The 72,089-nt window shown below is 24.4% G+C and overlaps 3 protein-coding genes across 4 annotated transcripts; all 3 read right to left on the reverse strand.

Annotated features, from left to right (window-relative positions):
* Positions 1-805: 805 nt before the first annotated feature.
* Positions 806-39,362, reverse strand: LOC145840360 (uncharacterized). Of its 2 annotated transcripts, none has more exons than XM_082947600.1 (9): positions 39,254-39,362; positions 38,593-38,717; positions 7,389-7,446; positions 5,649-5,785; positions 5,348-5,429; positions 3,939-4,039; positions 3,585-3,801; positions 3,087-3,480; positions 806-1,684 (listed from the first exon to the last, which is right to left on the reverse strand). In XM_082947600.1, the coding sequence occupies exons 1-9, from the start codon at positions 39,309-39,311 to the stop codon at positions 1,387-1,389; spliced, it is 1,470 nt and encodes a 489-aa protein (XP_082803726.1). In that variant the 5' UTR covers positions 39,312-39,362; the 3' UTR covers positions 806-1,386. The 2 variants fall into 2 exon arrangements, with proteins under 2 accessions (XP_082803726.1, XP_082803725.1); XM_082947599.1 differs by lacking the exons at positions 38,593-38,717; positions 39,254-39,362 and adding exons at positions 9,408-9,532; positions 9,982-10,086.
* On the reverse strand, positions 30,634-35,675 carry LOC145840361 (uncharacterized). Its single transcript, XM_082947601.1, has 6 exons — positions 35,562-35,675; positions 35,243-35,324; positions 33,785-33,885; positions 33,428-33,647; positions 32,820-33,213; positions 30,634-32,012 (listed from the first exon to the last, which is right to left on the reverse strand). The coding sequence occupies exons 2-6, from the start codon at positions 35,295-35,297 to the stop codon at positions 31,610-31,612; spliced, it is 1,173 nt and encodes a 390-aa protein (XP_082803727.1). The 5' UTR covers positions 35,298-35,324; positions 35,562-35,675; the 3' UTR covers positions 30,634-31,609.
* Positions 39,363-53,146: 13,784 nt separating the features above from the next.
* Positions 53,147-60,955, reverse strand: LOC145840721 (uncharacterized). The gene is made up of 9 exons (XM_082948048.1): positions 60,908-60,955; positions 60,256-60,380; positions 59,456-59,513; positions 57,706-57,842; positions 57,387-57,468; positions 55,941-56,041; positions 55,583-55,802; positions 54,980-55,367; positions 53,147-54,177 (listed from the first exon to the last, which is right to left on the reverse strand). Exons 1-9 carry the CDS (start codon positions 60,915-60,917, stop codon positions 53,781-53,783), a joined length of 1,518 nt encoding a protein of 505 aa, XP_082804174.1. The 5' UTR covers positions 60,918-60,955; the 3' UTR covers positions 53,147-53,780.
* Positions 60,956-72,089: the final 11,134 nt, after the last annotated feature.

A 72,089-nucleotide genomic window follows, 5' to 3' on the forward strand; every position in this document is an offset into this window, starting at 1 on the left:
CTATTTTTGATATGCTCAATGTTAAAGATAATTTTTTTTAAACCGTTATGTTATAGTTCAAATTTATCCAACAATGCGTTTAATAATTTATTTCTTGAAAGTTTAAAAAATGCACCAAATTTATGATTGAAGAATGATATCATAAACGTAAAATTATACTTGTTATTAGTAAAAAGTTTAGTTTTTAACTTTTAGTTGTTAAACAAAACGTAAAATATTTGTTTTACAAACAATATAAAAAAAAATTTCGCAAAAACTTAACAAACTGAAATAACGCTAATACCAAGCAAACGTAATTATGTCTTTACAAAAGAATAATGCTTTGTTCAAATTTACTTTTTTTCGCAAATATTTCAAAGCAAACACTGTTGTTTGTTGTAAGTCTTTAATTTTAAAAAATGTTATATTTTCGCCTAGTTTAAATGTAAAAATAGAAACATTTAACAACCATTTAAATAAAAAAATACTATTAGTTCAACAATATAAACAGAACTTAATACAAAATTCAAAGATGGTTTTATTTTTACTAAAATACTACATACTTTTATAAGTATAAACTGCAAAAAATGTTAACATTTTAAATGTTGTTAAGATAATTTGTATGATTTAGCTTTATTTAAAAATGTAATAACTACTTTAAAAAGTAATTCAAAAGTGTTTTTGATTAAAGCATAAAGTAACGATGAACAAAATATTTGCACAAAAACTGTTTATCAATAAAAAATTTTACCAATTTAACAACTTGTAAGTTTTATCGCGACCTAAATCAGAAAATAATAAAAAAACAAACATTTAAAGCAGCAAAACTATTTTGTTAATGTAAACTTTGTTAGTTTTAAACAAGTATATATAAATAATGTAATGTTTTTATTTTTGTTTTTTTTTTCAATGTTAGTATAAGAAAATGATTTAACAAAAAGTAAACATTGAGAGCATATCGTTAAGTTAAAAAAATGAAATTAATAAAAATAAAAATAAAATTGATTGCAGTCAACAAACGTGATGACTAATTAAAAAAAATTCAATTATGGCTTAAAAAATTCTTAATACAATAAATTTTTACCATAAACAAAAAAAGATTAATCTCTTTAATGCATGACACAAGTTAATTCTATACTTTTAGCTTAGTCGCCTTTTTCGACAATTAATTTTTAACAATTTCATTTTAATAACCAACACCTTAATTAAAAAAATGCAGTTTAATTATTCGTCTTGACAGTCAAAATATGCCAGTTTCACTCAATCGTTTACCCCACACCTTCATTCTCGACCAGATAATATGACGTCACAATCAGTAACTATTGACAACGTGGTGGGCGATGTGGTAGTCCCCTAAACTATTCCTCCCTTTCTCTTTTTTACCACTCTTCTTCATCACTCTTTCTTTCAGCGTTTCCAGTGAGACTTTGAAGTCCAACTCGCAAAAATCTTCTTCACACTTTTCACCAGGTTTTGAGTTTTTGCTAAAGTGGTTTTTTGTGGGTTCAACAGGAGAGTTGTGGGGGCTTTTACCTTTTTTGTGGGGTCCAGAGAATTTTTTGTTGTCATGGGGACCCATGAACACGATTCGAGAGAATATTTTTTGTGGTTGCCACTGGCAATTTGAGGTGAAGTTTTTGTGGTGTGATGATCTGAAGAACTTTCTCCGTCCTCGCTGTATGACGTCATAGTACGATATGATGAACTGTAAATAAAAAGTTGTTACGTTATAAACAAATTTTAGCTACAATACGTCAGAAATAAACATTGTGTCATAAATGTTTTCACAATAGCTTACTGTTTTAGAAATTCTTTAAATTGTAAATTCATGTAGTCATCAAGTTTGAAGTTTAATGTTAATTAAATCAAAACTGTATCTGTAAACGAATTGCTACGTCATATACAAACAAAAGTTGCGTCAAATAAATGTTTGCACTTTAAGTCACTGTCTAGAAATTCATTGAGTTGTTAACAAAAGAACTTCAAGTTTTTACAATAAACTCAAACGTTAATAAAAATAAAATAAAATAATTTAAACAAAGTGTCATGTTATTTAACATGGGTAGCTGTCAAATTTGCACGAGTGTACAAAATTGCAAGAAAAAACTTTTGCATGAATACGCTTTTCCACGAGGGAACTAAACTTAACGAAGATAAAATTGCACGAAGACACTTTTGCATGAGCTGACAATTTTGCACAGTTTGTTATATCTTTTTTTTAATAATTTTTTATTAATTTTAATTTTTTAATTTTTTAACTTTTTTATTTTTCATTTCTGTCACTGTTACCCCTAACCTTACCCTCGGTTAGTAAATTATTGTTTTAAACTAATTTTTATTAGTTTAATTTATAATAATTTTTATTAGTTATTTTTATTTTTTATTTTTTCTATCACTGTTACCCCTAACCCTTACCCTCGGTCAGTAAGTTTTTTTGTTCTTTTTGTTTTTTTATTAAACTATCTTTTAGTTTTTTTTTTCCTTTTAAACTCACGTACAAAAGTGATTATCCGTGTAAAATTGTAACTCGTGCAAAATTGATCCTAGGTGCAAATTCGTCTTCGTGCAAATTTGGCCCCTTGCAAATTTGTCTTCGTGCAAAAGTATCATCGTGCAATTTTGTGCACTCGTGCAATTTAGTCCTCTCGTGCAATTTAGTAACCTCGTGTAATTTTGTCTTCGTGCAATTTTGACCCGATCCCATTTAATATAGTTACAAATTTTTCCCAACACCTTAATTATTTATATTTTAACGTGAACTTTGTGGCAATTAGTAGGTAATGAAAAAGTTGTCAGTCAATTTGAAGAAGTCAAGTAAAAAAAAACTACTTTGAATTGTTTCTGCCTAGCGGGATCGTCAGTTGTATAAATCAGAATAAAGAGATTTTCAAAAGAAGTATTATAATTGACGATCCCGCTAGAGAGAAAAAAGAAATTACAATAATCCTTTGAAGTATCTAAACAGTAAAAATTTAAAATATGTTATCTGCTGAAATTACAGTTCAATAAAATTTGAATACATAAATAGAGCTATAATAAAATCTTAAGTAAGTTTAACCAACTGTAATCTAATATTTCAGAATATTGTTGATAACAAAAAAAAAAACCTGGTACAAGAAGAAGTTTTTGTCGAATCAACGCTTTGCAGAGGAGAACTTCGCGTCAAATCGGGAAACTCCCTATAAAGAAAATCTGAACTGCTAACCAACGAGGGAGATGATGACGTCATCGTTTCGTCATCGATCTCGTCGTAGAACTTCCTCGCCTCCTCCAGGTACTTTTTGGAGGGAACTTCCCTTTTGGAGGCAAACGATTTGACGCGCGATATTATTTTGGCGGTAAAATTTTTGGTGGGAGCTTTGTCGGGTCGGTTCGATTGAAATGAGCTACCGTGATTGGCTGAGAGATTTGGGGTGGAAACTGCCAGGTTTCGCATTAAGTCAAAGTTGCGATTGTTTCGTGACGTCACCAAGTTTGATTGACTGATGACGTTGCGATTTGCTGTTTTTTTTTATTGACTATTTATATACAATGGTAAGATTTTTTTTAATTTCAAAAAAAATAACAATGAAACTAAACATATTTTCAAAAAGTTTTATACTGACCTTTTAAATTTTTGTCATACTGAGGTTGTGAATTTTTAATAAAAATATCTTTTTTTAAACAATTATGAGATCTGTTGAGATTCAAAGGTCCGTTAAGATGTTCCGATGAAGGAGATACATTATAAGTCGAGAAAAATTCGTCTGTTTTTTCATCTACCACCAACAAAACTGCTTTTGAAACTTCTTTCATTTTCATTATTAAATTAGTATGAGAAACCTGTTGATAATAAATTATGGTTGTAAAATGAGTAATATAGAAATAAAACTGTTAAACTTATGCTTGTGAAACGTTAAAAAGTGCAATCAGCATTAAAAATAAACATACAACATTTAATGAACTACAATAAACTTTACCTTTTCAACATTTACGCCGCCAACTTCAATGATTCTGTCTCCTTTTTTAAGACCTGATTTTTGTGCCACACCTCCGTTCTTGACACTTTCCACAAAATGATCTGGATTAAAACGATTTTTATTAAATATGTTCGTTTGAAATTAAGATAATTTTCTTGACTTAATTACATGTAGACACGCACATTTTATCTCAGCTGTGTTATTTTAAATTTTTGATTATTTAGCTGAATAAACACAGTAAATTTGGTTGAATTTGATAATGTTTTAAATGAATTTAATTTCAAATAATCAATTTTGAAGTATGAAAATCTTTTTTGCCTAAAAAGTTAACACTTTGTTTTCATTACAAATTGTACTTACTATTACAAACAAAAGAACAAAACATTCATGTCATTCTTATAGCAGCTGTGTGTAAATTTAATAAGCTGTTTACAAAAAATTAAGGTACAAAAACGAACTACGTTTATTTTCATCTTAGTGAAAAAATGAATATGTAACATTACAGATTATATACATGAAGAAATTAAAAAACGACAGATTATAAAATCTGAATATCTATAGACTAAACTGCAACTTTTTTTTTCTAATAACAACGGATATAAATGTTGTGAAAACACCTTCGTATATGAGCACGTTAGTGTTTAGTCAAGCGAAACAAACTGTTTGTTGTGTAATTGCATAAAAAACCGTGAAAAACGCACTCCTGTTTTCTGTGATAAATATAATTAAAAACTTTGTGACATTTAGTATTGTTGAAAAAGTTTATAGAAAATTAAAAAAAAAAAATTACTGAAATTTTTAATAGAACTTGCGCATTGATAACTTTTCGACTAGCATGAAGCCTTAACGTGTTTTCAATTGTTATCAAATACAAGTTTGTTAAAGTCACAGCAAAATTTTAATTTTGCAATCATACTTATGACGTAATATTTAAACTCTTGAGTTAAGCTGGTGAACATATAACAATACTCAGCATAATATCTAGTTGTACTTTGAGAAATCTTCAGTGCACTTAACACTGATTTGAACATACATTGCTACTAATAAATGTATTATAATACACATAAAAAAGAATAAAGTATCTAGCATAAAATGTTAAATTGTATATTTTGTTATATAAAATACTAAACTATTATATATATATATATATTAGTTTTTTCAAACTAAAGTATCAGCTATTTTCTCTTTAGCGTCGAAGTTTTCTTGCCACTTAAGTAATGTAGTAAATATTCAAGTTCAAGTTCAAATTACTTACTAGGATATTTTTAATGAAATGGCAAACAAAATTGAACAAGTTGCTTCTAACAATATATTTTAAAACTTCAAGCACCTCAAACAAAACATTAAAAAGAAATAGCTAAAAATGTAATAAAGTTCCAGTTAAGCAATAATCTTGAACTAAAACTAACCTTGTTCTTTTAACAGAAGTGGGAACATTTCGTTGTTTTCAATTTTATTTTTTATTCTGCTTGTCAGAGTAAAGTCGAAACCCTGTAAATTACAAAACAAAATACATTTTAATTGCAGGAATAAAAGTTTTAAAATTTTAAAACTTGAGTTTACAATTTACAAGATAGTATAGTGCTCACAGTTTTATCTTTAATTAGTCCTTAAATATCAAGTATATTTTTAGTATATTTTTATACTATTATTCAAAAATAAATTACTTTTTCATGCAAAAACTATTAAACTATTCTACAAACAACTAACTGTAGACGACTTTTCAATTTCAATTAATCTTGGTCTTAATTTGTTTTGACCTTCAATATTCATACTGTAGTTTGGATTTCGAAAACAAGATTCAACTGATGAGTTATAAACAACAACCATTGTTATATGAGTTAAACCTGTAAAAAATAATGTTGATAAGTATTGTTTGCAATTTTTTAAGTTTAAAGTATAAAGTAACCCAAATAAAATTGTCGTACAAAGATTTTTTGCTAAAGCTTTAAATCGAAGTTATTTAATTGCATATCAACTACAGTTGATCCTTATAGCAGAGTTATTTTTAAAGCTGTAAATGTTTGTTTTTCAGAACACAAAAGTTTAGTCATACGATTTCTAAGAATTTTTTTTTTGATTGAAATAGGTTTTTTTTTGTTGAAAAATTTAATTGCATATCAATTGAATCAAATTTTCATCTCTAGTTTAAAGTACGGAATTGTTTGTCTTTAGTACACAAAGTTTTGTCATTTATTTTCTTAAAATTTCTTGATTAAAATAGAGTTTTTTATTCAAATTAAGTCACGCGATTAGTTAATCGAAAATCGTAAGAAACTATGTCAGACCTAGTTTAAGATAACGAGTTTTATAAAATTTTAGAACTTGGTATGTAATGAAAAAGTTTATATATTACTTTAAGTGTTTGAGTAGGTGAAATTTGAAAAAAAAACTCTACAAAATTAATATTAGAAAAAATGTAACTTTTTTAATTACTCAAACTTATCATTATGTAATTAGAGAAATTTAAAAAATAAATTGAAGTAATTCATTTTATAAAAAGTTAATAACGAATGAGTTAAAAATGTAAATGATGTAATTTAAACAAACAAAAACTAAACATCAACTTTTAGTGCTAAAACAAACGATGTTATCTTACAACTATTTATTAATGAATAATTGAGAAAATGTTTTAATTTAAGTTTAAATAAACATAAAAAAAGTTCGATAAGCGATGAAAATCAAGTATTCTAAATATTTTAACAATGATAACTTACTATTTTAGTTAAGATTAACTTTTTACCCATTTTAATTAAAATGTCAGATTTTGACATGTTTTGATACCATCTTCCTAGACAAATAAATTTTGAAGCTAGCAGACACTAATACCTGATTATAAACAAATTACTTCGAGATGTTATCTACGACTTATGGGAAGCGAAAAATAAAAATTAAGATAATTGTTTACATTCCTTCATTTAGGCACGTTAACCTGCCTATTTAAGTATTTACTCAAATATTTTTTCATTATAACCTCACTATATAACGGCATTTTAAACTCGTTAAATTACACTTAAACTGGCGTGAACTGTCAAAACTATAAAGTTTAACTTTATAGCTTTTGTTTTTAAAACTGAGTTATAAACTATAATCTTTGTTTGCAGTAAAAAAACACACATTTTAAATTTTTGTTTTAGAAACAATTGTATTTTAAAATGTTTTAAATTTAATTAGACTGTTTTTTTTTTTAATTAACATGTTATATACTTTCTAAAGGTTGGTAAACACGTTATAGTTTATATATGTAACAAGTTAAGATCATTAAATTAATATAGTTATTTTAACACTCCTTTTTAACTAAATATGTTTTTATAATACCTATTTGTAGAGATAGTACAAAAAGCTTTTAAGTACTTTTTAGCAAATATGTATGAGTTACTTTTTTTATTTGAAAAATGTCATACAAATCTTAAATTAAAATTCTATATACAAACAAACATTAAAACAAACCATCTAGTCTTTTAACAACTTGTTTGTGAGTTTCTTTTTCAACGTTTTCACCGTTTACCTAATTAAGTTATTAAAGTCAAAACAAAATTTTAACTAGAGGAAACATATTTACTTCAAAGTAGAGTGTCTACACATTGTAAGTAAACATAATTAGAAAACTATTTAGTAAAAAACAAAATCACAGCACTAACTAAGTGTGACATAAATATCCCCTTTGTTTAAATAAGTTAAATATGAATTAAATTTAAATTAATATAAAGTTTGTTGCAAATGTCCCATGACCAAACTTTATCCGATTTTTAATTTTATCTTTGATATCATCATACAGTTTATTTTGTGTGTTGAAAAATTAAAGTTTTCAAGATTAATTTTATTGTTGTAAATTAAAATAATCTGATCAGATATTAAATTGTAATACAGTACTGTTCAATATACAAAAAACTTATAAATAGTTGATTTTATCATCAGCAAAAAATACTAATTTAGCTCGAGGTCAGATTTTGAGAGATTAAATACATAACTGTCAGTTTTGTAGATTTTTTTTTACATTTAGACGACAGCTTAATAAGCATTAGTAATTTTTTGGTTGTAAGAATTTTAAAACTTTTGTTGAAAAGAAACTGGACTATAGTTCCTGCATTAATATGCTTTTTTCAAGTAATTAAAACCGCACAAACGCATTTAATATATAACAATTGTTTGTCTGAGGTCGATTCACCAATTAATTAAGATATGCTCTTTGAATCTAAAGCTGCTGTCTATTATGACGTAATAAGGCGGGTATTTCATACATAATTGCGTCACATTTGTAACTTTCACTAAAACCAACATTTAAGGATTTATTTTTTGTACAAAAGTGACAAAAATACCGCTGGCTCTAAATGTATTCAAAATCTATTTTTCTTGTACAAAAACACTTTTATAACAACATCCTTGTCTTTAGTAAACAACTAATTAACTACTATTATAGGAAGGTTTTTGAACGTATTTATATACCATTTGCAACTTAATTTCAATAGATTATTCATTTTGTTTTTTATATAAAAACAAAATGAATAATTTATTGATATTAAGTTGCAAATGGTATATAAACTACTTAACTATTTTACAATTTTACATATATTTTCTATATTTAAACTATAACAGATCTTTAGCTCGACTAATTCAAGCTTGTTTATTAAATTGAGTAATGGTAAAACGTTAATATTATTTTTAAATATTATTTTTGTGTGCAGTAAAAAAATATATTTTTTAAGTATTTGTTTTTGAAACAGATGTATTTTAAAAGGTTATTAATTTAACTAGATTATTTATTTTAATTAAAATATGTTCTACACTTTCTTAAGGTTGGTGTACGCGTTATGGTTTATTTATGTATTAAATTAAGAGCTCTAAAATAATATAATTATTTTAACATTCCTTTTTAACTTAATATATTTAATATGTATTTCATGCATAAGTGCGTCACATGTAAAACTTCCACTAAAACCAACATTTAAGGACTTTTTTGTATAAAACTGACAAAAATACGGCAGGCTTTAAATATATTCAAAATCTATTCTTCTTATACAAAAACACTTTTATAACAACATCCTTGTCTTAAGTAAACAACTAGTTAACTATTTTACAATTTAACATATATTTTCTATGTTTAAACTATAAAAGTTTTTTTAGTTCGACTAATTCAAGCTTGTTTATTTAATTGAATGTTGGTAACTGGCATACAAAGAAATAGGAATATTTATTGTTTAAACAGACATATCATAAACTTTTTTATTAAATTTATAATTTTACATACAATTGAACATATGAATATACAAATCCAACCGTAATAGAACAAGCAATAGTACTATATCTAATCATTTAATAAGTTAAAGTTCAATATCAACGAAAAATAGCTCACACTGATAATTAAGAGGCTATACACAACGTTTATTAGTTTGAAAAACTATTCATTAACAAAAAAGCAATATCATAATTATTTTTTATAAAATTTAAACATAAACATAGTAAACTAACACTGATAACTCTGTCTCCCATTTTCAGACCTGATTTATCAGCTGTACTGAATTTCAACACATGAAGAACAAAAGTGTCCAGACAACCAGTCTCACAACACAATATGAACCCGAAACCATTTTCTCCTATGAAAATAATTAAAATATTAACCCGAAGCAATTTTATCCTGTGATTGTAATTAAAATATAAACTCAAAACCACTTTTTCTTTGCAAAAACTACAAGTATACAAACTTTTTATTTGTATTCTATCACTTAAAGTATGACTTTTTTTTGATCGTAAGGTAAAAACTTGTGGTACTTTAGTGCTGCTTATGAGAAAAAAAAAAGTATTTAGTTGTTCAAGTAAACTAAAACACAGTAAAAAAATTCAAATATGAAAAAAAATTGCTTTAAATCTATATATAAGTTAACATTGCAATATTTCTTCTGTATATATTTAAACAAAAATGTTTACATACAAACAGTTTTGTCATAAAACTGTTGCACTTCAACAATCGGTAGCATAATAAAAAAACTTCGTATGTATATAGAATACTTTAAAGTAATCTAAAGAAAACAAAACTATAAAAAACCTCTTGTCATAATGCATTCTTTTGGTTCTTCATCTTTACTTTTGTCGTAAACTTTCATATTTACAAATTACAAACTTAAAAATAAACTGTTTTCCTGAAGGGCTCCGTAAACGTGTATTGTTATAACAAGGATGAAATAAAACAAAATACGAGAGAATTTTTTTTTCTTGCCATTCTCTCGTTTTATTCACGCTCGATTAATTACAGCTGGTCGTAACTCTTTGTTTACGTTATGTTTAAGTAGTTGAGTTCAAACAAAAGTTGTTTGGGGTTAAGTTAAACTATTTTGTGATGTTGGAAAGTTTAAAAACTACTTTCGAGTTGTTTTTGTTTTCTGTTTTATGTGGTTCATAAACTTTTAGTGGACTTGAAAATCTGGTTTAAAGTTAGAATCAAAAGTTGTTTGAAGTGAACCTACAACCGGATTTTGCATTTTATTTGAAAGGACTTTTGAGTTGCTTGTCTATTTGAAGTGGTTTTAATATTTCTTGTGTTAATTAAGTAAAATAGATTATTTAAAGCATGCTTGTTTTGGTCAAAATCAAACTTAATTTTTACTTCTTTGAAAGACTATTGTAGTCAATTTACAAGTTCCGACTATTGTTAATTTTGAAATAAAACTAACTTCACTTTAGTAATTGTTTTAAAACTTTTAACGTTAATTATTATTTTCAAATAAAAGTTAGCCTTTTGTTGGCTTTTTTTTTATGATGTAAGAAATTTATAAGCATGCTTTAAATACAGATAGAAGCCCTAAGGCGGGTTTTAAAGCTGAATTTTATTTGAAGTAAAAATGCAATTAATCAACATAACTTCCTGGAAGCTTCTACTAAACAAAAAATTTAAGACTTTTACACATAACTTTTTACGAAATCACATAAAATTATAACAAAAAATGGCCTGAAATTATATAAAAGTATTACGCGGTAGTCCGTTTTTCTAATTGTTTTGTTGGTATTTTATTTTTCTTGTTTTTCGTTGTTTGTAAAAGTAGTAGGCTTAATAACTTATAAAAATAATTTTGATCACGACATTTTACATTTTTAAAAGTTCTAGAAAAAAAAAACTATCTTTTTCTTTTCCTATCTATTAGAAAAAACTTGATAGAAAATAAAAAACATATTTCTAGAAAATTTCTGCAATTCAAAAAAACCTTATGATTGATAAATAAAAATCTTAAATACTTATTTGTTTTGTTTTTTGTAGCTTTTTTAGATATAAATTTGACTATTAAATATTTCAAACTCTAGTTGAACTACATAATTATTTTAAATGTTTTACTAAGTATATATATATATATATATATATGTACTGTGAACATTAAAACATTATTTTATAAGTAAATAAACTGTAAATATTAAATATTTTTTCAGCGCAAATAATAAGCAATAAATTGTTTAAATTGATTCAAAATTTGAAGCATCGAACGAACAAGCTTTAGATAGCACGACCAAAAGTTAAAAATATGAAGCTTTTATAATATTAAGTGTGGAGTATCTTCAATCAATAGTTTGTTCATTTTCAAAAAGATTTTTATGTATTGTTGAAACCTTTATGTTTGCTAAAATTTAAAATGTTTTTAGCAGATATACTTATTTTAGTTAAAAAACCGTAACACTTTAAATTTAATTTTTTAAGCTTTACTAGTTTAAAACAACTTTTAAATCATAATATTCGCTTTGTTACTTTTTATCTCACTTAAAATTGACTAAAAAATTAATGAATAGTCATTCTTTGTCATATAACTTTCATTTTCTATGCTTATATGTGTAAAATATTTATTGATTACTAATATATTAAACAAAACTATTTAATTAGATACTTGTTTCATAAAAAATTCACAAAAGAGGTTGTGAAATGACAGCTAATTTACAATTCATTAAATATTCTATAATTTTTTTTGGGATAAAAGCTATTTTAACTTGAATAAAGTTTTAAACTTTATTAAATAATAAGCATATAGTTTTACTGAAACTATCACAAATTAACGTTAACTTAGTCAAACATAGTTTAATATAATTCTTAAATAACTTTATTTTTAAATCAGATTAAAGTAAAAGTAGATATATTAGCACTATTTGAAGCGGTAATTTCAGGAAAAAACATTTATGGTAGTCATAAGCCACCCATAAAGTTTAACTTATTGTAAATATGCTTAAAATGGTAAACTTTTGAAATAAAGTCGAAAATTACTTGAACAGCTTAAGATAATATAACCTTGTTAACTGTTTCAAATTTCAATTTTTACAAAAAAGTTAACATACCGTCTATTTCAATCGAATTAAAGTACAAATTTAGATAAAAATTGTGATAATTAGACAAACGTAGATGTAACATAATATTAAAAATTATTTAAAATAATCTTGTATAAATAAGTATAAGTCAAGTGTTATGGAAACTTATGTAAACTATAGTGTGTAGAAAAACTTTATCTTGTTATAACGTGATAAATACCTGTCAGTTTTATTGCTTATGTTTGCAGGTATTTATCATATTAGTTTTTTTAGAAGTACTAATCGTTACTGTTCGAGAAAATATTTAGTCTGAAAACGTTTATGCTTATGATATTTTTCTTTAAACTAACAAAAAGTTTTGAAAGTTGTGAAAGTTTTTTTAAAGTACCAAACAACAATACGTAAAAATTTTTATACGTAATAACTTATTTTATCGAAAATAATTTCTACTTCTAAGCTTCAAAATTTAGCTTTTATCAAAAAAATATTTTTTTTTTAAACTTTATAAATTAGATATACCTATGAGCAATAGGTAAACACTTTCAAAATAATGAATTAAGAATATTATTATGTATTTTAATAACACAACAAAATGTGTATATTTTCAAAGTTTTATTACATAGAAATATTAAATAAATACTGAAAAATTATCATTGAAAAAGACATGCTTAATTTTTTTATATGTTTGACATTAAAACTTTGTTATGTTGGAGTTGTTGGATTGTATAAAATATTTTCTTTGCAAATAACCTTTAATCTTTTATTGCAAACTGAGCAAACTTAAATAAAGCTAAACCCAAGCAAACTAAATTGTGTTTTTACAAAAATAAATTACTTTGTTCAAATTAACTTGTTTTACGCAAAAATTCAAAGTCAAAGTTTTTGTTAGAAGTTATATACTTAAACAAATTTCTTATTTGTACACCTAGTTTGAAAAAAAAACTAAAACTAAAATGTACAAAATTAAAAGAAGAATAAATGTTAGCAGTATTTTTTTATCATTTCAAGACAAAATAATAAAAACATTTTTTTTACCATAGGAGCTAGATATTTTTTACCAGCCTACAAATTTAAATGTTTAAGTAAAAATAAAGTTTATCACATTAATAAGTTATTAAAATTATGTTGTTATTGGAAAGCATAAATAGATAAAGAACAAATATAAAACAAGTACGGTTTGTTTTATCAATAGAAAATCTGACCAATTTGACGATTTGCAAACAATATCGCGACCTAAATCATAAAATTACATCAAGAATATAAAACTTAAAAGCAGCAACTTTGTAAATGCACTTCTAGTAACAGTTGATTTGTATTGAAAATTTTAACTAGAAAGTTTTAAAGAGATGTAAGTGGTATACTTATGAATATTCCAGCTATTTATTTACAAAATTTAGTATCAACAAAACATGTACTTTAAAAAAAAAGACTGCTTATCGTTTAGGTGTAAAATATAATTAAGCTTTTAATAAGAATGAACTTAAAAATCTATGGTAGAAATAAACTCGATAATTTATTAAATTAATTCAAACCGTGAGTTTTAAAACTACTATTATAGATTAATCTCCTCAATATATGACACAGTTTAATTAAACAGTCACAAACTCGACAGTCAACTTATGAGCAACTCTTAATCAACTTTGTCTCAAGGATCAACGCCACACCTTCGTTCGACCATCAGTATGACGTCATAATCAGTAACTATTGACAACGTGGTGGGCGATATGGTAGTCCTCTAAACTGTTCCTCCCTTTCTCCTTTTTACCACTTTTCTTCTTCACCACTCTTTCTTTCAGCGTTTCCAATGAGACTTTGAAGTCCATTTCGCAAAAATCTTCTTCACAATCTTTGCCAGAGTTTAAGTTTTTATTAAGGGTTTTTTTTGTGGGATCTGCAGGAGAATTGTGAAAGCTTGTACCTTTTCTGTGGGGCCTAGGGGAATTTATGTTGTCATGGCTTCGAGAGAATATTCTTTTGTGGTTGCTATTGGCAACTTGGGGTGAAGCTTTTGTGCTGATATGATCTGAAGAACTTTTTCCGTCCTCGCTGTATGACGTCATAACACGATATGATGGTCTGTAAACAAGTTGCTACATTATAAACAAGTTTACACGTCACAGACTAGCTATTTCGTAATAAACAAGCAATTATTGCATAACAAATGTTTACATATTAGGTCATTGCTCTGAAATTCTTTAAATTGTTAGTACTCAATGTATTCAAGTTTAAAATTTATGGTCAATATACAACAAATTAAAAAGGTTGTCATACGATTTCAATAACTTTTTAAGTCTTAAGCTAAACAAAAATAATTTGAAAGTGAAGAAAAAACATAAGTTTTTTAATTTGTTTCGGAACTTTTTGCAGTGATTTAATAAACCTTAATAAGTAAGTTGATAAAACTAACTTAACTCTGAAAAATATGTTTTTGTAGTGTTAAATTTGAATGCAGTTAAAAACATTTTCTTCTTAAGCTTTTCAACAATTACAATTTTAACTTCTATAATTCTGTATATTTTTTTAAGACCTGACTTTCCTTTCTTAAAACTTTCTACGAAATGATCTGAAATAAAAAAAAACTAAGTCAAACTTTGATATTTTTTGGATTAATGAGTTTGTACTAGTTCATATAATTCGTGCGTTTTTTACAGTTGTCATAATTTATAAAATACATTGTTTACAGAATGTTTAGCTATATAAAAAAAGTAAATATAGATTAAATGTGATCTAAAAGATTATTACAACATTCTTGACATATTTTAAAACGATAAATGTGTTTGTTTAAACATTTTCAGGTTAAACCAGTTTTTTATCAAATGAAAAAAAATTAATAAAAGTTAAAACTTTGATTTCTACATGAAACGTACTGATAAAAAGTTTAATATATAACAGTCACGTTAATCTTGTCTCAGCTGTGTTCAACTTAATATGCTGTATACAAAACATTAAAATACAAAAGTGAATAACGTTTTAATTTTCATTTTTGATAGAAAAAGAATATTAACTTCACTGATTGCACAACACAAGAAGAAATTAAAATCGAACGAAGTCTCAGAACTGACATCTTCATGCTTAACTTAAGTTCTTGTCTAACAACAACGGAGTTAAAAATGTTGTGAAAACACCTTCTTATATGAGAGCATTAATGTTTAGTCAAGCAAAACAAACTGTTTATTGTGTAATTGAATGGAGAGCGTGACCTAAAAATTACACTCTTCTAAATGTGATAAATACAAATAAGATATCTCATGACATTTGAAATTATCGATTTTAATTTGGTAAGTCTAAAAATTTTTTTTTTAACATATGAAAGTTACTAAATTATTAAAGTAAAATAAAATCCGTAGTATTTTTTAACAAGCGTCAAACTTTTAAAAAAATTTATTATCTAGCAATTGTTATTAAATTTAAATTTATTTAAATCACAGTACAAACTTTGAAACTACGATCATACTTATGAAGTAATAATTCTTAAGTTAAGCCGTTAAAAGTAAAATATTGCTCAACATTTTATCTGGTAGTGTACTTTAAAAAACTTCCCGAACATAAATTATTACTAAAAAAGGTAAACATTTATGTTTTATAAAAAAATTATGAAAACAAAACGCAATATAGATTGTACTACATAAAAATACAAATATTCGGCTTTAGGGTCAACTACTTTCTCTTTAAATACTTAAGCTGTTTTTCTATGATGTCAAAGTTTTCTTGCTATTTGTAAACGGAGTAAATATTTAAGTTCAAGTTTAAGTTATTTACAAGGATATTTTCAATGAAAATGCAAACAAATTTGAAAAAGTTTTTTTAAACAAGTTCATTCTTTTCAAAATTTTAAGCATCTCAAACAAAGCACTAAAATGCAGTCGTTTAAAAATACAATAAATTTACATTCAAGCAAATAAGCTTTTATTTTAACTGTTTAACAAATATTAACGAACTTTGTTTTTGGAAAAGAAAATGCTAATATATTTTAATTTAAATTTTATTTTTTATCCTGCTTGTCAAAGTGAAGTCAAAACCTTGTTGATAGTTAACTATTGTGTGCATTTTTGTTACACAATAGTAGTATATAACTATAATTTATAATTATTAATATTAATTATATCTATGTTTTTGTTATCTGGGATAAAACTGAATCTAATAATGTAAATGTTGTAAGTTATACACACCAACTTTTAGTGCTGAAACAAGCAATATTATCTTACAACTATTTTAATGACTAATTGAGAAAATATTTTTGGTTAGCTGTTGTCAAACACAAATAAACATCTGATAAGCGTATAACGTACTTCAACTGTTTCACTGATAACTTATTAATTGAGATAATATTTTCTTTAAGGCTATTCAAAGAAAATCTAGAAAGTTTGGCATTATTTGGCACTATCACCCTAAAAAATTAAATTTAAATCTAGCAGACACTAATACTCAAGTTCAAACAAACCATTTTCAATAAATTATCTACAACTTATCGGAAGTAAACAAAATAGTTGAAAGATTTGTTTACATTCGTTCATTTAAGAACGTTAACCTACCTATTTAAGTTTTTACTCTATAAAACCATACTATATAACTGCATTTTATACTCGTAAAATTATAGTTAAACTGGCGTGAACTGTCAAAGTTATTAAGTTTAATTTTAAAACTTAAGTTTTTGAAAACTACCAAAAAAACTTGTTAAATATTTTGAGTCTATAATTTTACTGAAATTAAAAACATAATCAAATATTAAGACAAAACTAAAAAGTTAAATTAACCATAAGTAGAATTAACCAAGACATGTTTGTATAGTAAACCAGCTGATAACGTTTTCAACGTATAAACTTAAAAAATCAAAGTTATGTTTTTAAATTCTAAAACATTTTCAAAACAAACCAACTATTCTTTTAACGACTCGTTTGTGAGTTTCTTTTTCAACATTTTCAACGTAAACCTAATTAAAATATTAAAGTCAAGTATTTGTTTAAAATCACAGGAAAACTTATGCACTTCAAAGTAAAGATAGTGAAAATAGTTTTTAAGTGACTTTAATTGGAACACTAAAATTAAAGTCGCTAAACTAAGTATTTGTCATAGCTAGCTTAAAAGCTCTTTTACTTTTTGGTCATTAGTTTGACGGTTTTGTAAATAAATTTTTGTATCTAAAAAAATATCTGCCGGTTAATCTTCATAAACTATTTTAATATTGATTGCAAACTTCCCATAACTAAAGTTTTATCCGGTGTTTTAAATTACATCTGATAATACTTCACAATTTATGCGTGTTGAGAAAATAAAAGTTTATAGATTTGTTTTATTGTATTCGGGTTAAATCAATCTGATAAGATCAGGTTGATAACACAGCAATATTTATTATACAAAAAACTTTTAATAATCGATGATTTCATAAGCAAAAACATAAATTTGGCTTGAGGTCAGATATCATAAGATAAATTACAAAAGTGATAGTCTTGTAGAAACGTTTATAGAAAAAAACAATTTTCTATCAATATAGTTTTATAAGGATTTTTCTAATCTTCATTTATTACTATTAAAAAAATTTCCAACAAACTAAAGCCTCAATAACAATTTATCTGTTTACGATTCAACAATTAATTAAGCTTCGCTCTTTGAATCTGAAGCTGCTGTCTATTATGACGTAATAAGTCGGGTATTTCATGCATAAGTGCGTCACATGTAAAACTTTCTCTAAAACCAACATTTAAAGATTTATTTTTTGAATGAAACTGACAACATTGCCACTTACGAAAACTCAACTTGCTTTTATTGTGTTTTAAACCTATTTTCTTGTGAAAAAACACTTTTAAAACAACATCCTTTTCCTTGAGTAAACAACTATTTAAAAAATTTACTATATTTTTATATGTTTAAATCTAATTGTTTGTTTACTTTCTTAATAAATCGTTGAGCTAAAAAAAACAAAAATAATATTTTTCATACCTGTATAAACTAAAAATGATTAATATTCTTTTGAGTTTTTTAATAACATAAAGAAACGTTTAAAACTTATTAAACGTTTTAATCAGGTAAGTGATCAAACATTAAATATAAATTTTTTTTGAAATACTGATTATCGTGCTTTTAAAAGAATAATATTCAACTAAAATGTTGTAACATTTCAAACAATTCAAATTACCTTTTTAATAATAATACTTGCTACATGAATTTTTATCTTACTTATAATAAAAACAAAATTGGACATAAATCTTTCGGAAAACCATTTCAAATTAGATAATTTTAAACTATATTTGCGTGTCTAAAACTTCAAGTATTAATGTTTTGAACAAAATATTTGAATTAAGTATTTATTATAATGTAAAAAATGAATTTCGAAAAAATACTTATTTGAATATCTTTATAAAAGTTTTGTAAGTTATGTAGTTTTTTTCGGTATCAAAGCTTTTCTAATATTAACATATTTACAACTGTTTAGAAATAATAACTCTTTAACTTCACTTAAACTATCACAAACAGACGGAAACTCTGTTGAACACATTTTAACTCTCGAATAATATTTTAAAACTTTTTTTTACCTCTAATAAAATCAAAACTAGATATATAAACTTTTTTGAAGCTTTAAGTTTAAATAACATTTCGTTTGAAGGCATATTTTATTCGTAAATTTAAAGTTTTTTTTTGTAATTATTCTTAAAACGTTAAATTTTTGAAATAAAGTAGAACATTAGTTGAACAGCTGTAAAAAAAACAACCTTGTTAAATACCAAATTTTACAACTAAGTAAGTATTTTATACAGTCTACTTCAAACGAAGATAAAGTAAAAAGTACAAAAAAAAAAGCTGAAAAACAAAAATAAAGTTAAAAAGTGTTAATATAAATAAACATAAGTCAAACGTAATGTAGGAAAATCCGTATAAAGTTTTATGTGAAAATTTTTAGATTACCTTGTTATAACGTGATAGCTACTTATTTATTTTATTGCTCATTTTTGCTGGTGTTATTATTTGTATAAACTCAACTTACATATTTATCTTTTCAATTTGATTAATCGTTTGTTTTTGCTTTAGGCTTTAAATAAGTGTTTTAAAGAAATTTTTATAACTATGACTAAGTATTTTGTTTATATAATCAGTAATATTTCGATTTTTTGAAAATACTTTGTAAACTAGTGAACATTAAAACAATTGAGTTATATTAATTTGAAATACTTAACAACAATTTATATTTCCATCTCTAATATTTCAAACTAGTAAAGCTAAATTAAATATTAGAATGCTTATGATTGAAAAATTGTAAAGCATTGTTAAAAGTAATACATTTTTTTACTGTTTGATAAAATTATAAAATGTATAAAATCTAGTTATTGTTGAATGAAACAGAAAATATTTGCTTTGCAAACAGTCTTTAATTTTTTCTGGCAAATTGAACAAACTGAAATAAAGCTTAAACCGAAAAAATTCAATTGTGTCCTTACAAAAGTGAAATTTTTTGTTAAAGTATAAATATTTTCGTAAAAATTTCAACTTCAGTGTTTTTCGTCTATTGTAAGTCTTTTGTATTAAAAATAAAGTCTACTATTTGAAACAAAAAAGTTTTATTTTGTAATCAGTAAAATCTTGTACATAAACATAGCACAAACAGTAACTTTTCAGATTAAAATATTATTTTTAAGATCAAAAATCTAAAACTTTTTATATTACTAACTAACAACTATCTAGAAGTGTGTAGACAACTTTAGATTTTAATTTTGTTTACAAAGCCTTAAAACTTTAAGGTATAACTTAAAGATAATATAATAAGAATAATACATTAAAAAACAATTAAATCTTTTGTTTTCTTATTCAATTGTAGAAATTACAACACGATAAAATACTCAGAAGAATAACAAATCATGAGTACAGTTTTTATCAATAAAAATCTGACCAATTTGACAATTTTCAAAAATTATCGCGACCTAAATCAAGAAATTATATCAAGAAAACCAACCATAAAGCAGCAATTTTGTAAATGCACTTTTTGTAGTAGTACATTTATACTGTTTCATTTCAAAAAATATAGTTTTAAAATGATGTAAATGATACACTTATATGTAGTTTAGCTATTTATTTGTAAGAAAATTAAATAACATAACATTTACTAAAATAAAAGATTGAGTGCTTATCGTTGAGGTGTAAAAAATAAACTACGATTATCATTAAAAAAAATTATATGATGAAAGTAAGTTTGGTTATTTACTTAACTACTTTATCGGTAACTTTTGAAGCGATCCTTGTACACATTTTATGTCTAAAAAGCAATACAAGATTAATCTCATTAATGTATGAGACAGTTTAGTTAAATAATTGCAAAATTTTTTGACAATCAACTAAGACCAATTTCTCTCAATACTAATTCACACTTTTATTCGACCATCAATATGACGTCATAATAAGTAGCTATTGACAACGTGGTGGGCGATGTGGTAATCCCCTGAACTGTTCCTCCCTCTTTCCTTTTTACCACTCTTCTTCATCACTCTTTCTTTTAAGCATTTTAAATCATATAATGATATATTATAACTTTTATTTTAAAAAATATATTTTTGATATGACTAACAAAATACTAAACAAGAATTTTTCTAATTAAAAGTGCTTAGTTCTAACTTTTTATTTTACAAAAGTAAACGTTTGATTAATACAAAAATGTTTAAGATATTGTAAATAACTTTGCTTCACTTAAAATAACTACAACGTTTTAAAGTAATTTAAAAACACACTTTACAAAAACCTACTAACATAAAAACAATATTAATTTACTTTAGTATTTAATTAATGTTTTTAAAGTTAGATAAATAACGAACCTGATACTTGAAGAAGTTTTTATCGAATCAACGCTTTGCAGAGGGGAATTTCGCGCCAAAAAGGAAAATTTCCTCGAAGGAAAATCTGGATCGAACGAGGAGGATGATGACGTCATCGTTTCGTCATCGATCTCGTCTTAGAACTTCCTCGCCTCCTCCAGGTACTTTTTGGAGGGAACTTCCCTTCTGGAGGCAAACGATTTGACGCTCGATATTATTTTGGCGGTGAAATTTTTGGCGGGAACTTTTTCTGGTGGGCTAGGTTGAAATGAGCTGCCGTGATTGGGTGAGAGATTTAGGATGGAAACTGCCAGGCTTCGCATGAAGTAAAAGTGGCGATTGTTTCGTGACGTCATCAAATTTGATTGACTGATGACATTACGATTTGATGGAAATTACTATTATTAATTTTTTTAGTTTACTAAACAGCAACTTATTTAGCAGAAAATCTATTTATTGTTTAAGTAAACTATTACTGTAAAAAAGCTAACCTTTTGCGTTTATATTGTACTAAGGTTGTAAATATCAACATAAATATATTTTTCCTGTATACATTTATTTGATCTGTTGAGATTCAAAAATCCACTAACATGTTCGGAAGATGGAGATAAATTAGGAACTGAAAATAATTCCTCTAATTTTTCATCTAATACCATTAAAACTACTTTTGAAACTTCTTTCTTTTTCAAACTAGATTATTAACCTGTTTGGATGTATATTCATTCAAAAATAATTCTAATTGAAGTTATCTTTTACAATTAACAACAAACAATACATGGTCTTTTTGCGAAAAAGTAATAGTTCTTTTCAACGTTTACACGGTTAACTTCAATAATTCTGTCTCTTTTTTTAAAATCTTATTTTTGGGCCATACCTCTTTCCTTGACACTTTCTACGAAATGTTCTGTATCAAAATAAAAACTTAAAATTTTTTGTGTAAAAAAAAATAAAAGTTTGTTTAATGACAGGTACATACTGTCTTAGCTAGATTTATTTTAATTTCATTTTATATTGGCATTCACCTACACAAGAAACGTAAATCTGGTTTTTATTTATGTGTAAGAGCTTTTAGTTGAAACTATTTTAAATGATAAATTTTAAGATCTAAAGTTTTAGGTTAAGATTGTGTTTTTTGAAAAAAAATAAAGTTAAACTTTGACCTAGAAAATTACTTTTATTAAGTATATACTTTCAAAATATAAATGCTATTTTGATTTAATTACAGTGTAGACACGTAACGCCCATCTTCCCAGCTGTGTTAATTTAAATATTTTGAACATTAAGCTGTATAAACACAGCAAACTAGTTTTGAATTTTATAGTGCTGCATATAAATACAATAACAAATAATCAATTGTCAAATATGGAAAAGTTTGAGAAAAACTTATGTTTTTTATAATAACAAAGGAAATAAATGTTTTGAAAACACCTTTTCAAATAAGCACCTTAATGTTTAGTCAAGCAAAACAAACTGTTTATTGTGTGATTGTACGACATACGTGACCTAAAATTACACTCCTTACTTTAATGTAATAAACACAAGTATATAAGTTCATGACATTTGAACTTTTTTATTTATTAAAAAAAATTGAATAGTCTTAAAATTTTTATACTGGGAAAGTTTTACTTTATTTTGGAGCTAATGACTGTTGATAAAATGCTTAAAAACTTCTAACATTTTGAAATTTAGTGTACACATTGTTGTCCTTGCTTGTTTAAACATTTCGACTTGTAACCTTATATATTTTAATTTATAAAGTCTTTGTTTGATTTTATAACTTAAAAGTTACTTTATACAAAATCTGTGTAAGTTTAAAGCTTAAAAAACATTTTCATGTTTTCTTGAAAACAAACTAATAATTATCTTTATAGTTTTCAAAAAGTCTAGAAAGTTTGAAAAAATAAAAACATGATAAGTTATAAAAGTTTCAATCAACTTTATGACGTATTAATTGAACTCTTTATAACACCAACGGGATAGCTTAGTGACGTAATAACTCTTGAGTTAAACCGTAAAAGGTAAAACATTACTCAAAATTTTCTTTTAGTAGCACTTCAAAAAAGGCTCTCTGTACATATATTACTGCTAAAAAAGGCAAATTGTTATGTTCAAGACATATCCGTACAAAAAAAACTATTTATTTAAACACAACAACATAAAAAAAAAAAACTAAATTGTAAAAATAAAATACTGTAAATTCTATATGGTAAAAAAAAGTATTATTAGTCAGATACTTTATATTTAAAATGTTAATTAAAAATAATCTTGCTTAAAATAAGTTATATTATAAATGGTTAAAAACAAAATACACACATTTTTTGCTTATTTACTTAAGGGTTAGCTTTGCTTCTTTTCATTTATTTTCTCTTTAATATTTTCTTTCATTCCACTTAAGAAACGTAGTAAACATTTAAATTCAAGTTGAGATATTTCCAATGAGTGGGCAAACAAATTTAAACAAGTTGCTTTTAACAAGTTCTCTTTTTTTTTAATTTCATAAATCTCAAATTAAACATTAAAATGCAATTGTTCACAAATACAATAAGTTTTCTTTTTTGCAAATAAGCTTTTAAATTAAACTTTTAAACAAATTCCAACAAACCTTGTTTTACGAAAATAAAAGGAATTTTTTCATGTTTTTCTATTCTGCCGGTAAAATTAAAGTCAAAACTCTGTTAAAAAAAACTTAAGTGTATTTTTCGTTTCACTATACGTGAAATATGTAATCAGTTTCAATAGCATATGTGCTTGAGTTTTACATTCTCTTTAGTTATTTCTGTTAATTTTACAATTCCCATCAGTTGTCAAAGTTTTATAACTTAGTATAACATTGTTTTAAAAATAAATGTTAAGTTCTTTATGATAAAAAAAAGAAAGTTTTAAAGCAACTGACTGTTGATGATATTACAATTTCAACTAATCTGTTAATTTTGATCATCAATATTCATGCTATGATTTGGATTTCGAAAACTAAATTCAACTGATGAACTGTGAACAACATAAAAACATGTAAGCAACAACCAATGTTATGTTTGTTAAACCTGTAATAAATTTTGACAATTACTATTATTTTTGATTTTTAAATTTAATGTTTAATGTAAAAATGTAACATTTTTCAATATGAAGATTGTTTTAATGAAGTTATAAATCGAATTGTTGAACTGAATATCAATTGAATAAACTTTTATCACTAGTTTAAAATGCCGCAAATACTTGTTTTTTTAGTACAAAAAAGTTTAGTCATTTCTTTTAAATTATAATAGAATTTTTTTGTTCATATTAAGTCACGCAATTAGGCTGTCAAAAAAACTTAAGAAGTCATATCAGGCTTAGTCAGTAAAAAAAGTAATACATACCTTTAAAATTTCTGATGTAACTAAACAGTAAAAACATTATTATAAGTATTTGAGTAAGTGAATTTTGAAATAAAATCTTTACAAAACTACCATAAGAAAAAATACAAATTTTTAAACTTATTCAAAAATTTAATTTTGCTTAACCAGATAATTTTAAAAAATATGCAAGAAACCAGTGATTTCATATAAGCTTAGTTATAAAAAAAAAATAAAATGTAAATGATTTCATTTAAACAAACAAAGATTAATCGTCAACTTTTAGTGCTAAAACAAACAAGATTATTTTACAAATTTTTCAATGACTAATTTTGAAAATATATTTTTTATTTATAACAAACACAAATAAACATTTGATAAGCGTTTCATGTATTTTTGTCATTTAATTTCTGATAACTTATTTATTGAGACAAGCTTTTCTTTTTACTCATTGAAACAAGTGTCGGGTTTTCGGTAAAATAAACCATTAAACATAAAAAGCTAAAAATATTATTAAAAAACTTATCTTATAGTTTGTAATGTAAAGTTATCGAGAAAACTTAAATGACTTTATTAATTTATAACGCTAAAAAGAAAAAGACTGCTATTTTTCAGAATATTTTAATTACTGTTGGAAAAAAAAAGTTTATAGTTAACTATTGTCCAACACAAATAAACATAGATATTTAAACATTCGAAACTTATTAGTTGAGATGAAATTAATCTTTTATCTATTTAAACACAAATGTCAGATTTTGACATGTTTTGATACCATCTTCTTAAACAAATAAATTTTGAAGCTAGCAGACACTAATACCTGATTACAAACAAAATATTTTAGAGATATTATCTACAACTTATCGGAAGCGAAATATAAAAGTTAAGATAATTGTTTACATTCATTCACTTAGGCACATTAACCTGTCTATTTAAGTAATTATTCAAACATTTTCTTTTATAACCACACTTTATTGCCTGCATTTAAAGTTCGTTAAATTACAGCTAAACTGGCGTGAATTGTCAAAGCTATAAAGCTTATCGTTAAAGCTCAGCCAAAAAATCTTGTTTTTCAATGCAGTAAAAAATATTTAAAATGGTCTAAAAACTTTACAATTTTACATTATAAGGTTCTTAGTTGAACTTGGTTTTGTAGTTTGCTATAAAATCTTAAAAAGATTAAGGTAAGTTAAAAATTTAAAAAACAAATATAAAAAAATTAACAAACCATCTAGTCGTTTAACAACTTGTTTGTGAGGTTTTTTTTTCGACATTTTCACCATTAACTTGATTAAATTGTTAGAATTAAGTAATTGTTATTAATTACAGGGAAATTTACTTTATACTTCAAAGTAAAGTTAGGTAAACACATTTTCGATAACCTTTCTTCAAACGCTTAAATTTAAAATCACCAAACCAAGTAAGTTTAACGTAACCACATTAATAAACTCTTTTACTTTCTGGTCAAAGATTTATTTTTTAGAAAATAACTGTTTTGTTTATGGAAATTATATCCAAGTAAATCTTCAAAAATTGTTTTAAGTTTGTTTGCAAATTTCTTATAAATAAATTTTGTCTACTGTTTTGAATTACTTCTGATAGTATCTAACAGTGGCGTAGCGTGGTATTTTGGTCAGGGGGTGCGCAAATTTTTTTCACAAAAAATCCTCTAAATTAAAACTTTTGTAATTAGATATGAAAAAACTTTTTATAAGTAATATAATTTAAATAAATTTATTAAGTAAAATAAGTTCGTTAACTGTTTTTAAAAATATTTATATATTACAAAATTAAACAATTAAATAAAAGTATAAATTTCATTAGAATTACTTATACTTGCAAAAATGTAAACTTACTAAATAAAAATTGTTTTTATTGCTTATAGTAAACTTAATATCTTTAAAAATTTTTATATTTAATAAAACGAAAGTGTCTATTTTATTTACAAAAAAAACATCAATCTCTTTAATATACAATACAACAGTGATAACAACACCTCATTGTACATAATTTTAATAAAGTTACACAGAAGTTAAAATAGACCAACTTTATAACTTTTATTACAGTTTATTACAACTTTGTAAAATAGTTAAAAGTATACTTTTTAAAATTAATTCATTTGATTGTATTTGTTTAAAATAAAAATCACAAACAAAGTTTATTTCTCATAGGCCGACACGCTTATCTTGTATATTTACAAAAATAAAGTTCAGAAAACTAGCAGTAGTCTTATAACGTAGCATAAAAAAAAAATTGTAAAATTATTTAATTTTTCTTTAAGCGTGACGTATTTTTGTAAACTTTTTGTAGAAAAATCTGCCATAAGGTTATACTACAGCGGTGCGCTATATTAATTGCGTACTTTTTGAGTCTAAATTCTTATGAAGTTAATGAACTTATAAAATTTTTCCTTATGGAGTTTTTCATCAACATCGGTGCGTATTTGCAATTACGCACCGAATCAGTATATTGAGTAATAACATGTACTTTCCTAACTTGTCACTAATTGGTATTCAAAATTTCGTTTAACTTTTTGAATACTAGATAAACATAGTTGAAAAAGGCAAATTAAGCAGAAAAAATAAACTATAAATGATAAAGATATTACATTATTTTTTTTACATTTTTCTTTTTTAGGGTGGCACGCATGCGCCAGTGTCCCTCCCCACGCTACGCCCCTGGTATCTAACATTTTATAAAAGTTGAAAAAATAATAGTTTTAATTTTAGTTTTTTGTATTTGTTACACAGCAGTATTTAAATGTACAAAAGGATGTTTTAATCATCGATGATTTCATAAGCAAAAAAAAAAGTTTTGTCTTGAGGTTAGTTTAAAAAGATAAGTTACACAAAAGACAGTTTTGTAAAAATGTTTATAAATTCAGAAAACATTAATTATGTAAAAGTTAGATTTAAATTTAAATAGAAAAAGAATTAAAAACATCTTTTGAGTACAAATGAGGTTCTTAGTTCGTACAGAATTGTAAAAACATTTTAAGTAATTAAAACCGCCAACACACATCGAGAATAAAATAATTGTTTGTCTGAGGTTGTTTCAACAACTAATTAAGCTACGCACTTTGAATCTAAAGGTGATGTCTATTATGACGTAATAAGTCGGGTATTTCATGCGTAAGTGCGTCACATGTAAAACTTTAACTAAAACCAGCATTTAAGGATTTAATTTTTGAATAAAACCGACAAAAATAACACTTACCAAAACTGCTTGCTTTTATTGTGTTTAAAACCTGTTTTCTTGTGTAAAAAAACTTTTATAACAACAACCTTTTCTTAAGTAAACAACTATTTAACGTTTTCGTTTATAAACTACGACAATAATTTGAAAATAAGGGAAAGTTTGAGTCGTTTTTCTTGACTCAAATATGTGAAAACACAACAATTTCTTTGTTATTTGATTTTAAAATATTTTTTACAAAATTTAATATCTAATTAACAAAGCTAAAACAAAATATTTTTTTTCAAGTTTAGGTTTGTTAAGTTGTTACTAGAGCCCATAGAAAAAGTGGAACATCATGGTTTTTTTTATTACTCGGAACATATCCCCAAAAGTACATACATTTTTAAATTAACTTTTTTTAAGTATTTTGTAGAGATTTAACTTAATTCCTAAAGTCTTTTATTTTATATAAACTTTATGTTTATTAAAACGACTTTCGAGTTTTTTGTTTAGTTTGTTTAATTATTTCTCTGATCTATGAAAAACCTTATGTAAAACTTGCTTTTTTTGTTATTAAAACCACACACTTCATTTTTACTTCTTTAAAAGACAATTAAAATCGAAATTTATGTTTAAATAACTTCAATTTAGTGATTATTGTTAATATTTTGAGGTTAACAACAAACCTCAAATGAAAGGTCTGCTTTTTATTAACATTTCTTATTTTATGATGTTAAAAATTTATAACCATGCTTTAAAAGCAAATAAAAACCCTAAGGCGGGCTTTAAAGTTGAATTTAATTTGAAGTAAAAATGCATTTTATCAAAATAATTTCCTGGAAACTTCTACTAAGCACTAATTTTTTTAACTTCATAAGATTGCTAAGAAACGTATATCGAATAGCTTGTTTATTCTTTTAATCGAATTATAGTAAATATCAAAACAAGTTTTCTATACTTTTACAAACTGTAGCTATCAAATATTCCGTTTAGCATAATTACTAAATATTGAAGCGTTTAAATCAATTATATAAACGAAATTTGCATCAAACTAATAGGCTTTATATAGCATGACTAAAAGTTTGAAATAAAAAACTTTTGAAACATTTAGTGTTAAACATTTTTAAGATTTGTTTTAAGTTTTAATATGTAAAATTGAAATCTTAATCAATTCAAATACTTAACAACTTATTATTAGAAGTACATTTTTGTATCGGAAAAAAATAAAGTTTAATTTAATTGAAAATCGTTACTCTCTAAGTGTAAATTGTTCCATTTTAACTGTATTAAATTAACTTTACAGCAATTATACGCACTATGTGTTTTATATCTCACTTAAAAGAAAACTCAATTGATCACAAACTATTCTTTATTAACTAAATTTTAAGTTATAACTAAAGAGGTTTAAGTTATGACTATTTTTCCATAGTTATAATTATTGTATACTGAACAAAGTTCTGAACTTAGACAATTACTTAGTTATACAGTTTATTAATTTATATTTTTATTAAGATAATAAATATTATTTTGATATAACAATCTTAAAAAATACTATCTTGAAATGTCAGCTAATTTACAAGCGTTTGTAAAGTTCTATAGTTTATGTAACTTTTACTTAGTACAAAAACCCTTTTTTAATTTAAAAATAATTTAAACGTGAAGAAATAGTTAGCATTTAGTTTTGCTGAAAGTGTCGTAAGTAAACGGTAATTCAGTCGAAAATAGTTTAGTTTAAGTGTTGAATATTAAATAAATACTTTCTTAACATCAGATTAATAGCAAAAGTACTTATGTTGACATTATTTAAGCATTAAGTTTAGAAAAAAGTTTACCTTTGGAAGGCATAAATCACCCACAAAGTTTTGCCGTAGTTAAGATTTTCTTATTTATAAAATAAAGTCGAATATTAATTGAAGACCTTCAGAATAATAAACCTTGTCAGCCATATTAAGTCGAGTTTTTACAACTAAGTAAATATACAGTCTACATCCATCAATTAAAAATAGAAACTAATAATAAGACTTACAAAAAATAGTTAAACTTGTTTTTAATAATATTTTGAAAAGTTTAAATTAAAATATATCTAATAACAAGCTTAAAAAAGTTGCCATGCATTATGTACGAAAATACGTAAATATGTGAAATTTTTCAGTTTATCTTGTTATTACGTGACAGCTACTTGTTGATCTTATTGCTCATTTTTGCAGGTGTTATTATTTGTATAAACTCAACATATATATTTATCTTTTTAAAATGATTAATCCTTACTTTTTGCTTTAGGCTTTCAATAACTGTTTTAAAGAAATTTTAAACTTATGACTAAATCTTTTGTTTATATAATCAGTGAAACTTTAATTTTTTAATTAAGATTTTGTTAAGTGGCAAACATTTTAATATTTTAGTTAGACTAATATAACATACAAAACATGATTTAATATTTTCATCTTTAATATTTCGGAAAAAGGAAAATTTGACGACTATCAAAAAGCTTATGATTGAAAACAAATGTAAGAACTATTTTTTTACTAATTGATAGAAATTCAAAATATGCCAAATTTGGTAATTGTTAAAAGTTACACACAATGTTTGCCTTGCAAACAATATTTAATTTTTTCTTGAGCAAACTAAAAATATCTAAACCCAAACAAACTAAGTTTTGTTTTTACAAAAAAAAGATCAATTTGAATTTAAATGTCTGCGTAAAAATTTTGAATTTAGGTTCTTTGTTTATTGTAAGTCTAATATTTCAAAAATAAATACTAATATTTGAAAAATAAAGTGCTCTATTTTCAACCTAGTTTAAAGAAAAAATACATATAAATATAGTTCAAGAGGTGACTTAAAAACATTAAAAAACATTTTTGAGATAAAAAATTTAAATTTGGTATTTTACTAAACGTTTTTTTAATACTAGACTAAAAGTGGGAAAATATTTGAAAACTTTAACTTAACACAAATTTTTTAAAAGTTTTTGACTTGATTTTAAAGTGTGTATCATATTAAAAGTAATCTAATTTTATTTTTTGTTATTTAAAAGCACAAATTACAAAGCAATAAAAAATGCTTAAAAATAAATCAAAAAAATGCATTTTTATTAATAAATAATCTGAGCAATTTGACAACTTGCAAAGGTTATCGCAACCTAAAACATTAAATTTTAAAAAATTGAAAACTTAAAAGCAGCAAAACATTTTAAAAAATATACTTTTAATAATAGTTTAAAAATATTGTCTTTCTCAAACAATTTGTATAAATGAGATGAAAGTTGTATATTTATAAATTGTTTATATATTTGTGTTCTAAACTTTTTATTATCAAAACATGTACTAAACTTTAAAGTTGAGTGCATACCGTTGGGGTGCAAAAAATAAAAATTAAGATAAAAACTAAATTGAATTAAAAGTGTGTAGTTAGAATAGATTTGTTAATTTAGTTAGTGACTTTTAAATGCTTTCCTTATACATTTATTAAGCTTAAAAAGCAAAAGAAAATCTATTTAAAATATGGAACAGTTCAATTAAATAACTGGAAAATAACTTTATAGTCAACTTATGACAATTTTCATAACAACTTTGCCTCAATATTTAACCCACACACCTTCAATTGACCAGATTATCACTTTCATTTGACGTCACAATTTAATCCAGGGTTTCCCAAACTTTTTTGCTAATGGCCCCCTTTAAAGAGTTTTAAAAAGTAATGGCCCCCTTAATACACATAAGACCTTTTTTTGCTCTTCACCTGAAACTCAAGAATATCTAGTGTAAGTTTCTAAACTGCCATAAAATACACATAAGACCTTTTTTTTTTTTTTTTTTTTTGCTCTTCATCTGCAACTCAAGAATATCTAGTGTAAGTTTCAAGTTTATGGCCTCATGGCCCCCCTGTGGCTCCTTTACTGCTCATGGCCCCCTAAGTATCTGTCATGGCCCCCTAGAGGGCCACTTGGCCCACTTTGGGAAACCCTGATTTAATCCCATGTTTGCAGCTTAATTAAGCACCTTTGCAGGCGACTTATGATACCTATTAAAGCAAATTTGTCTCTTATTAAACCACACCTTCATTCGAACAGGTTATCAGTATGACGTCACAATCAGTAGCTATTGACAACATTGTGGGCGATGTTGTAATCCTCTAAACTGTTCCTCCCTTTCTCCTTTTTACCACTCTTCTTCATCACTCTTTCTTTCAGCGTTTCAAGTGAGACTTGGAAGTCCATCTCGCAAAAATCGTCTTCACATTTTTCACCAGGTTTTGAGTTTTCATTTTGGGGATTTTTTGTTGGTTCAACAGGAGAGGACAGCGTTTTGTGAAAGCTTGTGCCCTTTCTTTGGGGTGCAGGGGAATTTTTGTTGTCATGGTGACCCATGTACACGCTTCGAGAGAATATTCTTTTGTGGTTGTTATTGGCAATTTGGGGTGAAGCTTTTGTGCTCAGATGATCTGAAGTACTTTCTCCGTCCTCGCTGTATGACGTCACAATACGAGATGATGAGCTGTAAACATATTAGTTACGTCATAAACAAGCTTTTTTGTAACTAACAAACAAACTTTGCGTCATAAATGTTTACAAACAAGGTCAACGTTTTGGAAACTTTTAAAATTTTTAACACATGATGTAATTTGAATTTTATGGTTAATGAAAACAAAACTGTACTGTAACATCTGAAACAAAAATAAAACAAACAAAATATACAAACAAAAGTTATGTAATAAATGTTTACACTTTGAGTCACTGTCTGGAAATTCTTTGAGTCGATAACTTATAAGTTTAAAGTTTAATTTTTAACTATGCGGTCAATCAGAAACACAAAGTTTGTTAAGCAGTGTTATAAATGTTTACATTTCAATTAATAACATTTTTTAACGTTTCTTAATACCTTAAATATTTAGGTTTGTACATATTAGTTTTAAAAACTTCCAGATGTACATTAAGAACAGTCAAATTAAATAAAACTTTTTATGTAGTGATATTTCTAAAGCTTTTACAAAAATAATAGTTGCTTTAGATTACTCAACTTCCATTATTTCATCATTTAATGTAAAGAATTAAGTTTTTTAAACAACAACCAATCAGTTTTTTATAATATATAAAGATACATAACAACACTAACTTACAATCTAATTATTAGTTAGCATAGCAATTAGTAAACAGATAACATAGTTTTCTAACTTTTTGTATACAAGACTACAAAATCTCTAAAGTTAAACCTTTAAAAATAAATTTGAAATAGAGTTAAATAAGAACTTGTAAAGAACTTAAAGCAAAGTCACTAAAAAATATAAATCTTTTAAAATCGAACCTGATACTTGGAGAAGTTTTTGTCGAATCGACACTTTGCCGAGGAGAATTTCGCGCCAAATCAGGAAACTCCCTCGAACGAAAATATGCATTGTCATCCAACGAGGGAGATGATGACGTCATCGTTTCGTCATCGATCTCGTCGTAGAACTTCCTCGCCTCCTCCAGGTACTTTTTGGAGGGAACTTCCCTTTTGGAGGCAAACGATTTGACGCGTGATATTATTTTGGCGGTAAAATTTTTGGTGGGAGCTTTGTCGGGTCGGTTCGATTGAAATGAGCTGCCGTGATTGGCTGAGAGATTTGGAGTGGAAACTGCCAGGTTCCGCATTACGTCAAAGTGACGATTGTTTCGTGACGTCATCAAATTAGAATGACTGATGACGTTGCGATTTGCTGAAGAGACATTTTTTTATTTGGTGTTATTTATTTTTTTCTTTAACTTTTTTTTATCTGTTAAAAGATATACACCATAATAAATAAATTTTGCTAAGTTACTTTGTTTTAAATGTTTTTAGCATAAACGAAACAATTTTTTCTTTTACTTAATTATTATATATTTTAAGAACAATTCTGTTTTTTAATTTAAAAAACAAAACAACAAGCTAACCTTTAAAATTTTTAATATACTGAGGTTGTGTATTTTTAACAAAAAAGTCTTCATCCTTTACACAATTATTTGATCTGTTAAGATTCAAAGATCCACTAAGATGTTCTGATGAAGGAGATAAATTATGAATTGAGAAAAATTCGTCTGTTTTTTCATCTACCACCAACAAAACTGTTTTTGAAACTTCTTTCATTTTCATTATGAAGTTTGTATGAGACACCTGTTAGTAATATATTATAATTATAAAATTATTATTAAGTTAAAATAGTTTGTTTAACTATAATAAAAATTTTATAAGGTTACTCAGCGTTAAAAATAAACATACAAAATTTAATGAACAGCATAAAAACTATTTACCTTTTCGACATTTACACCGTCAACTTCAATAATTCTGTCTCCTTTTTTAAGACCTGATTTTTGGGCCACACCTCCGTGCTTGACACTTTCCACGACATGATCTGGATAAAAATAAAAAGCTAAAACTTATATTTTTATTATATAAATAAAATTTAATGCTTTTTATGACATATAAATATTGTCTAAGCTAGATTTAAAGATTAAAATGCTTTTTAAAAATAAAGCTTTTAAGTGAAGTGATTGTATTCTAAGAGATTATTACAACGTTGTTGAGACATTTTAAAAGTTGAAACTGATAACTTTTAGCTTAAACAGCTTTTTATTGTCTAACAAAAAAAATTAATAAAAGTTAAAACATTTTTTCTGTACAGGTTATTTTGTATAAAGTTATATTCAAAAATACATTCACGTTTTTCTGTCTCAGCTGTTTTCAACTTTAATAAGTTGTTTAATAAACAAAAAAGTACAAAAAAAAGTTCATTTTTTATTTTTGAGCCGAAACAAAGCATGTAAGATAACTGATTACAAAACACAAGATAGAAAAACAAAATAAAAACGACCGATTATCAAATGTGACAATTTTAGGCTAAACTCCAGTTTTTTCTTATACCAACGGATATAAATGTTGTGAAAACACCTTCTTATATGAGCATGTTAGTGTTTAGTCAAGCAAAACAAACTGTTTATTGTGTATTTGTATGAAAAATCCGAAAAACAGACTCTTACTTTGTATGATAAATACGTTTTAATTTCTTCGTGACATTTTATATTATAATGTTGAAAGTTTATAGCAACTTAAAAAACAGTTTTTAAAAAACATTTTTCGAGAAAACTTCTAACAAAACTAACATAGTACCTACTATTTGTTTTACTTGAGTTATAACTTTACATATTGCACTAGTTATTAACTTTTTAACATAGTGGTAAAATTACAAATAAGATTTATAAACTGCAATCAAACTGGTAACGTATTATTTGAACTCTTGAGTTGAGCCGGTAAAATAACATTACTCAATAATTTTTCTAATAATACTTGAGGAAAATTTTACCGCACAGTCATTATTATTAAAAAAAGTAAAAGCTCAAACGTTATGATTTAAAAATAATTTAAAGCATAACTTACTTTAAAAACTGAATAAAAGGTTATATAAAAAAACACGATTGTTCTGCTTGTTTTATTTAAGGGTTATCTACTTTATCTTTAAAAACCTATGTTTTGTTTTTTCTCTGTTAGGTCAAGTTTTTCTTGCCACTTGAGAAACGTAGTAAATTGTCAAGTTCAGGTTCAAACTATTTACAAGGATATTTTCAATGAAAAGGCGAACAAGTTGTTTCTAACAAGTCCATTCATTTAAAAATTCCAAGCATCTCAAACAAAGCATTCAAATGCAGCCACAAATAAAATAGAAATTCAGTTAAGCAAATAAGCTTTTAATTATAAAATAAATTTGACCAAACCTTGTTCGTATAAAATAAGGGGGAATTTTTCGTTATTTTGATGTTTATTTTTCATTCTGCTAGTCAAAGTGAAGTCGAAACCCTGTTGAAATTAAACTTAAGTATATATTTAGCGCATTTAATGGTAAATATGTAAGTAGTTTTAAAATTTAGATAGGTCAAGTTTTTGAAATTTAAAAGTTTATCTTAGTTTTGAATGCTAAAGGTTTAAAAAATTAGAAATTTTTATGAAAGTAATATAAAAAGTTGTAATATTTTATAAAAATTACTTTTCAATTTTTATTTGATAAAAGGTAAAATAAAGCATCATAAAACTAACAGTTAACGATTTTTCAATTTCAATTAACTTGGTCTCAGTTTATTTTGACCTTCAATATTCATGCTGTAGTTTGGATTTCGAAAACAAGATTCAACTGATGAATTATAAACAACAACCATTGTTATGTGATTTAAACCTGTTTAAAACAATGTAGATAATCACAGTCATCAACTTTATAAACTTATAAAATTATAAACTAAGTTAAGAAAATTAAACCGTGTCATACAAAGGCTTTAAAAAAAATAAAGTTTTAAGTCGTAGTTTATGATTTCATGTCAATTAGAATTAATTCTTAGCAAAATACCGTAGATATTTTTTTCAGCACACAAAGGTTTAATCATACGACAATAGATTTTTTTTTGTTCATAATAAGTCATGCGATTAAACAATCAAAAAAATATCTTTAGAAATTCTGTCAATCTAGTTTTTACAGAAAAAATCTGATAAGCTTTAGATCTTATTATGTAATAAAAAGGTTATTAAGCATTATTAAGAGTGTTTGAGTAAGTGAAATGTTTATAAAATTTTGTGTGAAAACCTTTACATATGTAAAATTTTGATAAACACTAAAGTTTAAACTACTTACAACTTTAAACTAAGTAATATTTACTGTTTAAGTACAAAATTATAAAAAGACTGCTAAATATAAGTAACTCGAACTAAACTTCTTTTTCATAACACTAAAAAGCATTAAACTATAACTTCGATCACTAAATTAATTGTTTTCGCTTGCTTTTGTTATTACCGTAAGTAAAAGTGTTAAAAACTTTAATAAAGTTTTCAGTTATTTTTATCTGTAAACATAATAGTTTTTAATGATTTCATAAAAGTGAATGATTTCATACAAGGTTTAAAAGATATAACACAACTGTGTAAATGATGTAATTAAAATAAACAAAGATGAAATAAAGCTATTAAATTTTAATACCAAAATAAACAGTTTTGTCTTACAACTATTTTAATGACTAATTGAGAAAACACTTTTGGTTGATTTTAAACAAACACAAATAAAAACTTAATCAATTAAACAGCTATTTTGATTATACAAACCCTGATAACTCATTAAATGAGCAAAGATTAAATTTGACATGATTAGATACCATCTTCATAAACAAACAAAATTTGGAGTCAGCAGACACTAATACTCGATTATAAACAAATTATTTTGAAGGGATTATCTACAACTAAATAGTAGTAAAATAGTAATAGTAAACAAAATAGTTAAGATAATTGTTTACATTCTTCATTTTAGTACGTTCACCCGCAATACTATTTACTCAAATATTTGTTCTGTTTAATATTAACTTATACCGGCATTTTTAACTCGTTAATACGTATTTAAACTGGCGTAAACTGTCAAAACTATAAAGTTTAAGTTTACAGCTTATATTTAAAAAAAGTTAAACCATAAAATATGATTGTTTTTCGCAGTAACAACAACTATAGTTTAAGTTTCTGATTTTTTAGTTAATTTATTAACTAAAAACCAAGTTTATTCATTAACCATGTTTATTTTATAAGGTTGTTAGGTTAATTTGATTGTTATTTGTTTAAAAACAGTTATATACTTTAAAGGTTAGAAAAAAAAAGTTTATTTATGTGTTTAAATGTATAAATCATCAGTATAAATGTTTTAAAATTCTTTATTAATATACTTTTTTTTTTATAATATGTGTTGTAGAAAATAGTACAAAAAGTTTTTAAGTAGTTCTAAGCAATATGTATGAAATAAACAAATGTTTTTAATCAACTAAAATATTAAAATAAAATACTATATACAAAAAATAGTTTAAACAAACCATCTAGTCTTTTAACGACTTGTTTGTGAGTTTCTTTTTCAACATTTTCACCGTTTACCTAATTTGATTATTATAGTCAAGGAAAGGTTTTTAACTACAAGAAAAGTATATATTTCAAACTAGTTCTTGAAAGTAGAGTTTGTGCATAATCTTTTTGAAAAAACATAATTTAAATACTAAAAGTAAAAATAAAGTTTTAATAACAGTTAAGTATAACAACAATATATTAAAAACTTTTTAACTGTTTGGTAACTAATCATATTTTATGTATACATTTTTTATGTGAAAATCTATTTTAAGTTTGTTTGCAAATTTCCCATAACCAAGTTTTATTCGATGTTTCAAATTACTTCTGATAACATCTTACAAAATTACATTTGTATTGAGAAAGTTAAAGTTTTAAGATTAGTTTTACTGTATGTGTGTAAAAAAATCAGATATGAAATATAAATAATAACACATCAATAATTAAAATACGATAGACTTTTAAATAATCGATTATTTTATAAGCAAAAATAAAATCTCGAGGTAAGATTTTGAGAGATTAAATGTACATTTGTCAGTTTTGTAGAAATATTTAGACATCAGTTTATTAAGCAAAACTTTTTTATAGTTGTAAAACTTTTATAATTTTAGTTGAAAAAAAAATTATAAAATAAAATAAATATTTTTTAGTAATTAAAACCGCCAACACTCATCGAATATAAATTAATTGTTTGTCTGAGGACGATTCAACAATTAATTAAGTTTTGCTCTTTAAATCTAAAGCTGCTGTCTATTATGACGTAATAAGTCGGGTATTTCATGCATAACTGCATCACATGTATAAACTTGCACTAAAACCAGCATTTAAGGATTTATTTTATGAATAAAACTGCCAAAACTACCACTTACTGAAAAAACTCAACGTTTTTTATGATTAAGGTGAAGTTTTTCGTACAAAATCATATAAAAACAACATCCTTTTTTTAAGAAAACAACTTTTTTACGCTTAACATTTTTAGTCATATATTTACATAAGATTAGTTATTTAGAATTAATATAATTCAAACTTTTATTAATATTAAATTGTGGAAAAACTCGCATATTTACATTAATGTTGTTTTAAAATAATGTTTTTTAAGTAACTTAATCAATATGAGACTGGTATGTATATACAGTTAAAGTTAATAATTATTTATTATTATAAATATTTGTGATAAAAGTTCAATATGAACAAAAAATAAACTAACACTGATAATTCTGTCTCCCATTTTCAGACCTGATTTATCAGCTGTACTGAATTTTAACACATGAAGTACAAAAGTGTCCAGACAACCAGTTTCACAACATAATATGAAGCCAAAATCACTTTCTCCTATGAAATAATACAGGTTGTGTACCTAAAACTACTTTACCATGTGAAAATATTGAAAATAACAACTAAAAAACACTATCTTATAAGAATATATTTAAAATAATTAACCTAAAACTGTTTTTCCCTTTAAAAATTAGTAAAACTTGAATCCTAAATGAACCCACATTTTTTTATAAATACAAAAATAAAAAGTTTATATTAATTTTAACGTTTCACTTGAAATGTAGCATTCTTCAATTGCAAGGTAAAAAACTTGTGGTATTTTAGTGTTTGCGATTTGTTGTAAAAAAACATATATTTTTAAAAACTTAGTTTTTTGAGCAAAACAGAAAACATTAACAAAACTAAATTGTTGAAAATATGTTTATAATCCATCTCAACCTTTATTTAACCTGAATATTATTATTTTTTCAATATCTTTTAAAATAAAAAAAAAGCATTATAGTAGTATGATATAAAACTATTTTATTAAAAAAAGCATAGAAAGCTTAACTTTTAAATCAAATTTAAAGCTAATAAAAAAGCAAAATAAATACCTCTAGTCATTGTGCATTCTCTAGGTTCCTCGTCTGTATATTTGTCGTAAATTTTCATAGTAAAAAAAAACTAAAAATAAACTACCTTTCCTAAAGGCTCTCTACTAAAACATGTGACGAGCATAAAGTTATTGTTATAGGAAAATTTATTAATTTTTCAAAAAACATAAAACTTTAATGTCAATTATTTTCCTTATCTTAAAAGCTATCAAAAATTTTTTTTTTTATTTTAGAGAACGCACCTTTGCCTTTAATTTAAAAAAAAATTATTTAATTTGGGGTTGGAATTATTACATGGGGTCCCTCCAAAAATAAAGGTTTTTTTTCGTTTTTTTTCATCAAATGGTATTAGAACCAAAAATAAATATTTTTTTTTAATTTTTTTTTTTTGATTTCCCTTAGTTTGCATGTTATAAAAACTCTTAAATAGTTATTTTATAAATAATGTTAATATCTTTTACGATTTGGCCCAAAATCAAAATGTAGTATATTACACTATCATTTGCCTTGGCCATTTCCTAGATAAAAAATTGATAAAAGGAAAAAAAAGTTAATAAGAATGTGAATTACATCAAACTAAATTAAAATAAAAAAATTTAATTAAATTTGTTGTATATTCACATTCTTATTAACTTTTTTTTTCTTTTATCAATTTTTTATCTAGGGAATGGCCAAGGCAAATGATAGTGTAATATACTACATTTTGATTTTGGGCCAAATCGTAAAAGATATTAACATTATTTATAAAATAACTATTTAAGAGTTTTTATAACATGCAAACTAAGGGAAATCAAAAAAAAAAATTAAAAAAAAATATTTATTTTTGGTTCTAATACCATTTGATGAAAAAAAACGAAAAAAACCTTTATTTTTGGAGGGACCCCATGAAATAATTCCAACCCCAAATTAAATATTTTTTTTTTTAAATTAAAGGCAAAGGTGCGTTCTCTAAAATAAAAAAAAAAATTTTTGATAGCTTTTAAGATAAGGAAAATAATTGACATTAAAGTTTTATGTTTTTTGAAAAATTAATAAATTTTCCTATAACAATAACTTTATGCTCGTAAACATGTGCTATTATTACAAGTATGAACTACAACAAAAACCGATAGAAGCTTTTTTTTTAGTTATTCTCTCGTATTATTCACTCTCGAATGATTACAGATGGTCTTTTTTTTTGTTTGAATTCGAAGAATGAAACAAAAGTTTTTTGGGGCAAGTTGTTATGGGTGCTGAAAAACTTAACAAGTACTTTCTAGTTGATTAGATTTTTTGAGTTTTTAGTTTTTTTAAATTGACTGAAGTTAAACCAAAATTATTTCAGTGAAATAAAATTTTGTTTTTTGACTCATCAGGTTTTCGAAATTTTTGTTATTTTTGAAGCGGTTTTATACATTTTTCTGAACAGACAAAAAAATTAAACATGATTGTTTTCACTTGCCAAAGTTCAGTTTTTTTCATGTTTTTTAATTTAAAGACCATAAAATTCTATATCTTATTTCAACTTATTACTAATCTAAGAATAAAAAAACTTGCTTTTTATTTATTTTTTTGTAATGCTTTTTGTAATTTGTTAGTGTGCTTTTGATACAAATAAAAACCTTAAGGCGGGCATTAAACTTAATTTTAATTTGAAGTAATAATGTAATTCATCAACATAGTTTCCCGGAAACTTCCACTGAATACTAAATACAAAGCTTTTATACGAAGCTTTTTAATAAATCACATAAAACTATAATTAAAAATTGCCTCAAGTTACATAAAAACTATTACATTGTTATTTGTTTTTCTAGATATTTCATTGATTTAAATTTTGTTGTTTTTTGTTGTACGTAAAACATAGTAAGCCTCAAAAAGTTTAAAAATAATTTTAAGCATGGCATTTACATGTTAAAAAGTTCTAAACATAAGAAGTATCTTCTTGTTATCCTACTTATAAGAAAAAATAATATAACTTGAAAAACATCTTTCGAAAAAATTTTTGCAACTTAAATAAACGTTTTAATAGTTCATATAAAACCTTAAAATACTTCTTTATTTGTTGTGTTACTTGTTGTTTCTTTTAGCAATAAACATTTGTCTACAGTCATGTTTAACCCTTTTTGAACTTCGTTAAAATTCTAAAATATTTTTATTAAATTGTTTGTTTATTTTTCTTAATAAATCGATGTGCTAAAAAAATCAAAACAATATTTTACATACCTAAATAAACTGAAAATGATTAATAATCCTATGAAATTTAAAATTACATAATGAAGCGTTTGAAACCATTAAAAGTTTAAAGAAAGTAAGTGATAAACTGTTAAATATAAAAAACTATTGAAATACTGATTATCGTGCTTTTAAAAGAATAACATTCAAATAAAAAATTGTAACATTTCAAATAATTTAAATTAACTTTTCAATAATAATACTTGCTACATTAACTTTTATCTTACTTATGATAAAAACAAAGCTGGACATAAACCTTTAGAAAATACATTTTAAATTTTATGATGTTACATTACGACTTTGTGTCTAAAACTGCAAACATTAATGTTTTGAACAACATATTTAATTAAGTATTTATTATGATATAAAACTGAGTTTTCAAAACAATTCTTACTTTAAATACAATTAATTTACATATCTCTATAAAATTTCTGCATGTTATGTAGTTTTTTCGGTACAAAAGCTAATCTATTTCTAACATAGTTGAAACTTTTTAGAAATGATAAGCGTTTAAGTTCAGTTAAACTGTCACAAACAAACGGAAACTCAGTTGAACACAGTTTAACTCTTAAAATTTTTTTACCCATAATTTAAGTCAAAACTATATATACAAACTGTTTTGAAGCGTAAAACTAAACTAAAATGTTGTTTTAAGGCATGTTTTGTTTGTAAACTTTATGTTGTTTGTAATTATTCTTAAAAAATTAATATTTTTAAATATAGTAGAACATTAGTTGAACAGCTTTAAAAGATTACCACCATATCAAGTTCCTTTTTTACAACCAAGTATTCTATACAGTCTTTTTCGAACGAACAATAGTAAAAAAAAAGTAAGCTAAACTTAGCTGAAAAATATAATTTAAATTAAAGAGTTTTAATATACATAAGTATAAGTAAAACGTAATCTAGGAAAACCCGTATAAAAATTTATGCGAAATATCTAATTAATCCTTTATAACGTGATAACTACTTGTTTATTTTATTTCTCACTTTTGCAGGTGTTGTTATTTATTTATGCTTGACTTTTATTTTTACTTGTTAAAAATGATTAATCGTTTTGTTCTTTAGCCTTAAATCATTGTTTTAAAGGTTTTGTTTAATATTTCAACTTTTTTAAATACTTTGTAAAGTAGCGAACATTTAAACAACTGAGTGAAATTTATACAAAATACAAAACAACAATTTATGTTTTTATCTTGAATATTTCAAAATACAAAAACTTAATTGAACATTATAAGGCTTATGATTGAAAAATTGAAAAGCATTGTGAAAAGTAATAAATTTGTTCTACTGTTAGATTGAATTATACAACGTATGAAATCTAGTTATTGTTGAATGAAACTGAAAATATTTGCTTTACAAACAATCTTTAAATTTTCTTGCAAACTGAACAAACTGAAATAAAGCTAAAACCAAAAAAAATCAATTATGTCTTTACAAATGTGAAATTTTTTGTTCAACTATAAATATTTGCGTAAAAAGTTTTAAGTTCAGTGTCTTTGCGTATTGTAAGTCTTTTATATGAAAAATAAAGTCTATTATTCGAAAAATGAAGTGTTTTGTCTTTTAACCTAGTTCGAAAAAACAAAATTGTACATAAATATAGAGCAAACAGTAACTTTTCAGATTCAAAGATTATTTATAAGATTATTAACCTAAAATTTTTAATTTTTTTAAAGTGTTACTTATAAGTTATTAAACGTGGGTAAATAATTTAAAATTTTAATTTTATTTATACTTCTTTAAAAGTTTAAATTTGGATTATAAAGTATATAATACATTAAAAAGCAATTAATTTTTTTTTTGATTGTTATCCAAATGTATCATTTGAACAAAATTACAAAACGATAACAAACTCGAAAGAAAGTAAACCATACATATAGTTTTTAGCAATAAAAATCTGAGCAATTTGACAAATTTAAAACAGTATCACGACGTAAATCAGAAATTATATCAAAAAAATAAACCATAAAAGCAGCAATTTTGTAAACGCGCTTTTTGTAGTAGTACATTTGTATTGTTTCATCTCAAATAAATAGTTTTAAAGAGATGTAAATGAAGCACTTATATGTAGTTTAGCTATTTATTTGTAAAAAAAGTATTAACAAAGCATTTACTAAATTTAAAAACTAAGTGCTTTTCGTAGAGGTGTAAAAAGTAAATTAAGATTTTAATAATAAAAAAGAAAATATATGAATAAAGTAAGTTTGGTAATATACTTAATTAATTTATCGGTAAGTTTTGAAGCAATCCTTGTATATACATTATGCTTAAAAAGCAATATAAGATTAAATTTATTAATGAATGAGACAGTTTAATTAAATGTTTGCAAAAGTTTTTGACAGTCAGCTAGTACCATTTTCTCTCAATAATAGCTCACCCCACACCTTCATTCAACCAGATTGTAAAAAAGTAAAATCAGTAAGTTTTCAGTGAGACTTGAAGGTCCATTTCGCAAAACTCTTCTTCACAATCTTTACCAGTGTTTAAGTTTTCATTAAGGGGATTTTTCGTCGGTTCTGCAGGAGATGACAGTCATAAAACAAACTTTGCGTCATGAATGTTTACACATTAGGGTACTGTTTTGTAAACTTAAAAATTGATACATGGTATTTGATTTATTGATACAACATATTGTCTCAGCTTTAGTTTATTTTAGTTTCATTTTAAATTGGCAATTATCTACACAAAAAAAAACAAATTTGGTTTTTTTTAAGTATAAGAGCTTGTAGTTGAAACTATTTTAAATGATAAATTTCAAGATCTAAACTTTTAGGTCAAGCTTGTGTTTTTTGCAAAACATAAACTCAAACTTTGACGCGAAAAGATTATTTTTATTAAATCTGTACTCTGAATGTATGAATGCTTTTTTGATTTAATTAAAGTGTAGACATGCGCATTTTGTCTAAGCTGTGATTTATTTCAATATTTAGAACATTAAGCTGTATAAACACAGCAAGTTAGTTTTCAATTTTATAGTACTGTATATAAATCCAATTACAAATAATCAGTTGTCAAGTATGAAAAACTTTTATTTAAACTCAGGTTACTTTCCAAATAACAACAGAAATAAATATTGTGAAAACACCTTCTTATATATGCACGTAAATGTTTACCCAAGCAAAATAAACTGTTTATTGTGTAATTATATAAAAATCGTGACCTAAAATTACACTCCTTATTTTAATTTAATAAAAACAAACAAATGAGTTCATGACATAATATATTGGAAAACTTTGTTTTTGGAGCTTATGATAAACTATTTATTTAAAAACAACAACATACTTAAAGGAACTAAATTGTAAAAGTAAAATGCTTAAACTTCTAACATTAGGAATTTTAGTGTACGTATTGTTTTCCTTGCTTGTTAAAAATTTTGGACTTGTAACCTTATAAATTTCAGTTTATAAAGTCTTTGTTATATCTTATATCACAAAGTTTACTTTAAACAAAATCTGTGTAAGTTTAAGGCTTAAAAAACTGTTTTAATGTCTTTTTGAAAACTAAACTAAACTAATACTCATCTTTTAATTTTCTTTAAAGTTTTTAAAGCTTGTACTTAAGTTTAAAAATATTGTATGTATTTATATTTACTCACGTACGTAAAACGTTATACAAAATAAAACTACAATAGTTACAAAAGAAATAAGTTTTATCAATATTGAATAATATTCCCGGTTGGACTTTTTATGGGTAGTTTTAAATATTGGGTACTTTTAATTGCAGCAACTTTGTAATAAAAAGTACCCAATATTTTGATGATATCATTAACTTTACTTTGGGTACTTTTGAAGCTTAAACTTTCTTAATAAAACAAAACTGCTGTCAATAGGCCTATAACAAATTCGCTTTGTTTATTTTTCTAAATATGAAAATAACTATATCTGAAATAAAACAATAGAAGGTAACTAAATATTTCCCTATGTTAACAAAACTATAGAAAAATAATTTTAAACTTTTTTATTTTTTGTGTAATTTACAATTTTAAATTCAAGCACAAATTAAGCTATTGACTTATTAAATTCTTACTTTTATAGTTTATTGATGAATTTCAGTCATAGAAAAATTTGAACTAGTTGTACATAAGTTATGTACTTTTATAAAAGCTACCTTTTTTTAGTTTGAAATAAAGCTAACAGGGTGGCCATCAAACCTAGATGCTTATGGAAATCTTGGAATGTTGTATAAAATCCTAGAATGACTTGAAAATCTGATCACTTGTTTTTTTTGGAAAAGTAAATAAGACTGGCATTTAAAAAAATATAGATAAATTTAGAAAAATTTTAAAAATTTCAAAAAAACTTTAGGAGTCACCTTGGGTACAGTAAGGGTGTAGATCACTTTTATTACAATTTGATGTCACTTTATAAATTTTAATCCAAACTACAAGTAGCTTTATACAAATTTTTTATACCAAAACAAACTTTTGATATGTAACATTAAAATAGGATAGTACAGTAAGTTTTAATTGTCATCTTTTTTCCTTTTTTTATTTTTATAAAAAAATATTGAAAGGAATACTTCTTTAAAATTTGAGCAGGGTTGCCAACACACCTGGAATCCAGGAACTTGACAGTTTAAACAAAAACTGGAAAAACCTTGAACTTGTGAAATAAAAAAAAAATAAAAAAAATTTGGTATTTAAAACAAAAATCACCTAAAAATCTGTAATTTTTAAACTACTTCTACATGTAAAATAATTAAATAATATATAATAAATTAAGATAATATATATTAAAATAATATAAATAAATAATTGATAAAATATAATAACTTAAAGTCATCAATAAACTACAAAAGAAAAATCTTAATAAGTCAATAGCTTAATTTGTGCTTGAATTGAAAATTGTAAGTTACACAAAAAATATCAAGGTTAAAAATTATATTTCTATAATTTTGTTATTATAGGGAAATATTTAGTTACCTTCTATTGTTTTATTTCAGATATAGTTATTTTCATATTTAGAAAAATAAACAAAGTGAATTTATCATAGGCCTGGACAGCAGTTTTGTTTTGTTAAGAAAGTTTAAGCTTCAAAAGTACCCAAAGTAAAGTTAATGCCATCATCAAAATATTGGGTACTTTTTATTGCAAAATTGCTGCAATTAAAAGTACCCAATACTTAAAACTACCCATAAAAAGTCCTACCCCTCTTGAGTTAAACCGTAAAAGGTAAAACAATAATACTCAAAATTTTCTATTAGTAGCACTTCAAGACAGTCTATCCGTACATATATTACTGCTAAAATAGGCAAATTGTTATACTCAATTCATATCTGTACAAAAAAAATTATTTATTTAAACTTAACAACATATTAATAATAACTAAATTGTAAAAGTGAAATACATTAATTGTAAATTCAATATGGTAAAAAATGTATTATTAGTCAGATATTTTATATTTAAAATGTGAATTAAAAATCACCTTGCTTAAAATAAATTATATTATAGATGGTTAAAAACAAAAACCACACATTTTTATCTTATTTACTTACGGCTTAGCCTTGCTTCTTTTCTTTTTTTTCTCTGTGATGTTTTCTTTCATTCCACTTAAGAAACATAGTAAACATTTAAATTCAAGTTGATATATTTTCAACGAAAAAGCAAACAAATTTAATCAAGTTGCTTTTAGCAAGTTCGTTTTTTTTTTATTTCAAGAATCTCAAATAAAACATTCAAATGCAACCGCTCACAAATACAATAAAATTTCTATTATGCAAATAAGCCTTCATTCAGTTTAACTGAATGATAAATTCCAACAAATCTTGTTTTACGAAAAGAAAGGGATTTTTTTTTAGTTTTGAAATTTTTATTCTCCTTGTTAAAGTAAGGTAAAAACCCTGTTGAAAAATACTTAAGTGTATTCTATGTAATTAGTTTTTTCAAGGTTTCATTAGCTTATGTGTTGAGTTTTAAAAGAATTTCAGTTATTTTTGCTAATTTTACGATTGTTATAAGTTGTTCAAATTTTATAACTTAGTATAACATTATGTAAAATATACTTGTTAAGTTCTTTATGGTAAGAATTTTTTTTCTATAACAACTAACAGTTGACGACTTTTCAATTTCAACTAATCTGGGTATAAATTTATTTTGAGCTTCAACATTCATACTGTAATTTGGATTTTGAAAAAAAGATTCAACTGATGGACCATTGTTATGTGATTTAAACACATAAAAACGTTTAAAAAATGATGAGGATTAGTATTATTTTCGGTTTTTAAGTTTAAGTATTTAAAGTAAAAATTAGAGTTTTTTTATACAAAGATTGATTTAATGAAGCTATAAATCGAAGTTATTGAATTGCATATCAATTAAAATTAATTTCATCACTATTTTAAATACCGTAAATATTTTTTTTAGTACACAAAAGTTTAGTCATTCGATTTTTTAGATTTTTTTGCTTAAAATAGGTTTTTTTTTGTTCATAATAAGTCACGCGATTAGGCTGTCAAAAATGCTTAAGAAGTTATACCAGTCTTGATTGAAAAGAAAAGTAATACAAACTTTTAAAATTTCTTATGTAATAAATCAGTTTAAACTTTATTATAAGTGTTTGAGTAAGTAAGTTTTGAAATCAAATCTCTACAAAATTACCATAAGAAAAAATAGAAATTTTTATAGTTATTAAAAACTCAAAACTGCTTAACCAGGTAATTTTTAAAACTATTCAAAAATGATTGATTTTATATAAGGTTATTTCAGAAAGTTTAAAATGTAAATGATTTCATTTGAACAAACAAAGATCAATCACCAATTTTTAGTGCTAAAAAAAACAAGATTATCTTACAAATATTAAAATGACTTATTGAGAAAATATGTTTTTTATTTATAACAAACACAAATAAACATTTTATAAGCGTTTAATGTGTTTTTATTGTTGAACTTCTGACAACTTGTTTATTAAACTGAGGTTTTCTTTCTACTCATTGAAACAAGTGTCAGGTTTTCGGTAAAATTTAATACCATAAAACATAAAAAACAAAGTTATTTATAGAAAATTTAAAAACTATTGAATAAAGTGTTTATAATTAACTATTATCAAACACAAACAAACATTCGATAAGCGTGTTTTAGATAATCCAAAATTGAAAACTTATAAGTTGATTAATTTTAACCCATTTAAATTAAAATGTCAGATTTTGACATATTTTGATATCATCTTCCTAAAAAAGTAAATTTTACAGCCATCAGACACTAACACCTGATTATAAACAAATTATTTATAGAGATTATTTTCAACTTATCGGAAGCAAAAAATAAAAGTTAAGATAATTGTTTACATTCCTTCACTTAAGCACATTAACCTGCCTATTTAACTACTAACTCAAACATTTCTCCTTTATAACTTCACTATGTAACTAAATTTTATACTTGTTAAACTACAGTTAAACTGGCGTGAACTGTTAAAACTATAAAGCTTAGCGTTAAAGCTTAACCAAAAAACTTGGTTTTTCTATTCAGTAAAAAATACTTAAAATGGTCTTAATTTTATAATTCTAAATTATTAGGTGGTTAATTAAACTTAATTTTTTATCTTTTATAATTTTACTATGGAAGTTGAAAAGATTAAGGTAAATTAAAAAATATTTTAGATATACAATTACAAAAATTAAACATTAAAACAAACAATATAATCTTTTAACGACTTGTTTGTGATTTTATTTTTTAATGTTTTCATCATTACTTAGATAAAATATTAAAATTAAGTAATTGTTAGTAATTACAGTGAAATTGAACTTTATATTTCAAAGTAAAGTTAGGTAAGCAGATTTTGGGTAAATATTTTTAGAACGCTAAAATTTCAAATCACTAAACCAAGTTAGTATATCACATCCACATAAACAAGCACTTTTACTTTCTGGCCATACATTTGTTTTTAAAAAAATAACTGTTTTGCTTTAAATAAGTTATATCCAAGTTAATCTCGAAAACTGTTTTAAATGTTTTTGTAGTTCTCTCATAAATAAATTTTATCCGATGTTCTAGATTACTTCTGATAATGTCTTACAATTTATATGTGTGAAGAAAATAGTAGTTTTAAGTTTAGTTTTATTGTGTTTCGGCTTAAGCAACCTGATAAGATGTGGTTGATAATACAGCAATATTTAATATACAAAAGATGTATGAATTATCGATGGTTTCATAAGCAAAAAAATAATTTTGTCTTGAGGTCAGATTAAAAATGTAAATTATACAAATGACAGTTTTCTAAAAACGTTTACAAATTAAAAAACATTTACTATTTAAAAGTTAGTTTTAAGTTTTAATAAAGAAAACATTTGAAAAGTTTTAAATATAAATTGTCTATGTAGTTTTGACAAAATTGTATGAGTATTTTCAAGTAATTTAAAACCGCCAACACACATCGAATATAAAATAATTGTTTGTTTGAGGTCGACTCAACAATTAAATAAGCTTCGCTCTTTGAATCTAAAGTTGATGTCTATTATGACGTAACAACCCGGTATTTCATGCACTAGTGCGTCACAGGTAAAACTTTTACTAAAATCATTATTTAACGATTTGTTTTTTAAATGAAACTAATGACATTGCCACTTACCAAAACCGCTTATTTTATTGTGGTTAAAACCTATTTTTTTGTACAAAAACACTTTTATAACATCATCCTTTTCTTAAATAAAAAGCTGTTTAACCCTTTCGTTTATATATTACGACAATCAATAAAATAAGGTATATTTAAGTAATATTTATCGACTCAAAAAAGTCAAAACACAATAGTTTCTTTGTTATTTGGTTTTAAGGTATATTTTTCAGAAAATTAAATATCTAAACAATAAAGCTAAAATAAAGCTTTGTTTTAAGTTTGCTGCTCATGGTTCCCTAAATTTATTTAATTGCTTCCAAGGGGGCCATTCGGTCAAGTTCAGGAAAACCTGTTCTAAACTAATATTTAATGGGGTTAGAAAGTTTGTTAAGGACTTTCGAGTTATAAACACTTTGTTTTTTTTATTGGTTGATTAACTTCTAATGGCTTGATAACAAGGTTGGAATCAAGTATTGTCGTTTGGAGTTAACTTACAATTGTTTTGGCAATTTTTATTTAGAACGACTTTCGAATGTTTGTTTTGTTTAAATATTTCTCTGATCTATGATAAACATTACATAAAACTTGTTTGTTTTAAGTCACAAAAATTACTATTTTTACTTCTTTAAAAGGCAATTACGGTCGACATTTTTGTTTAAATAACTTCAATTTAGTGATTATCGTTAATACTTTTGAGGTTAACAACAAACCTCAAATGAATGGATAGCTTTTTATTGACATTTTTGTTTTATGATGTAAGAAATTTATAAGCATGCTTTAAAAGTAAATAAAAACCCTAAGGCGGACTTTAAAGCTGAATTTAATTTGAAGTAAAAATGTATTTCATCAAAATAATTTCCTGGAAACTTCTACTAAGTACTAACTTATGTTCAACTTCATAAAAGTGATAAGAAATGAAAATCGAATAATTTGTTTATTATTTTGATCGATGTACTTAGAAAATCAAAACAAGTTTTCTATACTTAAACAAACTGTAGCTATAAATATTCTTTATAGCGTAATTATTAAATATTGAAGCGTTTAAACGTTTTAAAAAGAACGAAGTTTGAATCTAACAAATAGGCTTTATATAGCATGATTAAAAATTTGAAGTATAAAACTTTCAATACACTAAGTGTTAAACACCTTTAGTTTTTTATTAAAATTTTTATATGTAAAATCTAAATCTTAATCTATGCAAAATTAAAAAACTTATTATCAGAAATCCATTGACGTATCGGAAAAAATACAGTTTAATTTAATTGAAAATCGGTATTCTTTAAGTGTAAATTGTTCCATTTTAACTGTATTTAATTATCATTATAACAATTATACGCAATATGCGATTTATAACTAACTTAAAAGAAAACTCAATTGATCATAAACTATTCTTTATCAAATATTTTACAAGTTTTAGAGTATTAAGTTATAATTATGTGTCCAGGGTTATAACTATTATATACTGAACAAAACTCTAAAATTAGATAACTACTTAGTTATTATAACTTTAAAATAACAAATATTATTTTGGTATAACAATGTGAATAAATACTATCTTTAAATGACAGTTAATTTTCAAACATTTATAAAGTTCTATAGTTTATGTTACTTTTTTTGTACAAAAGCCTTTTATAAGTTTAAGCTTAGTTAAAACAATACTAAAATAATAAGCAATTAGTTTTTCTGAAACTGTCATAAGTAAACGGTAATACAGTCGAACATAGAATTGTTTAGTTCTAGAATTTTGAATAAATACTTTCTTTACATAAGATTGAAAACAAAAGTATTCATGTTCACATTATTTAAGCATTTAATTTAGAAAAAACCTTTGAAAAGCATAAAATACCCACAAAGTTTAATTTGTTGTAGTTAACATTTTCTTATTCTTGAAACAAAGTCAAATATTAATTAAAGACCTTCAAAACAATAAACCTTGTCAACCATATTAAGTCAAGTTTTTACAATTAAGTGAATATACAGTCTTCATCCATCAATTTAAAGTACAAAGTAAAAATAAAACTAACAAAATGTAGTTAAACTTATTTTTCAATGATATTTTGAAAAGTTTAAATTGAAAGGTATCTAATAACAAGCTTAAAAAAGTTACCATGCGTTATGTAGGAAAATACGTAAATAAATTTTATGTGAAAAATATCAGTTTATCTTGCTAAACGTGATAACTACTTGTCGACTTTATTGCTTATTTTTGCAGGTGTTATTATTTATATAAACTCAACATATATATTTATCTTTTTAAAATGATTAATCGTTACTTTTTGCTTTAGGCTTTAAATAAGTGTGTTAAAGAAATTTTTATACTTTTGACTAAATCTTTTGTTTATATAATCAGTTATATTTGATTTTTTAATCAAGTTTTTGTAAAGTGGCAAACACTACAATATTTAAGTTAGACTAATATAAAATACAAAACATGATTTCAAATTTTCATCTTTAATATTTCGGAAAAAGCAAAATTTGACGACTATCAAAAAGCTTATGATTGAAAACAATTGTGAGAACTATTTTTTTACTGTTTGATAGAAATTCAAAATGTACCAAATTTAGTAATTGTTAAAAGTTTTATACAATGTTTGCCTTGCAAACAATATTTAATTTTTTCTTGAGCAAACTAAAAAAATCTAAACCCAAACAAACTAAATTTTGTTTTTACAAAAAAAAGATCAATTTAAATTTAAATGTTTGCGTAAAAATTTTGAATTTAGGTTCTTTGTTTATTGTAAATCTAATATTTCAAAAATACATACTAATATTTGAAAAATAAAGTGCTTTATTTTCAGCCTAGTTTAAAGAAAAAATACATATAAATATAGTTCAAGAAGTGACTTAAAAACATTAAAAAATATTTTTGAGATAAAAAATCTAAACTTGGTATTTTACTAAACGTTTATTTAATACTAGACTAAAAGTGGGAAATTATTTTAAAACTTTAAGTTAACACAAATTTTTCAAAAGTTTTAGGTTTGATTTTAAAGTGTATATTATATTAAAAATAATCTAATTTAATTTTTAGTTATTTAAAAGCATAAATTACAAAGCAATAAAAGAAACTTAAAAATAAATTTAAAAATTGCATTTTTATTAAATAATTTTTATTAATAAATAGTCTGAGCAATTTGACAACTTGCAAAAGTTATCGCAACTTAAAACATTAAGTTTAAAAAATTGAAAACTTAAAAGCAGCAATACAATTTAAAGAATATACTTTTTATAACAGTTTGAAAATATTGTCTTTCTCAAACAATTCGTATAAATGAGATGAAAGTTGTTGTTTATAAATTGTTTATATGTTTGTGTTCTAGACTTTATATTATCAAACCATGTACTAAACTTTAAAGTTGAGTGCACATCGTTGAGGTGCAAAAAAAAAAGATTCTAACTAAGACGAATTAAAAGTGTGTAGTTATAATAGATTTGTTAATTTAGTTAGTAACTTTTAACAGTTTTCCTTATACATTTATTAAGCTGCAAAAAAAAAAACTCTTTAAAATATGGAATAGTTTAACTAAATAACTGGAAAATAACTTGACAGTCAACTTATGACAATTTTCATAATAACGTTGCCTCAATATTTCACCCACACACCTTCAATTGACCAGATTATCACTTTCATATGACGTCACAATTTAATCACATGCTTGCAGCTTAATTAAGCACCTTTGCAGGCGACTTATGATACCTGTTAAAGCAATTTAGTCTCTCATTAAACCACACCTTCATTCGAACAGGTTGTCAGTATGACGTCATAATCAGTAACTATTGACAACATTGTGGGCAATATGGTAGTCCTCTAAACTGATACTCCCTTTCTCCTTTTTACCACTCTTCTTCATCACTCTTTCTTTTAGAGTTTTTAATGAGACTTTGAAGTCCATTTCGCAAAATTCTTCTTCACACTCTTTGCTAGGGTTTTCAATAAGAGGATGTTTTGTGGGTTCAACAGGAGAGGACAGCGTGTTGTGAAAGCTTGTACCTTTTCTGTGGGGTCTAGGGGATTTTTTGTTGTCATGGCGACCCATGTACACGCTTCGAGAGAATATTCTTTTGTGGTTGCTATTGGCAACTAGGGGTGAAGGTTTTGTGCTGAGATGATCTGAAGAACTTTCACCGTCCTCACTGTATGACGTCATAATACGAGATGATGAGCTGTAAACAAATTAGTTACGTCATAAACAAGCTTTTTTTGTATTGAACAAACAAACTTTGCGTCATAAATGTTTACAAACAAGGTCAACGTTTTGGAAATTTTTAAAGGTTTTAAGACATGATGTAATTTGAATTTTACGGTTGAAAATGAAAACAAAACTGTGCTGTAATATTTAAACAAAACAATTGTTGCGTAATAAACGTATACACTTTAAGTCACTGTCTGGAAATTCTTTAAGTTGATAACATACAAACGCAAGTTTTGACATAAAATCTCTTATGTCAATTAGAAAAACAAAGTTAAACAGTGTTACGTTATAATTGTTTACATGTAAGTTTATGAAAGTTTTAAAAGTTTTCTCCATGCTTTAAATATTAAAGTTTGTACATCTTAATTTCTAAAAGCTTTAGATCTTAATCAAACTTTTTAAGTAGTGATATTTGTAAAGTAAATCAAACTTTTTAAGTAGTGATATTTCTAAAGATGATACAAAAATAATAGTTGTTTTAGTTACTTAATTTTTAGTAAACAAAATCATTTATTATAAAGAATTAGGTTTTTTAAACAATAGACAATTAGTTTTTTATAATATATTAAGAAACATAAAAACACTTACTTAGATTTTATTATAAGTTAGTATAACTACTAGTAAACAGATAGCATAGTTTACTAACTTTTTGTATACTACACTTCATCTACAAGTTAAATCTTGAACAATAACTCAAATGATAGAGTTAAATAGGAACTTGTAAAGAACTTAAAGCATTGTCACTAAAAAATATAAATCTTTTAAAATCGAACCTGATACTGGGAGAAGTTTTTGTCGAATCGACACTTTGCCGAGGAGAATTTCGCGCCAAATCGGGAGATTCCCTCGAATGAAAATCTGGATCCAACGAGGAAGATGATGACGTCATCGTTTCGTCATCGATCTCGTCATAGAACTTCCTCGCCTCCTCCAGGTACTTTTTGGAGGGAACTTCCCTTTTGGAGGCGAACGATTTGACGCGCGATATTATTTTGGAGGTAAATATTTTGGCGGGAACTTTGTCGGGTCGGTTGGATTGAAATGAGCTGCCGTAATTAGCTGAGAGATTTGGGGTGGAAACTGCCAGGTTCCGCATTAGATCAGAGTGGCGATTGTTTCGTGACGTCATTAAATTTGATTGACTGATGACGTTGCGATTTGCTGAAGAGATATATTTTATTATAATGTATATTTTTACTTATTTTAACTTTTGTTAATCTATTGAAATATATACATCACAATAAATAAATTTTGCTAAGTTATTTTGTTTTTTAGATGCTTTTAGCATAAACTAAACAAAAACTTTTTACATATTTGTTATATATTTTTAAGAACAATTCTGTTTTTTAATTTAAAAAACAAAATAACAAGCTAACCTTTAAAATTTTTGACATACTGAGGTTGTGAATTTTTAACAAAAAAGTGTTCATCCTTAACACAATTATTTGCATTGTTGAGATTCAAAGATCCACTAAGATGTTCCGATGAAGGAGATAAATTATGAATTGAGAAAAATTCGTCTGTTTTTTCATCTACCACTAACAAAACTGCTTTCGAAATTTCTTTCATTTTCAATATCAAGTTAGTATGAGACTCCTGTTAGTAATATATTAAAACTATAAAGTTATTATCAAAGAAAAATAATTTGTGTAACCAATACTTTTGAAACTTTTATAGAGTTTATCAGCATTAAAAATAAACATACAACATTTAATGAACTACAATAAACTTTACCTTTTCAACATTTACACCGTCAACTTCAACAATTCTGTCTCCTTTTCTAAGACCTGCTTTTTGTGCCACACCTCCGTCCTTGACACTTTCAACGAAATGATCTTTAAAAAGTAAAACTAAAACTTAGATTTTTTTAGATAAATAAAGTTTAATGCTTTTTACGACATATATATTTTATTTAAGCTAGATTTAAAGTCCAAAATGCTTTTTAACAATAAAGCTTTTCAAATTAAGTGTTTGTAATCTAAGAGATTATTACAACGTTGTTGAGACATTTTAAAAAGTTGAATCTGATAACTTTTAGCTTAAACCATTTTTTTTGTCTAACAAAAGAATTTTAATAAAAGCTAAAAGATTTTTTTCTTGTACAGGTTATTTTGTATAAAGTTCTATTCAAAAATACAGTCACGTTTTTCTGTCTCAGCTGTTCTCAACTTTAATAAGTTGTTTAATAAACAAAAAAGTACAAAAAAAGGTTCATTTTTTATTTTTGAGCCAAAACAAAGCATGTAAGATAACTGATTACAAAACACAAGATAGAAAAACAAAATAAAAACGACCGATTATCAAATGTGACAATTTTAGGCTAAACTCCAGTTTTTTCTAATACCAACGGATATAAATATTGTGAAAACACCTTCTTATATGAGAACTTTAATGTTTAGTCAAGCAAAACAAACTGTTTATTGTGTAATTGTTTGAAAAATCTGAAAAACACACTCCTACTTTGTATGATAAATACTTTTTAATTTGTTCGTGACATTTTAGATTATAATGTTGAAAGTTTATAGCAACTTAAAAAACAATTTTCGAGAAAACTTATAATAAAACTTACATAGTACCTACTATTTGTTTTACTTGAGTTATAACTTTACATATTGCACTAGTTATTAACTGTTATAAAGTAACATAGTGGTAAAATTACAAATAAGATTTATAAACTGCAATCAAACTGGTAACGTATTATTTGAACTCTTGAGTTAAGCCGGTAAAATAACATTACTCAATAATTTTTCTAGTAATACTTAAAGAAAATTTTACCGCACAGTCATTATTATTAAAAATGTAAAAGCTCAAACTTTAAGATTTAAAATAGTTTAAAGCATAACTTCCTTAAAAACTGAATAAAAGAATATAAAAAAATACACAAATGTTTCGGCTTGTTTTATTTGAGGGTTATCTACTTTATCTTTAAAAACCTATGTTTTTTTTTCTCTGTTAGGTCAACTTTTTCTTGCCACTTAAGTAACGTAGTAAGTATTCAAGTTCAAGTTCAAACTATTTACAAGGATATTTTCAATGAAAAGGGAAACAAGTTTTTTCTAACAAGTTCATTCATTTTAAAATGTCAAGCATCTCAAACAAAGCATTCAAATGCAGCCACAAGTAAAATGAAAATTCAGAAAAGCAAATAAGCTTTTAAATATAAAATAAATTTGACCAAACCTTGTTCGTATAAGATAAAGGGGAATTTTCCGTTATTTTCATGTTTATTTTTCATTCTGCTAGTCAAGGTGAAGTCGAAACCCTGTTGAAATTAAACTTAAGTATATATTTAGCGCATTTAATGGTAAATATGTAAGTAGTTTTAAAACTTAGATAGGTCAAGTTTTTGAAATTTAAAAGATTATCTTAGTTTTGAATGTTCATGGTTTAACAAATTTAAAAATTTTTGTAAAATTTTTAGTAATAGTAGTAATGTTTTAAAAAATATATTTGTTTCTTTTATTTGATAAAAGGTAAAATAAAGCATCATAAAACTAACAGTTGACGACTTTTCAATTTCAATTAATCTTGGTCTCAATTTGTTTTGACCTTCAATATTCATGCTGTAGTTTGGATTTCGAAAACAAGATTCAACTGATGAATTATAAACAACTACCAATGATATGTGATTTAGTCCTGTTTAAAATAATGTAGATAAGTACACTTATCAATTTTATAAATTACCAAATAAAAAAATCAACAGATTTCATGCAACGGCTTTTATAAAAATAATGTTTTAAATAATAGTTTTTTTGGTTGCATGTCAATTATAATTAATTCTTCGCAAAATACCGTAGATACTTTTTTAGTACAAACGCTTAATCATACGATTTCTTAAGAATTTTTTTGACAAAAATAGACTTTTTTTCGTTCATAATAAGTCACGCGATTAAACAATCAAAAAATCTTTTTAATTTCTGTCAATCTAGTTTTTACAGAAAAAGTTCTGAAAAGCTTTAGAACTTATTATGTAATAAAAAGGCTATTAAGAATTATTAAGAGTGTTTGAGTAAGTGAGATGTTTATAAAATTTTGTGTAAAAACCTTTACATATGTAAAATTTTGATAAACACTAAAATTTGAACTATTAGTAACTTTAAACTAAGTAATATTTACTTTTTTAGTACAAAATTATGAAAGACTGCTAAATGTAAGTAATTCGAAATAAACTTCTTCTAAAACTTTTTTCATAACACTAAAAAGCATTAAACTATAAATTCGATCACTAAATTAATTGTGTTCGCTTGCTTTTGTTATTACCGTAAGTAAAAGTGTTAAAAACTTTAATAAAGTTTTCAGTTATTTTTATCTGTAAACAGAATAGTTTTTAATGATTTCATAAAAGTGAATGATTTCATACAAGGTTTAAAAGATATAACATAACTGTGTAAATGATGTAATTAAAATAAACAAAGATGAAATAAAGCTATTAAATTTTAATATCAAAATAAACAGTTTTGTCTTGCAACAATTTTAATGACTAATTGAGAAAATATTTTTGGCTGACTTTAAACAAACACAAATAAAAACTTATTCAATTAAACGGCTATTTCGATTATACAACCCTTGGTAACTTATTAATTGAGCAAAGATTAAATTTGACATGATTAGATACCATTTTCATAAACAAACAAAATTTGGAGTCAGTAGATAATAAACAAACTATTTCGAACGGATTATTTTAAGCTTATCGGAAGTAAATGAAATAGTTAAGATAATTGTTTACATTCTTCATTTAAGTACGTTCACCCGAAAAACTATTTACTCAAATATTTGCTCTGTTTAATATTAACTTACACCGGCATTTTAAAACTCGTTAAAACGTATTTAAACTGGCGTGAACTGTCAATGATATGAAGTTTAAGTTTACAGCTTATATTTAAAAAATTAACCAAAAAATATTTTTTTTTTCAGTAACAAAAAACTATAGTTTAAATTTCTGATTTAGTAGTAATTTTAATTTATAAGGTTGTTAGTATAATTTGATTCTTAGTTGTATAAAAACAGTTATATACTTTAAAGGTTAGAAAAAAAAAGTTTATTTATGTATTTAAATGTATAAATCATCAGTATAAATGTTTTAAAATTCTTTATTAATTTAATGTTTTCTTTTTATAACATGTATTGTAGAAACAAGTACAAAAAGTTTTTAAGTAGTTCTAAGCAATATGCATGAGTTAAACAAATGTTTTTAACCAACATAAATATTAAAATAAAATACTATGTACAAAAAAAAAGTTTAAACAAACCATCTAGTCTTTTAACAACTTGTTTGTGAGTTTCTTTTTCAACATTTTCACCGTTTACCTAATTTAGTTATTATAGTCAAGGAAAGGTTTTTAACTACAAGAAAAGTATATATTACAAACTAGTACTTGAAAGTAGAGTTTGTGCATAATCTTTTTGAAAAAACATTATTCAAATACTAAAAATAAAAATAAAGTTCTAATAATAGTTAAGTATAACAACAATATCTTAAAAACTATTTAACTATTTGGTAACTAATTAAATTTTATGTATACATTTTTTATGTGAAAATCTATTTTAAGTTTGTTTGCAAATTTCCCATAACCAAGTTTTATCCGATGTTTCAAATTACTTCTGATAACATCTTACAAAATTACATTTGTATTGAGAAAATTTAATTTTTAAGTTTATTTTTATTGTATGTGTATAAAAAATCAGATATGAAATATCAATAATAACACATCAATAATTAAAATAAAATTGACTTTTAACTAATCGATCATTTTATAAGCAAAAATAAAATCTTGAGGTCACACTTTGAGAGACTAAATGAAAATTTGTCAGTTTTGTAGAAATATGTATACATTTAGACGACAGTTTAATAAGTCTTGTTTTTTAGTTGTTCAATTTTAGTTAAAAAAATTTGAGTAAATTTGCTGCAATAAATAAAAAATTTAAATAGATTCATTATTATTATTAGTAAATTTAGTTAATTCGTATGTATAAAAAGTTATGGTTGATAACTATTTAATATTATAAATATTTCTAATAACAGTTCAATATCAACAAAAAATAAACTAACGCTGATAATTCTGTCTCCCATTTTCAGACCTGATTTATCAGCTGTACTGTATTTTAACACATGGAGAACAAAAGTGTCCAGACAACCAGTTTCACAACACAATATAAACCCAAAACCACTTTCTCCTGTATAAAAAATAGATTGTGAATCCAAAACTACTTTATTCTGTGAAAATATTTAAAATGATAACTAAAAAACTCTATCTTTTGTGAAAATGTTTAAAAATCAACCTAAAATTGGTTTTTCCTGTAAAAATTACTAAAACTTGAATCCTAAATTAACCCACAATTTTTTTAATTACAAAATTGAAAAATTTTTATTTCTTTTTAACTTTTTATTTAAAAAACATAACTTTCTTCAATCGTAAGGTAGTTGTAGTATTTCATTGTAGCAATTTGTAGAAAAAAAAGTATTATATAAAGCTTAGTATTTTGAGAAAGTCAGAACACATTTGAGAAAACTAAATTGATGAAATATGTTTAAAACCTTTCTCAACCTTTATTTAACCTGGATATTAAAACTGTTTTCAACATCTTTTAAAACAAAAAATAGCTTTATAATAGTATGATGTAAAACTAATAAACTTAAAAAAAATCATAGAAAACTTAACCTATAAATCAAATTTCAAGCTAATAAAAAGCAAAATAAAGACCTCTAGTCATTGTGCATTTTCTAGGTTTCTCGTCTTTATTTTTGTCGTAATTTTTCATACTTTTAAACTAAAATAACAACCTAAAAATAAACTACCTTCCCTGAAGGCGCACTACTAAAACATGCGATATTATAACAATCACTAAATGCAACAAAAAACGAGAGAAATTTTTTTCCCGTTATTCTCTCGTTTTATTCACGCTTGAAAGATTACAGATGTTTTTTTCTTTTTTTTTTTATTCTAAGTCGGGTTCAAACAAAAGTTGTTTGGGGCTCGATAAGAATTGTTATGGGCGCTGAAAAACTTAACAAGGACTTCTAGTTGTTTAAATTTTTTGAGACTTTTGTTGCTTCAAAATTGACTGGAGTTAAACTAAAGTTGTTGGAGTAAAATAAGATTTTGTTTTAGATCTCATCACTTTTCTGAACATACAAAAAAAACAAAATCCAAAGCATTATTGTTTTTAGTTGCCAAAGTTATTTTTTAACAGAATTTTCAATTCATCATTTTTATCTATTAAAGACATTTAAAATCTACACTTTATTGCCATTTATTACTAATTTAAGAATAAAATAACTTGCTTTTTATTTAGTTTTTTATTTTACGTTGTAATGCTTTTTGTATTTTTTGAGTATGCTTTAAATAAAAATTCAAGCCCTAAGGCGGGCATTAAACTTAATTTGAAGTAGTAATATAAATCATCAACATAGTTTCCCAAAAACTTCCACTAAATACTAAATATAAAATTTTTATACGGAACTTTTTAAGAAATCACATTAAGTTATAAATAAAAATTGCCTCAAGTTATATAAAAACTATTACTTTGTTATTTGTTTTTCTAAATATTTTATTGATTATTATTGTTCTTGTTTTTTGTTTCTATGTAAAACATAGTAGGCTTCATAACGTTTAAAAATACTTTTAAGCATGTTAAAAAGTTTTACATGTTAAAAAGTCTAAATAAAAGAAGTATCTTCTTGTGTTCCTATCTGTTAAAAAAAATGGTTATAAAATAAAGAACATCTTTCGAGAAAAATTATGCAATTTTAATAAACCTTATAATAGTTCATATGAAACCTTAAAATACATCTTTATTTGTTGTTCTACTTGTTGATTCTTTTAGCTATAAAGTTTGTCTATAGAACATAATTAACAGTTTTTTAACTTCATTAAAATTGTAAGATGTTTTTGTCATATTGCTTGTTTATTTTTTTTAATAAATCGATGTGCTAAAAAAATCAAAACAATATTTTACATACCTAAATAAACTGAAAATGATTATAATCCTTTGAGCTTTAAAATTACATAATTAAGCGTTTAAAACCATTAAAAGTTTAAAGAAAGTAAGTGACCAAATGTTAAATATAAAAAACTTTTGAAATACTGATTATCGTGCTTTTAAAAGGTTAATATTCAAATAAAAAATTGTAACATTTCAAATAAGTTAAATTAACTTTTTTATAATAGTACTTGCTACATTAACTTTTATCTTACTTATGATAAAAACAAAGCTGGACATTAATCTTTAAAAAATACATTTTAAATTTTATGATGTTATATACGACTTTGTGTCTAAAACTGCAAACATTAATGTTTTAAACAACATATTTAATTAAGTATTTACTATAATATGAAACTTATTTTTCAAAACAATTCTTACTCTAAATACAATTAATTTACACATCTCTATAAAATTTCTGCAGATTATGTGATGTTTTCGGTACAAAAGCTATTCTATTTTTAACATAGTTAAAACTTTTTAGAAATGATAAGCGTTTAATTTTACTTAAACTGTCACAAACAAACGGAAACTCAGTTGAACACAGTTTAACTCTTAAAAATTTTTTACCCATGATTTAAATCAAAACTAGATATACAAACTGTTTTGAAGCGTAAAACTAAACTAAAATGTTGTTTTAAGGCATGTTTTGTTCGTAAACTTTATGTTGTTTGCAATTATTCTTAAAAAGTTAATATTTTTAAGTATAGTAGAACATTAGTTGAACAGCTTTAAAAGAATTCCACCTTATCAATTTCCTATTTTTACAATCAAGTATTCTATACAGTCTATTTTAAACGAACTAAAGTAAAATAAAAGTAAGCTAAACTTAGCTGAAAAATAAAATTTAAATTAAAGAGTGTTAATATAAATAAGGATAAGTCAAACGTAATGTAGGAAAACCCGTATAAAATTTTATCCGAGAAATCTTATTAATCCTGTTATAATGTAATAACTACTTGTTTTTTCTATTGTTTATTTTTGAAGGTGTTGTTATTTATATATGCTTAAATTTTATTTTTATATATTAAAAATGATTATTCGTTCTTTTACCTTAAATCATTGTTTTAAAGGTTTAGTTTAATGTTTTAACGTTTTTAAATACTTTGTAAAGTAGCGGACATTTAAACAACAGAGTGAAATTTATACGAAATACAACACAACAATTTATGTTTTTTTCTTGAATATTTCAAAATACAAAAACTTAATTGAACATTGGAAAGCTTGTGATTGAAAAATTGAAAAGCATTGTAAAAAGTAATTAAATATTTTCTACTGTTTGATAAAATTATAAAATGTATAAGATCTAGCTATTCTTGAATAAAGAAGAAAATACTTGTCATGCAAACAATCTTTAATTTTTTCTTGCAAGTTAAACAAACTATAAGAAAGCTAAACCCAAAAACAAATTAATTGAGTCTTTACAAAAGTGAAATTTTTTGTTCTAGTATAAATATTGGCGTAAAAATTTCAAATTCAGTATTTTTGCTTATTGTAAGTGTTTTGTTTGAAAAATAAAGTCTATTATTCGAATAATAAAGTGTTTAATTTTCAATCTAGTTTGAATAAAAAAGCCGATATAAATACAGTGAAAACAGTACCTTTCAGATTGAAAGATTATTTTTGAGATCTAAAATCTAAAATTTTTTATTTATATAAAGTGTTGCTTATAAGTATCTAAAAAAGTGTAAATGACTTTAAATTTATTTATATACCTTTAAAATTTTAAAGTCTGATTTTAAAGTAAATAATATATAAAAATGCAATTAATCCTTTTTGTTTCGTTATTCAAAAGCATAAATTACAAAACGATAAAAAACTCGAAAGAAAGTCAAAAAATACATACAGTTTTTTATCAATAAAAATCTGGGCAATTTATAAATATTATCGCGACCTAAATCAAGAAAATAAAACTTAAAAGCAGCAATTTTGTAAATGCACTTTTTGTAGTTCGTTTGCAACGATTATTTCAAATCAAAGATGGTTAAATGCTATGCTTATACACATCTAAGATTTTTATTAAGAAAATAATTACAATAGTTTTGATAGTTTATGCTTGAATTGAAAAGTATAAACTAAAGTTTATTTATAATGAAGTATAATTCTGTTTTTTATAATAAATTTGATTATTTATTTAATTACTTAAAACTGTAGATTTAATTATTTTTAATCATAATAAAAAAGCAATATAAAATTAATCTTCTAAATGAACGACAAAATTTAGTTTCATATTTTTAGGATTATTAAGTTTCTTGACAGTCAACTTATACCAATTTCTCTTAATAGTTCACGTCACATCTTCAATGTTTCAGTTTAAATAAATAGTTTTAAAAAGATGTAAATGGTACACTTATATGTAGTTTAGCTATTTTGTTATAAAGAATATCATTAACAAAACATTCAATTTAAGTTTTTTTAATCTTATTAACAAAACAATGGTTTAATCTTTTTAACTAAATTAAAAGAGATCATCAGTTGAATAAAATCTGTAATTTTTTTTTATAAACATGCAATAAGACATTAGACTAAAACTAAAATAAAACTGGTTATTATAGGTAAAAAAAAAACTTATAGTTTAAAGTTTTCAATTTAGGAAAATTGTAATATTTTTAGATTAGTTCATGTTAAGGTTAAAAAATGTAAGTTTCTTAATACTATTATAAATTTTTAAAAAACTATTATACCTTTGGTTTGTATTTTAAGATGATTTATATAAATGCATTTACAAACAACCTTTAAAAACATAAGAAACTTTTTATTAAAACTCAATTTTTTTCTAGTATCAACAGAAATAAATGTTTTTAAAACACATTTTTTGTGGTGAATGTTTAGTCAAGCAAAACAAACTGTTTATTGTGTAATTGTACGATAAACGTGACCTAAAATTACACTCCTTACTTTAATGTAATAAACACATTGTATATAAGTTCATGACATTTTTTTTATTAAGAAAAATATGAACAGCCTAAAAAATATATATTGAGAAACAATTTTTTTTAGAGTTAATGATTGTTTATAAAATGCTTAAAAACCTTTAACATCATGAATTTTAGTCTAAATATTGTTGTCCTTGCATTTTAAAAAACTTGGACTTGTAACTTTATGAGCTCTAGCTTATAAAGTATTCGTTTAATTTTTCTAACATAAAGTATACTTTATACTAAATCTGTGTAAGTTTAAAGCTATAAAAAATTTTTCATGTTTCCTTGAAAACTGAACTAACACTCATGTTTTAAGTTTTTAAAAGTCTAGATAGTTTAAAAACTCTAATTATTTTAATTTATAAACTTTGTGTATTTACATTTTTACTCACCGACGTAAAGTGTAATTTAAAATAAAACTATGAAAATTACAAAATAATTAAGTTTTATCATTACTAAATAACAATCCAGTCAAGTTTGTGACGTAATATTTAAACTCTAAATAACTCCAACGCGATAACTCAATGACGTAATAACTCTTGAGTTAAACCGTAAAAGGTAAAACATAACTCAAAATTTTCTTTTAGTAGCACTTCAAGACGGTATATCCATACATATATTACTGCTAAAAAATTACGCTCAAGACATATCTGTACAAAAAAAACTATTCATTCAAATACAACAACATATTAAAAAGAAGTAAATTGTAAAAGTAACATACATTAAATGTAAATTCAGTATGGTTAAAAAAGTGTTATCGGTCAGGTATTTTATATCTAAAAAGTATCTATATAAAATATATATATATCTATATAAAATGTTAACTGAAAATCACCTTGCTTTAAATAAGTTACAATATAGATTGTTAAAAACAAAAAACACAAGTATTTTGGCTTATTATTTAAGGGTTAGCTACCTTCTCTTTAAAACCTTGTGTTTTTTTTTCTCTGTTAAGTTGTCTTTCTTGCCATTTAAGAAACGTAGTAAGCATTTAAGTTCAAGTTCAAATATTTACAAGGGTATTTTTAATCAAAAGGCAAACAAATTTAAACAAGTTGCTTCTAAAAAGTTCATTCTTTTTAAAATTTCGAGCATCTCAAACAAAACATTCAAATGCAACCGATCAAAAATACAACAAAGATTTTGTTATGCAAATAAGCTTTCATTAAGTTTAACTGTTTGATAAATTCCAACAAACCTTGTTTTACGAAAAGAAAAGATTTTTTTATACTTTCGAAATTTTTATTCTGCTTGTCAAAGTGAAGTCAAAACTCAGTTGAAAAATACTTAAGTGTATTCTATGTAATTAGCTTTTCAAGGTTTCAATAGCTTATGTGATGAGTTTTGAAAGAATTATTAGTTATTTTTGCTAATTTTACGACTGTTATAATTAGTTAAAACTTTATAACTTTGTATAACATTGTGTAAAAAATACTTGTTAAGTAGTCTATGGTAAGAATTTTTTTTATAACAACTAACAGTTGACGACTTTTCAATTTGAACTAATCTGGGTCTTAATTAATTTTGAATTCCAACATTCAAACTGTAATTTGGATTTTGAAAATAAGATTCAACTAATGAACCATTGTTATATGATTTAAACCTGTAAAAAATCATGAGAATTAGTATTATTTTCGGTTTTTAAGTTTAGTATTAAAAGTAAAAATTAGAGTTTTTTTTTTATACAAAGATTGTTTTAATGAAGCTATAAATCGAAGTTATTGAAATGCATATCAATTAAAATTAATTTCATCACTAGTTGAAAATACCGTAAATAAATGTTTTTTTAGTACACAAAAGTTTATTCATTCGATTTTTTAGATTTTTTTGCTTTAAATAAATTTTTTTCATAGTAATTCACGCGATTAAGCTATCAAAAATACTTAAGAAGTTATACCAGTCTTAGTTGAAAAGAAAAACAAATATAAACCCCTAAAATTTCTTATGTAATAAAAAAGTTTTGACATAATTATAAGTGTTTGAGTTAGTGAACTTTGAAATAAAATCTCTACAAAATTACCATAAGAAAAAATATAAACTTTTATAAATGTTTAAAAACTTTTTTTTTTCTTTCATACAATTAACTTTTAAAACTATGCAAAAAAATATTGTTACATATAAGGTTAATTACAAAAATTTAAAAATGCGAATGATTTCATTTAAACAAACAATATTAAATATAAACTTTAAGTGCTTAAACACACTAGATTATCTTACAAATATTTTGATGACAAACTAAGAAAATATATTCTTTTAATTTATAACAAATACAAATAATCATTTGATAAGGGTTTCACGTATTTTTATTGTTTTATTTGTGATAACTTATTTATTGAGATGAGATTTTCTTTTTACTCATTGAAAAAAGTGTCAGGTTTTTGGTAAAATTAGATACCACCAACCATAAAAAACTAAAATTGTTTTTAGAAGATTTTTTTTTAATTTGTAATAATGTAGTTATCAAGAAAACTTAAACGTCACCATTAACTTATGGTGCTAAAAAAACATCTAATTTTAGAATATTTTAATGACTATTGGATAAAATATTTTTAGTTAACTATTGTCCAACACAAATAAGCATTTGATAAGCGTATTTTAGATATTTCGACATTGGGAACTTATTAGTTGATATAAAATTAACTCTTTATCTATTAAAAAAATGTCAGATTTTGACATGTTTTGATACCATCTTCCTAACAAATAAATTTTGGAGCCAGTAGACACTTATACTCGATTATAAACAAATTATTTTCGAGATATTATCTACAACTTATCGGAAGTAAACAAAATTATTAAAATATTTGTTTACATTCCTTCACTTAAGTACATTAACCTGTCTATTTAAGTATTTACTTAAAAATTTATCTTTTACAACCTTATTGTATAACTACATTTAAAACTTGTTAAACTGGCGTGAACTGTCAAAGCTATAAAGCTTATCGTTAAGGCTAAGCCAAAAAACCTAGTTTTGCTATGCAGTACAAAAATATTCAATATGGTCTTAACTTTATAATTTTACATTATAAAGTTGTTAATTGAACTTGGTTTTATAATTTGCTATAAAATCTTAAAAATATTAAGAAAAATTAAGAATTTAAAAAATAAATATTAAAAAAAAAAGAACAAATCATCTAGTCGTTTAACAACTTGTTTGTGAGGGCTTTTTTGACATTTTCACCATTAACTTGATTAAATTGTTAGAATTAAGTAATTGTTATTAATTACAGGGAAATTTACTTTATACTTCAAAGTAAAGTTAGGTAAACACATTTGCGATAACCGTTCTTCAAACGCTTAAATTTAAAATCACAAAACCAAGTAAGTTTAACGTAACTACATAAATAAATTCTTTTACTTTCTGGTCAAAGATTTATTTTTTATAAAATAACTGCTTTGTTTAAAGAAGTTATATCCAAGTAAATCTTCAAAAATTGTTTTAAGTTTGTTTGCAAATTTCTTATAAATAAATTCTTGTCTACTGTTTTGAATTACTTCTGATAGTATCTTACATTTTATAAAAGTTGAGAAAATAATAGTTTTAAGTTTAGTTTTATTGTATTCGGGTTAAAGCAATCTGATAATATATGGTTGAAAACACAGCAGTAATTAATGTACAAAAGGATGTTTTAATCATCGATGATTTCATAAGCAAAATAAATTATTTTGTCTTGAGGTTAGTTTAAAAAGATAAGTTACACAAATGACAGTTTTGTAAAAATGTTTATAAATTAAGAAAACATTAATTATTTAAAAGTTAGATTTAAATTTAAATAGAAAAATAATTAAAAACATCTTTTAAGTACAAATGAGGTTCTTAGTTCGTACAAAATTGTAAGAACATTTTAAGCAATTAAAACTGCCAACACACATCGAATATAAAATAATTGTTTGTTTGAGGTTGATTCAACAATTAATTAAGCTTCGCTCTTTAAATCTAAAGGTGGTGTCTATTATGACGTAATAAGTCGGATATTTCATGCATAAGTGCGTCACATGTAAAACTTTCACTAAAACCAGCATTTAAGGATTTACTTTTTGAATAAGACCGACAAAAATAACACTTACCAAAATTGCTTGCTTTTATTGTTTTTTGACCATAGTTTTCTTGGCAAAAACGCTTTTATAACAAACATCCTTTTCATAAGTAAACAACTATTTTACGTTTTCATTTATTTATTAGAACAATTTTTTTTAAATAAAGGAAAATTTGAGTCATTTTGCTTGACTCAAAAGTTTAAAAAACAATACCTTTTTTTGTTAATTGGATTTAAAGTATATTTTTTACTAAATTTAACATCTAAATGACAAAGATAAAATAAAATATTTTTTTTTTGTTTTGAGTTTTTTCCCTCAAAATAGATTAAAATCTTGTATATTGGAAGTAAGTTTGGTAATTACCTTCAGTAAAAGGGTAAAATATGACAAAAAGATTAAGAACCGCCAATCTAGTGTAAATTCCGATTTAAGACCTCATGGACCTCTGTTACCCCTTTACTGCTCATGACCCCTAAATTTCTGTAATACCCCCACTTAGCCCAGTTTGGAAAACCCTGTTTTAAACTAACAAATAATGGGGTAGGGAAGTTTGATAAGGACTTCTGAGTTATATGTTTTTTTAATATTTTTAAGTGGTTGATAAATTTCTAGTGGCTTGATAGCAAAGTATGATTCAAATATTGTCGTTTGGAGTTAATTTACAACTGTTTTGGCGATTTTTAATTAAGAGGACTTTTAAATTGTTTGTTTTTAAAAGGTGTTTAAATATTTCTCTGATCTATGAAAAACCTTATGTAAGACATGATTGGTTTTAGTAACCAAAATCAAAAACTTCATTTTTCTCCTTTAAAAAGCAATTAGAATCGACATTTTTGTTTTAATAACTTAAATTTAGTGATTATTATTAATACTTTCGAGGTTAATAACAAACCACAAATGAAAGGTTAATATTTGATTAATATTTTTTATTTTATATTGTTAGAAATTTATAAGCATGCTTAAAAAGCAAATAAAAGCCCTAAGGCGAGCTTTAAAGATAAGTTTAAACCAGGGTTTCCCAAACTTATTTACTAAATCGCCCCCTTTTCAGTTACTTAAAATAAAATCGCCCCCCACGATTTTACAACGTAGTTTTTCTTTTGAGTACAAACTTTTGAGCTAAAAAAAGTTGTTTTCAAAATGTAATTTCGTCTTGTACTTCTTATGCACGCAATTTTGTGTTCAAAGTAGTTTACAGGGCTTGAGAAAATAATTTACAATTATTTTCTTATAAGCCCAGTAAAGTGTATTAAAATACTTGATTATTAAAAAGCCTTGAGTAATCTGTAATCAATCCTGTTTAAATATGATCTGTTTTGAAACTAATGAAACTTTTAGGTCAGTGGTGGACAACTTTTTTAGTCAGCAATTCATATTTACTAAAAAATATTTTCTATTTTCAACTCGTTAGAAAATGTAATTGCGGGCTGCATGATTTAGAAAAATTACAAAAAAGAAAATTAAAAAACTCGAGCAAAATTGTAATAAAATGATTTAGTATTATTGTGATCTAGGAAATACTTTTGTGAACTGAAAACGAAATGAAAGCGTATATCAAAATATTAAATATCAAAAAACTAAATTTTATTTATTTTGCCAAGTAGTTTTAAATTTACTTAGCGGGTCGAAATTCGACTGGATCTGCGACTGGATCTGAGCCGTACGTTACCCACCTGAAATCTTAACTTAAACCTGACATTTTAATAATATTTCATATAACAAATTTCGGACATTTAGAAGTTAATACTAAGTAATTATTTAAGCCGCACAAAATACTTAAATTACTTTATAAATAGGCTTTTTTTAAATATCTATACCAGAGATTAAAAAACTATAAAATAATTAACAGTTTATTTTACACATAATGAAATAAATATTAAAACATTATTTCTGATCTAGTTAAAGGAAGTTTGACCGACTGGTTGATTATCTCACATAAAAAGTGGTTTCATCAACAGCTTCAGTAAATGCAGTAAATTAATTTAAATGCTAAGATATATTGTAAGCAAGTTAAGTAAAGTTAAAAATTTAATTTTTAAATTTTTAAACTGTTTGTTTCGTAGTAGAATACCATGAAATAGCATTTGACTTGGAATAATCTTTAGGGAACTAAACCTTAATTCTAACAATTTTTTTTCTTTATTTAAGTTCAAAAAACAGTTAATTCTTAAACAGAAAGTTACCAATTAAAAAAAAAACTTTTAACTAGGTTTAAATTTTGTTTTGTAACTTAGCAGTCTTTTTGATGGCTTATTTAATTCTGTTTAAAAAGTTTTTTTTTTCTAGCTATTAGCCTACAATAATTTAACAGAGAAAAATAGTGAAAAACTAAAAGCTAGTGTTGAAGTATTAAAATAAACTAAGTATATTCTAATTGCTAATATATATTGAATTCAGATAAAACAAAAAACAGTTGTATTAATAGTTTAAAACTCCTTATATTATAATAAACTTTTGAACAATAATAAATCAAGTTAGAAAAAAAAATTGTGTTTAAGAAACTTTTAAATGAAAATGTAGAAGTCAATACAATTAGAAACCTCAAATTTATACTCTTTTAAAACCAAAAAAATCTTTTTAGAAATAAAAACTTTAATGGTTGTCAAAATATAACAATCAGATAATAGTTTTATAGTGATATAAGTTGTATACAGATTAAACTAGTAATAACAAAAACCTGCCAAATAAATTTCTTTCAAACAAATATTTTAATCACTATGCTATAAAAACTTTTAGTGTAATGTAAAACAACGAACATCAACTACAAAATTAACCAGGTCAAAATAAAATTATTAAAATCTTTAAAACATAAACCATTTAATAAATATAGTAGATTTCCGCTTGAGCTTGCACTTTGAAAAAAATCAAAAAGTGCTAACTCAAAAAATTATTACCATATTTTTTTTTACAAAATGACAAATTTCAATATGTTATATGCAATGATGTT

Source organism: Thalia democratica, chromosome 7 (assembly GCF_965202585.1).
Source record: "Thalia democratica chromosome 7, ktThaDemo2.hap1.1, whole genome shotgun sequence".
Classification (NCBI taxonomy): domain Eukaryota; kingdom Metazoa; phylum Chordata; class Thaliacea; order Salpida; family Salpidae; genus Thalia; species Thalia democratica.

Coding starts and splice junctions, on each gene's coding strand:
- LOC145840361 (XM_082947601.1), bottom strand. CDS start 35,297: ATGAAAAATAAACATCAAAATAACGAAAAATTCCCCCTTATTTTATAC. Junction 33,648..33,784: donor ACGGTGTAAATGTCGAAAAG/GTAAATAGTTTT, acceptor TATTACTAACAG/GTGTCTCATACAAACTTCAT. Junction 33,214..33,427: donor GTATATTAAAAATTTTAAAG/GTTAGCTTGTTG, acceptor ATGTCTCTTCAG/CAAATCGCAACGTCATCAGT.
- LOC145840360 (XM_082947600.1), bottom strand. CDS start 39,311: ATGAAAATTTACGACAAATATACAGACGAGGAACCTAGAGAATGCACA. Junction 7,447..38,592: donor TGGGAGACAGAATTATCAGT/GTTAGTTTATTT, acceptor TAACTTAATTAG/GTAAACGGTGAAAACGTTGA. Junction 5,786..7,388: donor AGTTGTTAAAAGACTAGATG/GTTTGTTTTAAT, acceptor TATTTTTTACAG/GTTTAACTCATATAACAATG.
- LOC145840721 (XM_082948048.1), bottom strand. Junction 57,469..57,705: donor AAATTGAAAAGTCGTCAACT/GTTAGTTTTATG, acceptor TAATTTCAACAG/GGTTTCGACTTCACCTTGAC. Junction 54,178..54,979: donor AAAACTTCTCCCAGTATCAG/GTTCGATTTTAA, acceptor ATTTGTTTACAG/CTCATCATCTCGTATTATGA.